Here is a 72,089-nt window from a genome sequence, read left to right on the forward strand (position 1 = left end):
TTGAGCACAACAACAAACATCTCCTCTACAAAAAGGCATCCTCCGACTGAAGGATAACCCCATCCCTTGACCATAACCATCAGCATACCAAAGCCAAGTACAAATACTTCAGAAAGCAGATCCTTCTGAAAGGATTGTACCATCTGACAGGTGATACTCCTGCAGCAAAACTGAAACATCGTCTTGTTTCTTCTTTATATATATTCGATATCTAGTCCAAGTTTTCAAGAATCTTTTCAGAAAATAGATATCTGCATCGAAGAGCAGACAAGCTAAGCCATGTTAAAACAAGTTTCGGTGTTGAAACACGTTTTTGTCGAAAAACGCGATTTCGATATGTCTGCATATCTGCATCGAAGAGCAGACAAGTAAGCCATGTTAAAACAAGTTTCGGTGTTGAAACACGTTTTTGTCGAAAAACGCGATTTCGATGTCTTTGTAGCGAGAATCTTGAAATCGCGTTTCATTGCAAATTTTTGCTTTAAGCTTTTCGAACTCATATGTTGGCTTATGTAGTGAGAAACATCATCTTTGTCTCTGGCATATTCATCTCATTTGCAAGACATACCATTTGAAATGAGATTCTGTTCTTTCACCTTGGATCACTCATGGATCGTACATCTCTCTGCAATGACATGGAATAATTCGTGATGAGATAATATGTGTCTATAGATAGTACTAGAATTTTAGTGGGAAAACGCGATATGGTGCAATTTTCCTAGCAAATGTTTCGAAATCGCGTTTTGCGGCAAATCTTTTCCCTTGACATGCTCTCTCGTGGAGACAGCAAATTTCGAGCTACTTTGACGTGTTCTCTATTCCATATCTTACTTGATTTTGATGTGACACTCTTCCATGTTCTATTCCATGATAATTCTCATCATTGTACCTATTTATGAGTGGAAGCTTACCTTGCTTGGATGTCATCTTTAAAGGTAATTTACCATTTTGCTTATTTCTCTTTCAGTTCTGATGGCAAGAACAAAGGAAACTGCAAGGAGAAAGGGAAGTGGGCCTAACTTGGCAGTGGCTGGAGGTCAAAGTCCTTCAAAGGGGAGGCCAAAGTCCTCCAAGAAGGGCAAGCCCAAGCACATGCTCCAGAAAAGCCAGAAGAAGAGAATCAATCAGGGAACCAATGTTCTCAGGGAGATCAGGAAGGCACAAAAGGCTTTAGGCTTTGCAATGCCCATGGCTCCTTTCCAGAGACTCGTGAGACAAATATGTGACTATTGAGGTGTCGGATTCAGGTGGAGTAGGACACCCTACAGGAGGCAGCAGAAGATTTTCTCATAGAGTTCTTCCAAGATACCATGCTAGTTGTTGCCCATGCACACAGGGTGACAATAATGAAAAAGGATATTAACACATTAGTGAGAGTAAGGTACAGATATGATAAAATTCTGAATGCAGAAGACTGGGATGATATTAAGATGAGAGACATCTTTTAATACCACCAAGCAGGAAGCCCTCTAAGGATGAGGTGAAGATAGAAGAGGTCACACACAACTATGAGACCAGAGGGAAGTCAGCCTATGAGGAGTTCATGAAACAACAAGTGAAGGCTTCATCTTCGGACCTAGAGTCAAAAACACTTGTTAAGGAGTTGAAGATACAGGAGAGGCTTCTAGAGTTGGGGCCCAAAATTACAATAAAATTAGAGACCACTGATTTTGATTTGGAGTTCAGGCTCACTAGAGACTGTATAAAATCCCTTTCCCACAGGAAGACATACCTGACAGATACTCTCATCCTGGCTACTCTCTAGTGAGTATTTTCCAAGATTATTCTTTCTACAAAAGTATCAATCCTCTTCAATCTCAAACTGAGTCTTTCCTTGTGCAGCATGTTCAAGAGCAAATTGCATCCTAGAGTTATGCACAGGATCTTCATCTCACTGATCCAGGAATCTCTTTCAAGCTCAGAGATCACACGGAGAGCAGTGCAAACATTGCAAAATGGTTCAATTACTGCAATTTTGAAGTAGTTGATGTCATCTTCCTACCATACCACTCCAAGTAAGCACCTAGATTTTAGATTTAACAGTACTTTGCTTTTTTGTTCCTTTATCTTTCTGGTCCTTATATTATTCTTCTTTTTGTAGCTCTCATTGGAGTTTTGTTTCCATTGACCTTGAACAAAAGAGATGTTATACATTTAACTCTCTTCAGGGTACCCACTAGAAGCTAGGCCTGTAAGTCTTATCCTTAATGTATTCTCATGAAACTTTGGAGTATGGAGAATGCTAATATCAAAGAATCTTGCATAGTTCTCACATTTCCTTTGGTATTGTAGTGTCTTTAAAAGACTTTTTGATGCCCTGGACTTATGTCCTCCAAATACAAATTTACTCAACCTGATTGAACCAATTGCATTGCAGGTTTGTGGAAGAACACCAATCTTATTTTATCTTCTCATTCTATATAGAGAACTGTTTATCTTTATTTAAATTTTCATAATTTCATTTACAGACACCACAACAAACAGACCCATATTCTGGTGGATGGAGATTACTTATAACAGCTAAATACATGCTGGACTCCTACTTTGGAGAGAAGCAACCTGAGTTTGTAAGTCAAAAGATTTACAATCTTCAAATTTTATAATTTTTAACATAAATGCAATCAGATTCTGAAAATAATATTTTCTTTATTGCAGATGCAAGAAGATAGTTTTGGCTACGTCTATAGTTTCAGAGCCAATACAATTTTGAGGTTGCTACGACTTGCTTCTCCTATTCCTGCATCTCCTCATTTTGATAACATTCTTGATGGGTTCCAGAAAGTTCAGGAGCAGCCTTCCAAAGTGCTTGAGGAGATAAAAATGGAAGATGAGCCTCTCCCACAAAATATGAAGTCTTGAGCAGCCTTCCAAAGTGCCTGAGGAGATAAAAATGGAAGATGAGCCTCTCCCACGAAATATGAAGTCTTCGGATGTAACTGAGGTGCAAAAGGAGAAATCCGAGGGAGAGCCATAGCGACAAGGAGCCTTTATCTGAGTCTTTGGACCAACAACCTGAGCTAGAATCCCAAATATAGGCATATTTGTACATCTATAGATATACCCTCCTTTGTACATCTGAGAACAACAACAGTAAATGCAAATATAAATGCAATTACTTTTTCTCAATGGATCACTTTTTGGTTTGAAAATGTTAAGAATTCTATAATGCTTTTACTGTATGGTAAAAGTATATATGAATTGTCTATTGTACCTGAGTTCAAGATGATTGAACTATCTGAATTGTTCTGCTTTCTCTGCATTGTATCTTGCTTTCTCTTCTTTGCAGTATCTGAAACAAAATCACAGTTTGAAAATGAGATGTCTACATTTTTTGAGTTAAAATTTTGATAAAACAATTTTGCCAATCTTGAATGAGTACTTTAGGAAACCCAATTTACCTTTTTGTTGTTTAAAATGAAGGAAAATCCCATGCAAACACTCCCTTCAGTCTCGTTTATAATGTCATTCCGTAATCGAGAGAGTGTGCAGTATCTTCCAAGTGTGATGGATGCTATTAAAATGCCATTCTTGACATCTATATCAATAATAGCATTTTCTAGACATAAAGAGCTCTCATCTTGTTCCATTGGTACAAGTTGTGTACCTATCATCCTACTTCATTTATAGTAAAATGAGAAAATAAAATTCTAGGAGGCAAACATGTACTTGAGATTGAGTGTGTCATGGACAACCTCACAATACACAGTGTTGGCCATAATTTTATCCCAACCATCATCCAAAAAATTTGGAATGTCATCACAGCCTTTTGCTTTAAAAGAAAACATAGTCTAAAAAACTTTGATTGAATATTCTTGAAAAATATCTATGAAAACATTGACAGGCATAGAAACTGTGATTTTGACTATTCTTATTGCAATATTTGGTTTCAATAAATGCTGCACTTCTGCATATAGTTTGGCTCTATATGCCTCTATTATACTTCCATCGGGAACATGCCAGCCTATTATATTCCATTCCAAAAAATCTTGCCTTTGCAATATGCCATAAGAATGAGCATGGTCCAATAGCTGGTAGAAGTGATCATAGAAAAAAATACCCGCTTTAGCCAAGTCTCTTACAGATCTACCTTTGTACTGTAGCTCTCCTACCGCGCCATGTACGACATTGAAGAACCCTAAAATGCATTCCACTGGTTGCCACTCCTCGTATGATGAAGGATATAGATCTAAAACATTCAAAAATATCATCTTAGTTATAAAGGGAGAAACAATTGTGCCTTGAAAATAATTTAAGTTATATTATGTGTTTACAATTTGGTCTATGATGTGGAAGATAAGCTGGATATTCTCGCAATTAAAGTTCTCGATGCATATAAACATGCTGCACCAGAATCTCTTTTACGCATCTTCTTTCACTTTAAAACCTTTTACTCTGCCTTTCCAGGATGTCAGGAAAGTACTCGTTGATTGTTGCTTTTTGCTCTTCTTCCTGATCCTCTTGGGTTGCATTAGTACCCAAGCTCCTTTTCCCACTTCGAACATTTTCCAACTAGCGTTTGCTGTTACAATATTGGAAACCTCTATGCTTGAAATCTGTGTGATAGGCCTTCGTGGGGGCAAAGATATGTTTCGTACATCAACAGAGTCTTCACCATCTAAACCCACCAAACGTTTTCTAATGCCGCGTCCATTGTTTCTGGGTGCCATCTCAGGCTCCGAATCTAACACACCCTAATAGAAACCAACACAAAAGAAAGATAGTATGATGTTAGATTTCAATTAATCTAACATTCTAAGTAATGCAGATCGACTCAAAAGAAAGAACAAAAAGATATCCACAATAGGTGAAATGTTGAAGAGAGCAAATTACAACAAAGCTATGGCAAGGAGGGATGCTTGTCAAAGATGGAATAGTCCCTCGAAAGTCTGAGAAGAAAGGAAATTGGATTGTCGTTGAGCGGGAAGTTTCAAACAGACTCTTACACTCAAAGATGGACTAAAATCTCATGATAGAGACATGCTGGAGAAGAGAATCAAAAACAAATCTCCCGGCTATTCAACTCGCACGCTTCTGCCACCATAAAGTACTGTTCTATTTTCTAATTTTCACTCTTTTTTTGTGGGTTTTCTACGTTACGTTGGCCTTCTCCTGATTGGTTTGAGAGACATTTTCTCCAAATCCTAAAAGGCCCCAAAATGAGCTCCCCTTTTTCCTAATGTGTGATAATGTGAATGTAGTGCACGTGTGCATGATGCAGGGTGCACGTGCACGTGTGTGTATATAGTGCACATGAAGGGGGTGTAAGTGTATGTACATGTAGGTGTGTGTGCATGAGTGTGAGCGGATGTTTGTGCAAAAGTGGCACAAGGGGTGTAGGCGCATACGCAAGAGATGTAAGTGTGGGTGCACTTGCACTGATGTTGTATGCTAAATGTAAATGGTCAGGACCTATACACGTGGTGTCCATGGGAGCGACAAAAGTGGGGTGCATGCGCATGGAAATGAAAGAGTGTACATGCAAGGAGGGGCTGCAAGTATTTGCACATGTGTGTGCACCAATGTGTGGAATGCACGTGCAATGTAAGGTGTGAATGTGTGTGCATACATGCGTGAAGTTTTGCGCATGTGTGAATGTGTGTGCATTGCAAATAGAAATATGTGGTGAAAGTGCGTGCACACGTGCAGGCAAAGGGTTGGGTGTGGTGCACATGCACGCGTGATGTGTGGTAGTGGTGTGTGTGTGGGTGCAAGGGCATGTGCACATGTGCATATGCAAATGAGTGTGTGGGGTGCATGTGCAAGCACGAATGACTGGAGTGTAAGTACATGTGCATATTCACGTACGACAAGAGTGTGTATGAGTGTTGCATATGCAATTGCGCATGCACATGGTGCAAATGTGCATGTCTTTATGTGTTTTTGGATGTCTCTTGTTTTGTTTTATGAGCTTTTGTGTTTTTGATCATTCTCAGTGAAGTAACTGTTCTCTTGAGCGAGGGGGGAGGGTATGTTACATATGTGCACATGGGCTTAGAGTTTGATGTGCGCGCTCAACGGGTAAGGGTGGGGAATCCCTTGCCCATCCATGCCGAAAGCTTGGATGCCGCTGCATCAATTTGGCTAGTGCACTTGTCTCAACTCGCGAGTTGATGTTGTAGTGTGAGGCACATGGGGGTGTCGTGGGACCATGTGCATTCCTCTGAGATTGGGGCACAACTGTGGGGCTGTAATGAAGCAACTATATATGCACATGCACATGTATGGGTTTGGGCCTAGGCACATGGACCTTGGGTCCCTAGAGCATAGATTTGGGGCATGGGCCTATTTTGATTAGCCAGTATGAAATGGCCAGGCACTATATAAGTGACCTTGGTCTAGGCTATTATACCGTTTTTCACCTTTTATTATTTTACTATTTTATCATATGATGCACCTTTCTTGGAGCTTTCATGTCCTTCCCACTCTTGTTGCAAACAAGAGTAGATCCCTCAAACCATCAAGGCAAAGGAAAACTCACAAAAAACAAGAGTAGATCCCTCAAACCATCAAGGCAAAGGAAAACTCACAAAAATTCATGTAATGCCTAGTCCATGCCTTGAGTATTGCCTTAGGATGGTGACCTATACCCATGCCTACTCCATGCCCTGAGTAGCCCCTTTCTTGGGGCATAGTGGAGCACTTGGCACCTTGGGTGGCTCATGAAAACTCAAAACTATTTGGGATGCAAACATTATGCACGGACTTGGTGGCATAACCAAGGGTTCTTCCACCCGTGCTTTATGGGTGGTTCTAGGGGTGCTACCACTGTTCTCCATTCTTGCTTTGACTTTGGGGGTGGTGTAGGAGGCAGGACCTTGGTGTAGAATTATATAGTAGTGATGTGTGTGAACACATCCTAAGTGTGAACACACTTAGGACTGCCAGGACACTTTTTCCCTCACTAGGAGGTTTTTTCCCCCGTGCATATGTACACCCTCTTATTTACTCATTTTGGGGTGTGTACTTATCTTTTGTATCTGGCACACATTTGTTCATTCTAATCTAGTGAGTTTGTGTGCTCTCAAGATTCTCTATCTTGTGTGTGTGCGCGCATTGTTACAACCCTAACCCTAATTTCAACAATTGGTATCAGAGCTATCTTCCTTGACACTTGATCTAGTAGTCTGCCTCCCTCCTCATGACCATGTTTTTCTATCTCCAATTGAGATACCCTCTTAGGAGAGGAAGGTATATACTATAGTGTGCTGTATACAAAGTATACAACGTTTTCAGGGTCTGCAACCCATTCGAGCGCGCTTTGGGCACCGTAAGGTTTCTATAAACGTTCTAGAGAGGCATCATTTTGGATTGGTTCTGCTCGATTTTAGGTGTTTGGGCTGTGCAGCAGCAGCAAAGATTTGGTGTGCAGTAGCATCTACAATGTCTTCAACAACATCGACCATCATACTTTCGCCAGTAACACTCTATTCTCTACTCCATGTTATTCTTCATACACTTTGTAGGTGATTCAGTTAGTTGGCAACCATCTGGGGTTGCATTCAATGAATACTGAGTACTTGCAGTGTGTTGAAAGATTTTGTATTTGGTAGACAGTCATGGCTACTGGCAGTAGGGATGTATTCAACATGTTGTCTGCTGTGAGGACAAACTTGATGGGACTAATTGCCCATTGTGGTCCTATATGATGAGGTATGTACTGGTTGCTAAAGGCCTTTGGAATGTGGTCAGTGGTAGTGAAACTCGTCTTTCACAACTACCAGTGCATCCAAGTGCTACAGGTACATCTGAAGGAGAATTTGATACAGATTTGGCTCCTCCTCATACACCACTAGTACCTCCCACTACTACGCAAATGAAATGGTATGGAAGAGATGCACAGGCACATGCATTGCTTGCACTTTCTGTGAAGTGAAGCATTATTCCTCATATTTGTTCATGTAAGACTTCAAAATAGGCATGGGATGCACTTGCTCCATTATACCAGGTGCACAATGAAGCACGTGTTGCATATCTGCGCAAACAGTTGGAGTCTAAGCATATGAATGAGGGAGACTCAATGGACAACTTCTTGAACAAGATCAAAGATTTTAAGGAGTAGCTCGCTAGTGTGGATGAGATATATCCTAATAGTACATTGGTGCCCATAGTTCTCAATGCATTACCAAATTCTTATCAGAGTTTTGCCTCTACCCTTAGACTCATGAGGATGAAGGGAAATCCAAATGCCCTTACGTTTGATGAGCTGGTTTCAGTACTCTTGCAGGAAGAGCAGTCTAGGAGGCAAAACAGATCTATTATGCGAGTTGGTGACTGTGGGATCCCACTGCCCCCTCTACGCACCGGATTCCCAGATGGTAGCAGTGAAAGTAGCTTCCTCTTGCGTGGGCATGGTTTCCCACTCAGGGCCTCGCCCTTGAATGTCTGGGCACGAGACTAAGCTGGTGGTCATTCCGAAAACCGAAACCGGGAAAATTTTCCATGCCCGAAAAACGAGGACGATTCCACCATTTTTATTTTCTTAACGAATTTTTCTAACGAAGTCAAGATACTGAACTAACCTTCATCTGAATAAACCAAATAGAAGGGAGACTATTGTAGACTTAACTTGAAGGGATCAATGCTTTTTTCCTAATTGAATCAGGCACAGCCGTTGATCTATTCACTAGAGAAGTCTTCAGGCTTTTATTTAACTACTCGAGTTCTAAACGTATTCCTATTAATCAATTTTATTAAACTCTACTAATTCTGGCCCATGCGTTATAAACGTATTCCTATTAATCAATTTTATTAAACTCTACTAATTCCGACCCATGCGTTATAGCCACCGCCCAACCACTAGAATTAGTAGAACCAGACAAGTACTCACCCACCCATAATTGAATGCCTTTCTTAACTTTTGCTTTAGAATACAGATACGCACACACTCCTCTTTAAACTTTAACTTTTAAAACAATCCATTGACAAACAATTATTGGTTACAGATATCATAACTCAAAATTTCCATCCAGTTCCTTGTTTCTCAAAAACAGGTATCACTCTGGACTCTCCGTCACGAGACCAGCTGGTGAGCAACGAGATCCAGTAACAGATTACAATAATTTTTTGTCATCATACATATATATCTTCCACGACATACGCATGGATATCCTAAGCACCGCGAGCCCGTGCATCACCTGGTCAGAACCCTCTAGGATCCTCCTTAGGTGTCTTGGCACTTCACTTAGGGACCGCTTCGTCGGCCCTCGCCCATCGTACTACCGGAAGCACACCACTTTGCCGCGTGAGCCGTCCTTTGAACACTCCCCGCCAGCTGTTGCAAACGAACTTCCCTTAGAAAAACACATATACCAAATGCTCCCTCTCTAGCATTCTGGTGTAAGAAAGTCCTTTAAGAAAACAGGGTTTCTATGTAAGTTTTCAGTTTTGAGTTTCTTTTGAATATAATGAGTATATCTTAAATCCATATCCCAAGACTTTCTGATCGCAAGTCTGAATTCCAAACAAAATTCCTCGAATTCTACAACCTTGATCCTCATATCAAAATCAAAGGGTCTCAACTTAGTTTCAGATTCGGTGGGTGATTTGAGTGAATTTTTCTGAACTAGTCACATCGTCTTTTCTTGAAATTGACGAAGGAGTTATGTCTTGGTCATAGTCTGATTCAGGATTTGAGTCTGGAAAGGTTCTTGAACTATCTTTCTCTAAGGGTAATATTTCAATTACTACTTTACTGAATTTCATTCATTGAGTATTTGCTTAACTGAATTCAAAACTAATCACGAATTCTTATGAGGAATAAATTAATCATTTATCTAAAATTTAGACTTTGATAGTTTTTCTGAGTTTTCTCATTTACCATTCTAGAGAATATGAAACGATAGAATTTTCTCTCACAGAGTATTTACTTATTCATTTACCAATATTCATGGGATTTAAACATAGTATTAAAGAGAACTCTTATTTTGATATAAAAATTTTGTATGCATCTATCTATGCATAAAATCCAACTTCTATGGAAATAACACTTTTATATAAAAGAAAATTCTTTTATGCATCTATTTATGCATAAAAAATCAATTTTGATGAAAGTAACACTTTTATAATTAAAAAAATTCTTTTATGCATCTATTTATGCATAAAAATCAATTTTGATGAAAGTAACACTTTTATTTAAAAAATTCTTTTATGCAAAAAAAATAATTTTGATGAAAGTAACACTTTTATAAAAAAAAATTATGCATCTATTTATGCAAAAAAATCAATTTTGATGAAAGTAACACTTTTATAATTAAAAAAATCTTTTATGCATCATTTTATGCATAAAAATCAATATTGGTGAAAGTATCACTTTTATAATTAAAAAAAATTTATGCATAAAAATCAATTTTGATGAAAGTAACACTTTTATAATTAAAAAAATTCTTTTATACATCATTTTATACATAAAAATCAATATTGGTGAAAGTAACACTTTTATAATTAAAAAAAAATCTTTTATGCATCTATTTATGTAAAAAAATCAATTTTGATAAAAGTAACACTTTTATAATAAAAAAATTTCTTTTATGCATCATTTTATGCATAAAAATCAATATTGGTGAAAGTAACACTTTTATAAAAACATTATTTTCAATATACATCTTTCTATGCATAGAATTTAATTCTAATGAAAACCACTCTTTTATAATTTAAAAAAATAACCAATATGCATCTTTCTATGCATAGAATTTAAATCTAATGAAAATAACTCTTTTATAATAAAAAAATAACCAATATACATCTTTCTATGCATAGAATTTAAATCTAATGAAAATCACTCTTTTATATTTAAAAAAAACCAATATGCATCTTTCTATGCATAGAATTTAAATCTAATGAAAATCACTCTTTTATAATAAAAAAATAACCAATATGCATCTTTCTATGCATAGAATTTAAATTTTAATAGAAATAACACTTTTATAATAAAAATATTTTTACTATGCATTTTTCTATACCTAGAATGAAAATAACACTTTTAGAATACATAAATGGTGGGGATTACTCTTTTTGAATAATAAAAGATAAAACTTATTTCACAAAATTTAAGAAAATTTTGCCATAACCTCCTTTGTATGGCTGACCATTTTTCAATTTTTTCTATCCTCAAGTTACTTAAAAATTATCCCAAATGATTTAAAGCATTCTAAACTAATCAAATTCTACTTTTAAAAGAGAAACAATATGAAAAGTTTAATTCAAACAATTTGATTACTTATCTAGGATAAAGAAAGGCTGAATTTCAGAATGAAGAGAGGGGAAAAACCTTTCCAACAAGGCATAACATCATTTTTTTCATTTTAAAGAAAGCAAAAATTAAAAAACCATTAAAAGGAATAAAGAAAAAGTAAGATTTCTAGCTTACTTGAATTTCTGTGAGCTTTCCTTTGGCTTAATAGTTTGAGGGATCTACTCTTGTTTGCAACAAGAGTGGCCACCAATTCTTTTGAAGAGGAAAAGGTCAAAAACTAATGAATTATCAATAAATTCACTGTTTTTAGCTCTAGGGTAGAGTAGAGTAACAGTGCATAAAATACTATTAAGCTTCTACAAAGGGGAAGGCTTCTATTTATAGGAAAAAGTGAGCTTCTAACCAAGCAAACTGATTCTAGAATTTTTCAGATCAATTTGGTCAAGTTTTTACCATTTTTTGATCAGTTTAGCTTACTTTTTGGAACTAGACTTGAATTAAGAGAGAGGAGAGATGAAATATCTCAATATTTGAGAATTTAAAACTCCACCACACATAGCATCCGTCTCCTCAAAGCGGATTTTGGTAAGTAGAGATGTTTTTGTCTCAAAAACTCAGTTCAGCCCATGCTTTCATGCAAAAAATAGTAGAATGTATGCTCACAAGACATGTTTGATTCGCTCCTACCTTTGTTTAATGGAGGGCAGCCATATGTAGAGCAATTGAATGCTCAACCAAGTGCTGAAATTCAACCTTTTTTGCAAGTGCAAAATCAGCCTTTTGATGAGGCAATTATTGAGGATGTAGTGGATGAGGAGAGAGCAGCCATAGAAGAATGTAGATGTATGCCAAAATGGCTTGTGCAAACATTGAGGGATAGCAAGTTGACAGCTCCTTTACCTAGCAGAACTCGTGTAGGTTCTCATCATGCAAATTATTCTCATTTGGATCATGTTCTCATTTCTACTTTATGTAATGAGAAGGAGCCTGTTTCTTTTGAGGAAGCACAGGATGATGATCATTGGATGCATGCTATGCAGGATGAGTATAACTCTATACTCAAGAATGATGCCTGGTATTTGACAGATCTACCTCGTGGCAAGAAGGCCATTGGTTTACAAGTTAAAACACAGAGTAGATGGTAGCATTGATCGCTACAAGGCCAGACTTGTTGCAAAGGGGTATGCCCAGCAAAAGGGCATTGATTATGATGATACCTTTGCACCCACATCTCGTATGACTACCATTAGGTGTCTCATTGCTTTGGGAGCACATCATGGGTGGAATGTACATCAGTTGGACATTAAGACTGCATTCTTGAATGGTGATTTACATGAGGAGGTGTATGTATCGTAGCCTCCTGGTTTTGCTGTGAAAGGAGAAGAGTCTAAAGTATATAGGTTGAAAAAGGCTCTTTATGGCCTTAAGCAAGCTCCTAGAGCATGGTATAAGAAGATTCATGCATACTTGGTTGCAAATGATTTTTGCAACAGTCCAACAGAGAGTACCCTCTACGTGAAGAGGAGTAAAGATACATTTTTGGTCATTGTTCTATACGTTGATGACATGCTACTCACAGGACCTGATATAGATAAGATTTCAGCCTTTAAGGCTTATTTGCAGTCATCATTTGAGATGTCAGATTTGGGGTCCTTGCATTACTATCTGGGGATTCAGTTTATGTAGCGCAATGATGGCATTGTTATGCTGCAATCTAAATATATACTGAAGCTATTGAAGAGGTTTAATCTTGAAGACTGTAAACCTATGGCTACACCTATGGAGATAGGTACTCGACTTAGTCTTCAAGATGCAAGAGACTCTTTTGATGGGGTATATTTTTTTGGCGAGCGCTTTTTGGTGCTTAGGCGAGCAATTTCTCTCTCCACACGTCTAAGTGTCTATCAGCTCTCTATGGTCTTTCTCGTTATGTGACTCATGGTGACAGTAGAGGAGAGGAGTGGATGGATACAAGAGCACTATACAAATTGCAACTCATTTACAATTATCAATGCATATCAAGTTATAACTACCATTGCAACTCGTTTACAAAGTCACCATATTATGATCTTAAACTTCCAAGGCCACAACATTACATGGCAAACATCTACGCCTTTTCTGTCTGCCCTAGCTTGCAAATGAAGGTGGAAACTTTAGCTCTTAGAGGATTCTCCTTTGCCTCTTCAATGATGCCGAAAGATCTCCACATCCCAATGGCTGAAGTTGCTTTCACCTCTAGCATGTTCTTGTCTGCAAGGTCTACCGCTTGGCATGTTTTCAGCTTCTTGTAGAGCTCATTTACTTCAAAAGTTATTGTCCATGCCTCCAAAATGGCATCCGATCTGGGTTCCTTTTCTTTGAGTTGCATGAAAGATTGAAGAGCTTTACTTAAGATGGTTGCAAATGTTGTAGTATTAGAGGGATTACTAGATGAACCCATAACCATAGAGTTCACAAGGATTCTGTTGCAATATAAAGATATAAGGGGAGAGTGGTATGGGATGCGTCTAGAAGAAGGCAATCTCTACTATTTTTATAACTTCAAAAGGAATAAAAATTTACTTTTTCGAGTACTAGAATTCTTGTTTTAAGGATAACAAAAAATACTTTAATCACAATTGTTATTGTTTTAATATCTCCATCATACACTCTTTCCCTCTCTCTCTCTCTCTCTCTCTCTCTCTCTCTCTCTCTCTCTCTCTCTCTCTCTCTCTCTCATGTTGTTGAGATATCACTCCAATTGCATCATCTCTCTCAAAAATATAAGCCATGAAAGAAGCCAAAAACATGGCCATTATAATAATATGAGTGATGTCTAAAACCAATATATTTCATGGCATTACAACTTATTGGAATACATCAGTAACGTTTGACTCCCCGGTGGAAGAAGGGAGGTGCTATGGGGTAGGGAGACCTCTAATAAATGGTACAAGTGAGGGTGAAAAAGTGACCTTGCAAAATTAGGCCGTGGTGCCCATGAGGGAACTGCAAATGAAGCTACGGGGGATGTATGTGGCAGGATATGTCAATATCGGGGCTCCATTGGAACACCAGGTGACCATGACAAGGCACTAGACTGTGTTGGGCTCATGGTACTGGGAGGACTGGATGATATGGTGCCCCATGTCCACCTGTTATTCTCATCGAACAATCTCACTGACCTCACCTCTGAAAAACTGGTTATCTGTCAGGTCCCTATCCCCACCGCGCAACGAATTCAGGGATGCTAGCAGCGAAAGTAGCACTTCTTGCGCGGGGTCCCACACTCGGGGCCTCGCCCCACGGATATCCGGACAAGAGACTAATCCATCAGTTCTTCCAAAACCGAACTCGAAAAAACTTCCCTTGCCCGGAAAGCACGGGCGATTCCTCCAAGATAACTTTTCTCTAACGTTAACTAACTGAACTGATTTGACCGAACCTGTAAGTCCCATAGTCAGATCAGGGAAAAGATTGTACTTGGATCATAGAGACCAACGCTTTTTTCCTCATTGAGAGGCACAGCCGCCGTTGATTCTTTTCCAAAGAACAATTTTTGTCCGGGATTTACTTCATCTATCGAACCAGAACAAAATTGAGTCTCAATTTAGAGATCCATCAATCCAACCTAACCCCATCCAGTTCCATGGGTTAGCCAACCGCCCAACCACTGTAGTGATGGGATCCAATTAAGAATTTGGTTAGGTTGTCCCGGGTACCAGGGAAGAAAAGAGTTCCCAGGCCCCCTAGCCGGATATTCATGCAAACTTAAAACTAGTCACACTACTTACACACCCAATATGAAATTACCTTTTTCACAGATTCAACAGTCTTTAAAATAATCATTTAATGAAAAACATAGTGTCACTGATCATAATCCTCTAATTATCCAGTTGAATCCTTATTTCCAAACATTCCTTCATCGGTGTACCTATGGCATCATTGGCAACCAGAACGCTCACCATGTGTCTACTCAGGGACCTTTTCGATAGTTCCTAGCTCATAGTAACCGGCAAGTTCACTTTGACAAAAATGAAGTCTCTGTTGAAGATAAGCAAGATCCATCAACAGATCCATATAAAAGAGCCATGGACTCATCCGTTTGAGGACCAGCAAGGTCAATCAACCAGATCCATGCTCGAATTCAAAAAACAACTCTTACTCCTTGTTCCAATATCTTCCCCGACGTACGTGTGGGTATCTTCGGTGACCCAGAGCCCGAGCACCGTATGGTCAGCACCCTCTAGGATCCTTCGCAGGTCACCTAGCGCTTCACTCATAGGCCGCTTCCTTGGTCCCTCATCCACTGTACCAGAAGCTCACCATTTAAATCAAACCGAGGCTGGTCTTAAGACCTCTTAAAACTCAAGCTTAATGGGAGTATGTTAGATTGAACCCATGTAGAGCAAACAAGAAACGTAATCAAAACCATTTATTTGATCAACAAAATTATTCAAAGTCGTGCATTAAGAGAATAGCAAAGTCAGCTAGGTTAATGTGACATGGAAGAGAAGACTAGAAGGGATATGCAATGAGATAACATCACAATGTGTCTAGCTCCACTCTATCCATAGCTCAAAAGGTGTATATCATATTGGATTAGGCAAAAAAGGGAATAAAAGTAGGGCTTCATTTTAATCTACTCAAACTGTTTACCCCCCCCCCCCCCCCTTGGCATGCGCGGGTAATCTAATTATGGACAACCTAAGGCTTTTGATATTTCATGGGACGAAATGCCTAGAGTTACATATCTCTGTGTTTGGTGACTTCACCTCTGGTCATATAGGTCTATAATTACACTCAACATTTTTACTCATCTTTTCATATAGTCATCCCCAACCATTCTATACCACCTCCAATTCCAAATATTAACTCACTATCACTACCACTTTAGCCATGAACTAAATCCTTACTATAATGCTAATCTTCCTATGCTTGTGTGATCTTAAGATCCTATGCAACGTGAATGCTAACGCTTTTCACCTTACCCAATCTCTCCTATCAAATATGTAAGGTCTCCATAGACCTAACTAAGGATTTTTTGACATAGAACCACAAAGGACTAGGGTTAGCACCACATACCTAAGTAACCCTAACAGAGGTTTCATAGACCCAATGTCGTACGCATTAAATGACCGCGATGGATTGTGTCTAGTGACTCACCACCCCAACCTTAGGCTCAATGCCTCGAACCACCCTCGAGCTTGAGGTCTAATTGATGTGAGCCTGCCAAGTCCAGATGCCCCAACCTAACGTCCCATACCACTAGACCGCTTGCAACTCCATGGCCCTGAGGTCATGCACGCCCCTAGCAGCTCTCTTGTCCATCGCGGGATACCTCTCATAACTCACAAGTGCCCCCAAGGTGACTTATATAGCAAGGGCCAAGTATCATTGACCTTTGCTTTATTTATAAGCTTTCCTAATTTATTTCTAAGCTTTTAGCTATAACTAGCCCTTGGCTATTATTTATAAGCCCATGGCCAATCCAGACACATCGTGCTAGTGTCCTTAGCTTATATGTGAACCCTCCAAGTCCCCATGCCCTATTAAGCCTTAATCCTAGCTCTAGCTTAGCACACATCCCTAGCTTCGATTACCCTAATCCTAGGGTAGTCAGGACGTAATATTATCTCCCCCTTTTGTTAGATTAATATCCTTGTGAATCCATAAGAAGATACACTTATGTAAGCAATTCCTAGGATCTTGACACAATCACTCATAGCTTCTACTCTAAGTCTCTTGGCTCTTACCTAAGCCCATATGAAACTCCTCTTGTAGGCCTTACTACTCTAAGTCTCTTGTCTCTTACCTAATCCAATATGAAACTCCTCTTGTAGACCTTGCTAAAAAGATCCAACTGCTTACTGTCAACACAATCCAATTTTTCTCTAAGAGTTGTAAGGTTCACTATAATCCAAGAGTTGAAATACCAATCCCAATCACAATTTATGGTCAACATGCGAGCCAAAATAGACAACAAGAATGACTTTGGGTAGTCCAAACTCTCATAGTTGCATGGATTGAAGCTTAATATCACATCGACATCGCATGGGCTGAAGCTTATTGTCATGTACTTCCCCAACACAGAGTACACACTCCCACCATATAGAAATCCCAAGCTTATTGACGAAGCACCCTGTTATTCTTCATCAATTTGCACATCATTCAACACCGAACCACGTGTGCAACATTCCTGTCAAATTGTGATTCGTCTAATCGAATTACGTGTCATTCAACATTCTTGTCAAATCGTGTCATTCGTCTATATACCGAACTACATGCAATGTCTTGGCTCCAAACGTATGCATGCTCTTTCTACTAGGTCGAATTTCATACCGCACCATCAAATCAAGTGCTCTTTCTACTCTCCAATTTCGCATTGCACTACAAGTTCTAAGGATCAACATGATTCCTCATAACTCTGCCTGCTTGGAGTTTCACTGAGCTCGCTTAATTTCAAGCTGTCCTAAACCTTGGACGCGCGAATTGGTCTTAGGCATAGTCATAGACCGAGAATTTTCAAACTCCTAATCTCTCTCATGTAAAATTCCTCTTTCTATTGTCTAATTCCACATTGCACTACAAATTCTCATAATCAACATAATTCCTCATAACTCCGTCTGCCATCGCTTCAAGTTTCACTGAGCTTGGTTAATTCAAGCGGTCCTAAACCTTTGACACGCAAACTAGTCTTGGGCACAATCCTAGAGCGAGAAGTTTCAAACTCCTTGTCTCTCTAATGTACAAATTGCTCTTTCTACTATCTAATTCTGCATTGCACTACAAATTCTCAAGATCAACATAATTTCTCATAACTACCAACTCAAATCATTTTACGCAATCCTAAACCTTGGACACACAAATTGGTCTTAGACAGAGTCTTAGACCAAGAATTTCAAACTCCTCATCTCTCTCATGTACACTTGAGGTTCTCTTGTATCAAAATACATCATTTGGTCATTATGAGAGAGTGATGAATCATAAACCTTGTCACCCTTCTGATTTTCCATGCTTAGACAACCAAGAAGATATGTTATCTTGTTGTCACCCACAAACAAGCACTATTCCTCATAGCTACCAAAGGACAAAGCATAGAGCATACCAAACGAGAAATCCAAAAACTCAAGATGCTACATGGGAATATACCATGGCATCCCATACCACCAAGACACCCCCCATAAAACTAGCTTTAAACCTTGATCATAGGTGGAACGGCCAACTTTCCCCCTTCAACCCAACCTTGAAGCACATGAATTCCCCTCTAAACACCAAGGTCAAACCACCACCCTTGAGCCTGTGCTCTAATTGCCGCGAGGCTACCAAGCCCACTTGACCCCAACCTACCCCAACCTCGCGTCCCATACCACCAAGCAGCTTGCAACTCTATGGCCCTAAAGTCCTACATGCCCCGAGGATCTCTTCTACTAACAACTCATAAGTACCCCCAAGGTCATACATAGCAATAATTGGCACTTGCTTTGTTTATAAGATTTCCTCCTTTATTTATAAGCTTTTGGCTTAAGCTTTTACTATAACTAGCCCGTGGCTATTATTTATAATCCCACGGCTAATCCAAACATCATCCTGCTAACACCCTTTACCTACGTGTGAACCCTCCACGTCCCCACGCGCTACTATGCCTTAACCCTAATCCTCGGTCAACCCTAACCCTAATCCTAGGTTAGCACAAGTTCCTAGCCTCGGGTTACCTTAATACTAGGCTGATTAGGACATAACAAAATCCATCAAACACATAGATGTGGCAATCAGCAAGAAAGAACTAGACAGAGCTCGGACTCCCCAAGGATGAAGAACACTCCCAACAGAAGCCGCCACAACACCATACGTTGCTTGCTCCTTAACTTCAAGTCCATAAAGCTATGAAAAAATAAAAAGAAGAATGTTTGTGCATGCATGTCTTAACACAACTGAGTCCCATTCACGTTACCAAAATGATGATTGCTTCTGTTTTCTAGACAGTCCAGGCTGTTAATTACAGAGAAGACCAAAAGGACTCATGTGTCCAACACAAGAACCAAATGCACAGCCCAACTTGGCTTGTGCTTTACGACAGGTAAATGCGGTGAATCTGACTGTTCACCAGTCTCTTTCGGCACGTTGGGCATTTTTTCTGCATCTTGATGGCTTCAACTATGCATTTTCGGCAAAAGATGTGACCACAAACTGTGGATGTCTCCTCCTCCATAGTGTCCATGCAGATCGCACACGTGAGTTTAAGTTCCCACGGTGGCTTGAGAGGGGGCTGGCATTGCTTTCTCTTCTGTCTTGCAAAAAGTGGAATATAAGCATCCAATTGAAGGGAGAGAATGAGCATTACAATTAACACTGGATACAGTCCATTCCCACCCACCAGTGGGGAGCTAGGCAGGCAGGACAGCAGCTTGGATGGGCTCCCACTGGTGGGCAGGGGTGATTTGAGTATCCGACTTTAGCTCACAACAGTAATTTCCAGGGCTTTGATAACGACTTCTTGACCCACCATTTCTGTGGTTCACCTCGAAATCATCATTTGTACGTGTGAGGTCGATGGGTGATTTGAATAAATAAGTGTCCCGGAAATTTGAAACAGAAACACGGACCGTGAGTTCCGGCCTTGCCAGCCTCCCAGCTATAGGCTCTGATCTTGCAATTGCAGGCCCAACCCCTGAAGCATCACAAAAGAGACTTATTTAATATCTTTCTCATCTCCTTCCTAAGAATAAAACATAATTATCACGTCCCAGCCCAGTTAATCCATTTTAATAGTCCTCAACTTTGGATAAATAGTCCTCAACCATATGAACGTGGGTTCTAACCGTCCAAACTGTTTTGGCCCCAAAACGTCGCCCAATCAAAGCTATGCATAATCATCAGCCAGTGTTAACCGCGTCTTGATGTCTCCAACCTTACTTTTCACCCTTTTACATTTACATTTCCTCGTAAATACTAACCTTATGACTTAATGTTTTTTAAAGATTCCCTTGGGGCATACCTTAATACCAAGCACCTGCACACAATGAAAAAATGGAGTCCCTTAAATAAACAACCTATGCTACAACTACTAGCTCATAGCTTAAACTAACAGAAACAAAATAGCCTACTCTTTACCTAACCAACCTACTGCTTTATACTACCAAAATAAATATACAGGATGTTGTAAATTCAGATTTGGTATTCCTGACTAATGCGCGTTAATGCTAACGCATAACACTAACTGTACTTGCTTTTACTTACTGTTCCAAAGCTCTACAGAGCTGAAACCCACTGAGTTGAAACTGCTTACTACTGATCCATGTTTGGGCTTGCCTTTCCCATGCTTGAATGAATGAAGAAACACCGTAGCCTTCCTTTTATGGGGATTTTGATGGCTGGTCCTATGCTGATCAGCCAGCCCTTTTCAAGTCCCAAAATATCATCGAAAATGTCATTTAACATGTTTATATTGTGCCCAATATAAATTTACCCTTTAGGCAGCTGCATGAAATAATTGTCTATGTGGCACCAATTAAGACATGCATGTGACAATTCATCTAGGAAAGGGTGCATAAATACTGATTCTGAGGGCTACTCAACAATTGAGGTGACCAATGTGAGGAGGAAAGGCCTAGGAACGCCCAAAGGCATTAATTGAAATGGCAAGGTGAAAGGCCCAAAAGGAGTTTAAGCCTTACTGGATATATTGTCCACACGGTAAGAGTAGGGCAAGGGAGTAAATGGTCTAGCACATGTAGAAGCCAATTGTGGTTTTTAAAGAAAAGAGTTGTGCAAATAGAAGACCGTTCTATGGTTGGAGGATGCAGAAAGAGAAAGAGCTCTGCTGAATTTTGGAATTAAATCCTGTTTAGGATATAGCTACTGCTGAATTAGGGTTTTGGGCTGCAATTGATGGCCGTAACTTTGTGAAGGTCATCCACAGACAGTAAGATTGACGCATGATTAGAGAAGGCGGGGCCTATCCGGCAAGCAAATTCCTTTGATCCAAGATTTGCAACCTAGGCCTTAGACTAGCCCCTACGAGAGCAGCTAATGCCTTTGGCAGGCTGTCGGAGCTAGGCAAATAGCCTAGCACACACATTAGCACGGCCTGAGGAGGAGCTTAGCCTCACTTTGTCAACTTCCAGACAAGACCACCCGAGTAAAAAATCTAGATTGCCTACACCATTCTTGATTCTCCTAGACCCAGATCTGCAATCAGGTCCCCTCAAAACTTCTTTACAGCATCACGTTTCCAACACTTATATATGACCTTCACTGCCCAAATGGAGCCATTGTGGCAGGTTAGGGAGACGCCTCTTGATCCTACACGACCCTACTTGCAGGCAGAGCTCGCTACAGCACATGTAGTAACACACTCGACGCGTGGTCTCTTTCTCATTGTGCAAGACTTTAGAGACCCATTTCTCGGAGCATGAGCTTGCACTGTCGCCTCTTCAGGGAAGCTTGAAACTGTCTGAGACAATGGTCTCTCAACACCACTGAGAACTTATTGGAGGTACATGGCACATAGACCTTGTTCAAGGAACATCCCGAGAAAAGGGAGGAGAAATGAACAGGAGATACAGCACCAGCAGCCTTTACATTGCTCGGCGCGGCTTTAAAATTTCCTCCTAGAAGCCATCAGGCTCCAACTTTGACCTTCCCTCTCCCAGCTCATTCATGGCAGTAGACACCAAACCAGCCTTTCCTGGACAACATACTCCCAAACTAAGTTGGCCGACCTTATGACCACAAAAGAAGGGTTTTTACTCCTCTTGCCCCTTGTGGGCTGCCACACCTAGCCATAGTTGTGGGAAACCCCTGATACTCTGAGTTTTTGGGCTGTTTCGGCCATTTCAAGGGTCCAAAGATCCAAAATGCACTTCAACCGTTTCTGCCTTTTCCATTTCCAAACGGTAGGCTTCAGCCATTCCCGTTTCCCCCATGTCATTTCCCTGACAACACCTACCATTTCTCTTGCAAAACCCCAATTTCAAGGCAATATTAGCTGTCACCAATCTCCTTTTCCCTAGTTTCCAATCATAAACTCTCTGATTTTTTTGCATCTCCATGTATTTATGATCTCCCTCTTCTTCTTTCCCCTCACCCTTCTTTTGCATCCCCCTTGCTGATGTGGTGTTTCCCCATTTCAACCCCCTAAAAATTGTCATTTCCGTTTCCATTTCTATTTCTGATTCCGTTCCCCATAACTATGCACCTAGCCCACTGGATCTTGTGCCCCTGGCCTCTGCTGATTTTGGACAAACACCTATACACAATTGAAAATCAGGTTTTTTAATGTGCATTTATTTTCTAGCAAGATTGATTTTCTGTTAAAATAGAAATAAGAAAACATTTTCTACATATAGAAAGAGATCGAGTTTGTGCACATCCAGACCATTGATGAGTGGCCACACATTAAGGTGGAGTTTTACACCGTGAGGTGGAACAATATTAAAACTTCTACCTGTATGTACTGATTGGAGGACTCTGGCCAGAACTAATGCATATCAAGATGCATGTATTAGTGCCTTAGAGTATCACATAACCAGAGAACAGTCACAATCCCTAAGATGGCATGATACGAGACCATTAGATTGAGTCTAGGTGGAAGGTCCAGATGCATATATTAGTGCCTTAGAGTATCACATAACCAGAGAACAGTCACAATCATTAAGATGGCATGATACGAGACCATTAGATTGAGTCTAGATGGTTGTAAAATTCTTGCTTGATGTAGCATGCTTCTTTTTCATGTTTTGAAAGTAGATTTATAAGAGCTTTCATTTCACCAGCTGACTCAAGGGAATGCCTTATATTCCTCTACAGTCCACAAAGTTTACTACCCAATGGAAAAAAAAGCCCATTTTGTGGGAGCGAAGACCATACCAGAAGGCCCAAGCCGCAGCTCCAAGTCATCATCATCCAAAACCAGAATATGTACAGGGCGAGAATGTGCATACGAGCTCCCCTGCAAAGCACTCTGCTGCATAATATCAAGCTTCCAATCAGGATGATTACACACTAGATCATTAATAGCCATAGACCTAGAGGCCGACGGAGTTGTAGCCCAAGTGGTTGAAGGTCTCACCTGGGACCGGGTGGATCCTGCCTCCCCAGGGCTACCCAAAGGCACCACTGTCTATGGACAGGTTTCTAGACCGCCTACGGTGGGGGGGCTTCTCTACGTGTCTACGGGCGGGGAAAATTATTCTGGGTATCAAATACTTAAATCGGATCACAGCAGAAAGTATCAACCTGATGGATAAAAGTGAGATCAACTTCATGGGTAGACCCAGGCCTCAGAAATCAAAATAAGCTTTCACGGTAGGTTTTAAGACCCAGATCAAAGCTGATGAATCAAAATGAGGGTCCAAATCCAGCAAAAAAGCAGAGAAGCATCAAACCTGATGGATCAAAATGAGTTCTTTTCTGTTGGTTTCAGGCACCCAAGATCAGAAAAAATATAAACAGAAAGCATCAGATGTGGGTTTCAAATACCCAAGAAAGTAGAAAGCAGGGAGGGGGGAAAGCCAAAAAACAGCAGAGACCCAAATGGGCAAAAAGCTAAAAAGCAAAAAGCATCAAAGACCCACTAGAGAGAAGGGGGGAGAGCAGAACAGGAAAGCATCAAACCTGAGTAAAGGATTGAGGGGAGAAGACTCGCACATCATCTTCGTCGTCTTCGAGAACAATTGTGATTGCGTTTCCATTGCTGCTGTTCATAGGGAGCCTTTCGCGTGGCCTTTAGTGCGGCTTTAATCAACAAAAGATCGTTAGAAACAGGCTTCTTCTTCGTCGAGACGATCTGGCACACCCTCTTCCTACTGAGCGGAAAAAAAAGACTGATACCTAGGTTTTTTTTATAGCTTTCAAAATTGGATCGATTAGCTTCTTGATCCAAAAAATGCTTAAAAATGGTTAGTTAAGCCTATTTAATTTAATCATTGATCCAAGAAAGGCTTTAAAATGGTTTTAATCTTACACGAAGCCAAATGGATTCACAAAGCCTTTGCTTCTGCAATAGGTGACTCTTAACATGTGGATTGGAAGAAGCCTTCCCTTCAACATTAGTCCTATATTATTAAATTTGGTGCCATTGACTCAATCAATGGCCTAGTTTGTATTCTTCTTGATTACTAATTTGTATTATTCTTCCTCACATTATTATTTATGCACCCCTACTTCAACTTTTGTTAACATTGTTATAAATTCATAATGAAAAGTAAGAGACTTGTGTTATCACCCAAATAAAATCTCTAATCATCTTGACGTTGGTGCAACCTACTGTAATTTGATACCTTGTGTGTAGTTTCGAATCATTGTATTTTCAGTGTACTTTCCAAATCATGCTTTTTTATAAAAACATAAGTAGCTAGTTGACAAGGGAAAGATGCATGAATTTAGTCCTTGAGGTGTAACTCTAAATCTACTTGCATGAGGCTAGTAGGGCTCTCTTTTACTAGAGTTTCAACTCACCTCTCCCACTTTGTGTCCCACACATTTGTGGACCTTTTTAGGATAAGTGACAAGAGGAAAATTATAAATTATGTGCTAAAGTTGAGCAAGTACAAGGAGCTTTGGGGGGCTCCTTGTAAAGAAAAAACGGCAAAAAGCAACTCACCTCTCCCACATTTGGTCCTACACAATTGTGGACCTTTTTATGATAAGTGAAGAGAGAAAAAATACAAATTCTTTGAGAAGGTACTAAAGTTGAGCAAGTACAAGGAGCTTTGGGGGGCTCTTTGTAAAGAAAAAAACTGCAAAAAGTATAAGGATAAAGACATTTGAAAGTATGAATCTAATTCGAAGAGGTCAATATCAAGAAGATAAATGTGGAAAGATTTTGTTTTGAGAATCAAGAATGAAAACCAAAAGGCATAGAAGGAAGCAAGGCATGAGCTTGAGTTTGTCTATATCATATGCAAGTGGTAAATGACAAAAGGAATAGAGAGACTATAGCTACACCTTCACCTAGTCAGTCCTAATATATACGCTATCGCCACTAGTTATTTACACCAATGGAGAGGTTGAAGCCCATATGAGGGCTACACTTCGCTTTAAAAAAAGATTATTTGCTTGAGATAAATCAAACATGTTAACCACCTCTAACTCAAGATTTGAGATAAAGTGGGAGCAAAAGTTCCATCATAATCAATCTTTTTATGCTCGGCATAACCTTTTGCAACAAGTCTAGCCTTGAATCTATCAACTAATCCATATGCATTTCTCTTGATTTTGAAAACTCACTTAGTACCAATAGCTTTCTTCCCAAGTGGTAGATTCACTAAATCCCAAGTACCATTTTTCTAAATGGAATAAATTGCATCTTGCATAGCTTTCACCCAATTTGAATCTTCTTGAGCCTCTTCAAAAGACTTAGGTTCATCTACATCATGTAGAGAACTAAGAAACGCAAATTCAACAATATCTATTGAGAAGTGGTTCAAGCATCGGATCCTGTTCTATAACCCTAGAGTCATTGATTGTGGTGATTTTTCGGCATTTACTACATCTTCAAACTAATTTGAAGCTAGTGCATCAATTCCTTGAGAATTCCCCCCTTATAACAAATAAGGATCAGTAGGCAAAATCTACTGAGAATCAACAAAAATTGGCACAGGTACTAACCCATCGAATAGGTTATGTGAATTTGCATAGGCATGATTATTGAATTCCATCATTGGATAAGAATCCTTTGTAAAAATGGCATCCCTACTGATAATAATCTTCTTAGTGAGAGGATTATAGAGACGATAACCTTTGCTTTTAGCGCTATAACTAATAAAAATGCATTTCACTACCTTGTCATCAAGCTTAGTTCTGCTTTATGCTGACACATGTGCATATGCCAAACAACAAAAGACATGAATGTGTTCAACCTTAGGTTTTCAATTGAACCAAGACTCATTAGGAGTGATAGTCTTCAAAGCTTTAGTGGGACACCTATTTAGCACATAGGTAGCATATAGAACTTCTTCCATCCAAAACTTGTGTAGAAGCTACTGACCTTTAACCATGCATCTAACCATCTCCATGAGAGAGTCATGGAGATGGTTTTCAATTGAACCAAGACTCATTAGGAGTGATAGTCTTCAAAGCTTTAGTGGGACACCTATTTAGCACATAGGTAGCATATAGAACTTCTTCCATCCAAAACTTCTGTAGAAGCTGCTGACCTTTAACCATACATCTAACCATCTCCATGAGAGAGTCATGTTACGTCTCTCAGCAACACCATTTTGTTGTGGGTATATGGAGTTGTGGGGAGTTTTACACTAATACTTAATGTCTTTCTTGGTGCCATTTTTTTTTGAATACATTGGCCCTGTCTAAACAGAGAGTTTGAATTTTTAAGCCATTTTTGCTTTCAACCATAGTAATAAAGTATTGAAAATGAGAAATACCTCTAATTTTTCTTTCATAGGGTAAGACCAATCGTATTTATCGTAATCGTCAATGAATGTAACAAAGTATAAATTTTCTCCCAAAGAATTAGTCCTCATTGGATCACACACATCACTATATATGAGTTGCTCTTTGTGTGATCAGCTCTATCTTCTACATTGTTTGAGAAAGGTTGGCGAGAAAGTTAGCCAAGGATGCATCCTTCACAAACATACCTTGGTGGTGGACCAAGTTGAGGAAGGTCCTCTGAGATCCCATGTTTTTGCAAAAGCATCAAACCACCAATAGAAGTGTGGCCAAACCTAGCATGACACAACTACAGATAAGAGGATCTTGGTCAATTGGCCAAACCATAGAGAAAAGCCTTGTAACTATGTTTTGGGTGCCCCCGAGTCACTTACTCCCGGGAGGGCCTAGTGGAAAAAGGCTTGGAACTATAAAAGCCAATTTCTCTTGTTTGTAACTCATTCTCCCATTTGTGTAATATAAGTGGATTTTTCTCTCTCTCCCTCTCCCTTGCAACTCTAATCTAGCATGTGTGGTGTGCTTAGGATTAGGGTTTGGGAGTTAGTGCTAATCACTTGTTCCCTCTTGCTTCCTCTCTCTCTCTCTCTCTCTCTCTCTCTCTCTCTCTCTCTCTCTCTCATGATTAGACTACCAACGTGATCCTCTTTTGGGGAGATCCCACATGATCTTTGCGAGAGAGATTGCATCACTCGTTGGATTAGAGCAACCACCTCGGGGTGACAACAATGAGTGCGAGAGGATAGCGGTGACGAGAGGCTACGGTGGAGATCTTGAGCCTAGTTAGAGCTCAGCGAGATAGGCAACTTCCCATGACACGTTAGGGTAGGGTTCCTTAACATCTTTGCCCTCCATACATGCACCCTGGCATGGATCCCGCGCATACTCGCGTACCTTCTTCTCTATCCACCACGGATCTATTTCCCAAAGCCACCCTTCTTTTCCCAAAACCAAGTTCCTCAATTCTAATTCTCTCCATAATCCACTTCTTCTCTATCCACCCACGGATCTATTCCCACCCCCCACCCTTGCACCACCTCTCCTTGTGCCACAACTTGACATTCCAAGCTTAGCACAAGATCTAGGAAGGGGAGTGTCACAACACTTGCACCCACAAACATCACATACAAAACCTATGTGGGTGAAAATTTTTAAACTTTGCCAAAATTCCACGAAGTTGGAGACCCTGTATACCACATTGAGGTCTTTAACCAAATTTGTCAGGCATTTGAAATTTTTGACGATGCAAGCGAATTCTCTCTCCTTGGACTCAGCCTTGAAGGCAAGGTTGAGCAATAGTTTCAATCCTTGGACCCTCGGCACAAAGGTGCTTTCAAAGCAGTGAGAGCGGCCTTCATACTTGGCTTTACACCCTACGGGCCCAAATGGGGCCCCATCATCCAACTATTCCAATTGGAACAAAAACCCGAGGAAACATTAAGCGACTGCATCGCACACATCAAGTACCTTGATTCACATTGTGAAGAGAGGAAAAATTTGAGTGACAAGCACTTAATGGATCATTTCCTCTTGGGGTTGCACAATCCAAGGCTACACAATCGCATGTTGGTCAAGGATCCCTTGACCTTTGATCAAGCCTCAAAATGGGCGATCTTTCTCAATGACAATATGCGAGAAAGCTATTCCATGCAATTGACCACCGTGCCAATGACAACCCAAAGCTCATTTGTAACATTACCTTCCTCTCCTCCCAGCCCCAAGCCTTACTGGTGGCACCACCCCAAACTAACTACTCACACCCAGCACCACCACGACCTTCTCTAGTACCAATCTTTCCATTCCAACCATTTTCTCTCTAGGCAAACCTTATTGCTCATTGAAAGATTCAAACCAGGTCCATTGCTAAACCTGTGGAGCCCATGCGCTCCGCCATCCCTTATACACCGCCAACACATCATCTCCCTTTGTGAGTGTTAAAACCCTAAGATCTCTCTAGATAATTGTTATGCATAAACATGCATAAATCAGGCATAAACTCATCCACTCGACCACCCCCGAGCCCAAGGGATGCACACATGAATTATAATGAAATACATCATACCTTCACCTTGATGTCCCATACCATCAAGAGGTATAACTCCAATCCAATAGCATGTAGCTATAGTGTGAAATGGTAGGTGAGTAGATATGATCCTCTACACAAGAGACCATAGCCTAAGCCTCCAAGCATTCAAGCCTCCCTTGAGTGTGCCCCATGCCCCTATTATATAGGAGGGCCCTCAAGTGACTCTTGACTCTCCATTTCCCATGTGTGACCCTTGGATGCATGACCCTAACCTTAACCCTTAAGGTTAGTCCTAACCCATGCTCCACTAGAGCTTGTTCCCATGCTCCCATGCTCACAAGCCTAATGTGGGTTAGCCTCCTAGTATATGCACACATAATGTGCATATAACAGTGAGTGTCTCACATGGATCCTAAACCACTTGTGCACACTATAGATGCACCCATAGGGAAACCACCTCTTCTATGTTTCCTCTGCCAAGGACCCCATAGAGTAGCTGAATGCCCTCAAAAGAAATGCATGCCAGTGACAACCCAATGTCATGGCTGTGGAATTGACTATTACTATAAGGATTTCCCTTTGGAATCAGTTTCTCACTCCATAGTCGAAGGCATGCCATCCCTCAATGTGTTGGGCATTCAACACGGGAAGATATTGACTGTCCCATTGAATGTCATCACACGGTTGTAGGGCCAAGCTAAATAAGGCCATATCCCAAAAGAAACGATTCTTTAAGCACGTTGGCCACGGAGAAGATCGGGTTAGCATCCACACACTGGCTCAATAAGACCACATTATCCTCCGACATGAGCAATGATCGTGTCGAACTGCCACTCTCCCATGCAGCCCAACAAAAACTCACTAAACGAGAAAAATGGCTAGCCACATATCCCAATGCCATCCTTGAGAAGCAACGTCTTTAGGAGGCCCAAGCATTGGTAGAGCAATACCAGGCTTAACTTAAACCACCACCCATTTTTGTAACCTTTGACCCAGTGCGCCTGAGTGCACGTCGTTCCCCATCGAACCTGAACTTCCGCACCAAGTAAGGCAGGAGCCCCCATAAATTCTTAAGGCAAAGGAATATCCGTTTGCTAACATGATGTTGACAAATGAAGATTTTGCCCCACATGTGCCCCCAAATCCCCTAGTGCCTATTTCCATGCCCAAATCCCACGTTCACATCGAATAACTCGATGAGAACAGTGACACAAAGTTTGACAGTGACTCACGAGGTTTGCACACCAAATTTGATGAGGTTTTTTATCCTCCTACGGCCACCAAATCTCAACCTCCAACCCTGTCAAATAAGGACCAACTTGAACTTCCATATACTATTGGTGGTCCACCCTATGTTCAAGGCGCCGCCCCTCAAGAAGCTCCTACTTATCAACGCGACCTGGCCGGCCTCTCTGCCTTGTTTTCCTCCCAAATCCAAATGCCCATTGGAATCTTGTTAAAAGGTAGTTCAAATTTATGGAATGACCTTTGGGATTGGATGGAACACAAACTACGGGCTTCTATGGAGGAGGGCGCTACCTTAGATTCCTCAGATGAATCCGAGCCCCATCAAACAGACTTACTCCATCACCACAACCCAAAATCCAAAGGCACACCTGCAATTCGCGTAAATGCACTGGGCCACTAATTTGAGGGTGATGACACTAACGCAGCCTTACCCATTTCCTATAATGGACATGTGGTCAAAGGCATCCTAGATGGAGGTCATGGAGTAAGCATCCTCACACAAACATGCTGGGAAAATTGGGGCCAACCACGCCTTGATCCCACCACATTGGGGTGATCAAGCTTGTGGATGGGAAATTTGCAAAACCCCTGGGCATAATGCATGACCTTAAGGTAAAAGTTTGTGACATGACATTCTACCTCACATTTGTAGTCATGGACTTTCATAATGTCGCGTATGACAGCATCTTGGGTAGACCCTTCATGTGACAAACGCAATTGATCCATGACTGGGACATGCATCATGTCTACCTCTGCAAAGAGTCTCAAACGCTTAAGGTTAATTTATATACCTGGCACTCACATCCCATGGCCAAAGCTCCCTTTGCTGAAGACGGTGTGACCACCATTAGGAGCAATGATCTCTTGGTTTATGATGCTTGTCATCAAGCCCTTGATAACGCGCGCGGGTGCCATGCACGGTCATTTCTATCAATAGTGACAAAGTCGACCACAATTGGCTTAAAATCCTTGCTACACTTGACACCCTCACAGATCGCAAACTCGGCACACAATTTGCGCTCCCAAACGGCTAGACCCTCCGTGAAGTCTATAAAGCCATTGCCTCGCTTAACACCCTCAATGTAAGTGTAGCTCCACATGCTAAAACAAACACCCTTAGGGTCTGGATAGATTTCCCCTTTGGAAGAAATATGCAATGGAAACGTGCCTTGTCACCCACAGATAGCCACAATCTTTGGCCATGGGAAACATGGGTCTCTCTAGGCAAAACATCTCTTAAAACCACCCATGCCAAAGTTTAGTTGCTGGGTGGACAACGCATACAAAACCTTGGGTTCTTTACACAAACTGTACATACTATATCTAACCCATTGGCTATAAGTTCTATGTGGTTCCCACAGGTGAGATAAAGGAGGCAGTCATCCTTAGAGGAAGCTAGGTCCAGAACGCTATAAGTAAAATCAACCCAGTTGACAACATAGCTACCCTCAAGCTTCCCCAAGGCAAGGTAACAATGATCCTCTAGGATGGGGAGTGCCTCAAATCTGATCCTCTGCCCCCACCAATTGCTTCCACAAAGGGTATTCTCACACCCTCCACAATTACTAGTAAGTCTTCCACTACCCTTGAACTACCACCAGAACTCAACCCACCAAGAATATGGATTGGACTCCCGACCGAGCATGGTCTACAATAGTGACAAGCCCACATATATCTTATGGTCCGTACCAATCTCATATTATTGGAGGCATGGAAATCTCTTGGAAAACCCACATTAACAAAGAAAACAATTATATTCAAATTTCACATGAAATGCATTTAATGAGTGTTGGGTATTTCATTCCTAAAATTTCTATAGGAAATAACCAATTAGAGTGCAGATTTCATGTCATTGATGCAAGGGCACTCCAAGGCCAGATTATCATTGGAAAAGAGTGGATTGATGCCACTCACTACTGCCAAATCAATTGGCATCAAGAAATGGCCACCATAGAAATCAATGGCAAAAAGGCCACAGTCCTCTTGTGTCCTCGAGAGGAAATCATACACACACCCTCATCCCCGACTGTCTTCCCCCCTCACGCCCCATCCTCATCACCGGTAGTCACCCCTGTGCCAACACCCCATGCCTCACCAAAGCCGATCGATCGGTCAATGTCGACACCATCCACCAATGAAAATCAAGCCTCATTATCGACATTGCCCCTCAACGCTACAATCTTGACCACCCACATTGCAAGCGCCCCGACTTCATATTTCTATCATGGCAAACAATCAATGGTGGGTGACCAAGAATCCTCTTGCCGCTTAGGGATTCTATGATGGCTACACAGAACTACGGATCCCCAAATGACTATCTCTAAAACCCAAGTGCAAAAGCTAACTAAGCCAACAAAAAGCAACCCTAAGCCAAAGCTTTAACATTGGCTCATCTCCCCAACTGCCTATTACGAGCACAAGCATGATTGTCTACTACTATGAAGGCAACACTCACCTCTGGCTACCCAAGCATGCCGCCTGTGCTCATTCCCCACAATAACTCCCCAGGAAGTCATGACAAAAGGTCCCATAGCCACAGATTCGGCAACCCCAAGCACATCGCAGCCAACAATGCTAGATGCCTACTAATGAGCTCAAAGCTCAAGGCTTCCATGAAGGCAACACACACCTGTGGCTCCCAAAGCCACAATCAAAATCCTATCCTCCGTGTCGATAACCAAATCATAGCTCAAAGCCTCGTCGATAAAAAAGTTGGAAGCCTCGACAACCACGACCTTTATCACTTGGCAGCATTGGGTGTCCAAATGTCTCTTAAAAGCCCAAGGATTCCATGATGAAAATTCCATCATTTGGCTCCCAAGGCATACCCCTTAGTAGTTTGCCCGAACCACACCCACCACGCCAGTACCTATCCAATCGACAAAGATGGTTTAGTGACCAATAGGCAGGCAAGTCCTCTCCTCCATGACAAAATCCTATGGACTTGCCCACACCCAACCCATGGGCACTCAAAAGCTCAAATTGCCCACCCCTTTTCCCCAACAGAGCCTCGTGCACGAATCTCCACCCCACCTCTCAACTTCGTCACCAAACCAAGGGGCAGTGCTACAAATGGTTGAGCTTATCCAACCACTCAAAGATAAACTCAAAGGTAAGCTCACACACCTCACCAGATGGACCACTTAGTACAAAACACTCTTTAGGGGTGCTGACCAATAAACACACACACACACACACATATATATATATATAAAGTCCCTAGACGATTAGGATCTGGGTGATTAGGACCACGGGCACACCTTTTTCCCTCACATGCACAACATTTGCAAATCTCACTGGGCTCTGTCCTATGCGCACATACGCACACACCGCACAAAGCTTCGTCATTTTGACAACCATCCAGGTACATCTCTGGATGGGGGGGACCATGGTGGATGCAAGCCTGGTCAATGGTACAACCCATCGCCTAGATCTTCTTAATCACCCTCGCTTCATCCGAATAACTGTGCTTCATGCCTAATTTATGATACCCTTAACTTCTTCTTCAACTCCACATGTCTAGATCCTCGCCCCATCAACTACTCTTCCTATCAACATAGGATCCCAGAGCTCCAATGAGACAGAAGAAGACAAAGCACACAAAGAAACATAGAGAACACTGCAAAACCTGATGACTCAACATCCACGGGAGCCAAGATACCCATCACGGTGTCTTGACAAAGATGTTAGAGCTTCATGTACATTGCCATAGACATATAGCATCTCGGAGCGCAAGCAGTCTCCATGTGTTTTGTCTCCTTGTCCCTCTGAAATTACCCCCTTGCCACTTGCTTACTAACACCATTGTTTTACTAACCCCTCCTTAATAACACCACCTCCCACTTGGATACTTGTCATTAAGTATTCCGTGCTAGTCTACTCATTCAAGTACTATGACTCCTCTAAAATGAGGATGTCCCACCGCAAAGGCGACAAAAAAAAGGAAAAACACCAAAAACAAAATAAAGAGACACATACAAAAAAGTAAACTCTTAAGAGCCCATCAGACCAGCTGGATACTTAATCGCTAGTACTCCACTAACTTCTTTTCATCTTACTAACTCCCCCACCCCCTCTCATTTTTGGAGAGGTAGGAGAACCAACCAAATGCGACACTTCCCCGCATGCCTCGATAATTCCTCATCGATCACGAGGACGGGATCGACTTTAGTCCAAGGGGATTATGTTAACCACATATTAGTTAACACATTCCTATGACAACTATGTCCGCACACTTATGTAAAATGGGTGTTGGCACTACATATTGTAAATCCTGTCATTTGATGAGGGAAATTCCCTAAAGACACTCCTAAGTATTGAGCTTCGAAGGACATACAAGAGGATCTTGGTTAGTTGGCCAAAGCCTTGTAACTATGTTTTGGGCGCCCCGAGTCACTTACTCCCATGCGGCCTAGTGGGAAAAGGCTCAGAACTATACAAGCCAATTTCTCTTGTTTGTAACTCATCTCCCATTTGTGGAATAGAAGTGGAGTGTTCTCTCTCTCCCTCTCTTTTGTAACTCTAATCTAGCACGTGTGGTGTGCTTAGGGTTAGGGTTTGGGAGTGCTAATCACTTGTTCTCTCTTGCTTCCTCTCTCTCTCTCTCTCTCTCTCTCTCTCTCTCTCTCTCTCTCTCTCTCTCTCTCTCTCTCTTGCTTGAGTGATTAGGCTACCAACGCAATCCTCTTTTTCGGGGAGATCCCACATGATCTTCGCGAGAGAGCTTGCATCACCCGTTGGATTAGAGCAACTGCCTCGAGGTGTGGGAGGACGGTGGTGACGAGCAGTTATGGTGGAGTTCTTGAGCCTAGCTTGAGCTCGACAGATAGGCAACTTCCCACGACACGTTAGGGTAGGGTTTCCTTAACAACTGCTAGAACTGCTAGAATTGCTAGAACTCTTAGAAACATTCTTTCTAGATTGTTTCTCTTGTAATGGTAATCTAACAAGCTCTTGGAGGGAAGTATTAAAACCCAGATAAGATTTAAGCAACGAGTTAAGGGTGATGTTAATCATGTCCTTTTTAGGAATGACTTCATCAATATTGAAAAGTTTCTCTCTCAAGTCCTAGAATTTTGTTAAATGCTCATTCATGGACCCCTTTTCTTGCAAATTTTCAGTATCAAGTTGCCTTCTGAGAAAGACAATCTTTGTATCATTTTTAGCTTGATACATAATTTCTAGAGTGTTCCAAGCAACCATGGATGTTTTCTAAGAGCAAATATACAGAACAATACACCTTTTAACTGATAAGGCAATCAATGCCAAAGCTTGAGCATTATGTGAATCCCATCTTCTTTGGTTAGCAGAGTAATTTGAGGAGCTTGATGCTGGATCTATTAGCCCTAAGTAGCAGGAGCAATTGTTCTGGGGTGGGAGTCGTCACTAATGACATGACCCCATAAGCCCTTTGAAACAAAGAAAATACTGACCATAAAACTCCATAGAGAATAATTTGACCCATATAATTTATCCTCTTTGGAACGAATACCAAAAAATTCATTTGAGGAGTAGTTACAAAAAATCTTGAACTAATGTCAATAGCTACGATTGCTCTACTAAGCTAGTGGAAATTATTAGTCAGATCATTGATTCGAGTCTCCAATCGAATGATGGGAGGATTTTGATTAGATGATTAGAATAGACAATGAATGATGGGAGGATTTTGATTAGATGATTAGAATAGACGAACGCTGATTGGATAATGGGAGAAATCACCAATTGAACTCCAAGAGGAATCGCCAATTGGAGAAGGTGAGATCACACGATTGTAGAAATGGACGATCAGAGAAGTACAATTAGCTGATTGAAAAATCACTTATCCAAACGATTGGAAAACATGAATCACACAAATCAGAAAGCACAATTAAGCAATTGAGTAGTTTGACGATAAAAAATATATAATCTTGGATTAGTTAAATCAAATGATTAAAAAAGTACAATCGGGTGATTAGACCTGGCAATTAAAGAAGTCACGATTAGAAAACTAGAGCCAATTGAGGCAATTGGCAAAAAATAATAAAAAAATGTAGAATCGTGTGATTACAAAAAAACTAGACAATTGTGTTTGTTTTCAATTGCTGAGTCGAGCACGCCGAATGAGATTTCTTATACACTAGATAACCCTAAGGTGCCCGTTTACACCTAGATGGCCATGGGGAAAAACCTAGTGGGATAAAAGTGCCCATGGTATAAGTGCATGACCTCACAGTGTAGCACTACCAAATATCTAACACACAACTCACTTAGTCAAGTGAATTTGATTCAAATTAAGGGGTTAAGTCCAATACTAAAGTGCTTTAGAGCTAGAGGGTTTATCTAATATAAGAATTTATATTGTCAGCCACCAACAGAGTATGGACAAAACACTTTGCACAGCCAAGTTTACTAGTCTTATTAACCATGAATGGTTAATAAGAGTAAATGATGAAACCAGTTAGATAACAAATTCAAGTGATAAAAAAGTAAGAGTATTATCCATAAATGGTTTATACGAGTAAAAAAAGTAAGAGTATTATCCATAAATGGTTTATAAGAGTAAATGATGGAACCAGCTAGTATTATCCATAAATGGTTTATAAGAGTAAATGATGGAACCAGCTAGATAATAAATTCAAAAAAAGTAGGAGTATTATCCATAAGTTACAAGTGATAAAAATCCATGGTCCAAAATGAAGTCATTGTGTTCATTTAAATTCAATTTAAATGAACATAAACCATAATGCAGATCCAAAAAATGCATGTTTTAACAAATTTGTTTAAAAATGGTTAATTAAACCTATTAATCTTACATGAAGCCAAGTGGATTCACAAAACCTCTACTTTCATAATAGGTGACTCTAACATGTGGATTGGAAGAAGCCTTCCCTTCAACGTTAGTTAATTATTAAATTTGGTGCCATTGACTCAATCAATGGCCTAGTTTATATTCTTCTTTAAAATTATTTTACTAATTTTTAGTATTCTTGAACTTTATTCCTCATATTATTGTTTATGCTTCCCTACTTCAACTTGAAAACTTTTGTTAACATTCTTATAAATATCAAAATTTATACTATTTTTAATCCTAAAATTTCATAATGGAAAATAAGAGACTTGTGTTATCACCCAAATAAACTCTCTAATCATCTTGATTTTGTGAAACCTACTCTAATTTGATACCTTGTGTGTAGTTTCACTTCCCTTTCATTTGATTTATCAAATCATGATTTTTTTATGAAAACGTAAGTAGCTAGTTAACAAGGGAAAGATGCATGAATTTGGTCCTTTGAGGTGTAACTCTTAATCTAGTTGCATGAGGCACATAGGGCTCTCTTTTAATAGAGTGTCAACTCACCTCTCTCATTATGGGTACTACACATTTGTGGACCTTTTTAGGATAAGTGACAAGAGGAAAATTGCAAATTCTTTGTGAAAGTGCTAAAGTTGAGCAATATGGGTTGCTCCTTGTAAAGTGCTAAAGTTGAGCAATATGGGTGGCTCCTTGTAAAGAAAAAATGGCAGAAAGTGTAAGGATAAAGGCATTTAAAAGTAGGAATCTAATTTGAAGAGGTCAATATCAAGAAGATAAATGTGAAAAGATTTTATTCTAAGAATCAAGAATGAAAACCAAAAGGCATAGAACAAACCGAGGCATGAGCTTAACTTTGACTATATCATATGCAAGTGGTAAATGACAAAAGGAAGAGAGAGACTAGAAATTAAGAAGAGAGAGATTAAATGACAAAAGAGAGATACTAGAAAGTAACAAGAAGATGATAAAAATTTAATATTTAATTCAAGTAGAGAAAGATTAGCATATTTTATCTTCATATGTATCACCCTTTCTTTATATAAAGAAGTTACCACAAAAATGTTATTCTTTTTATTACATAAATAAAAATTTACTCCATAAATTTCATTTTTATTGGTTAGATCTCAACATAATTGAATGCACCTATATAGTAAAATTCAAAAAGTTTGATGTACATGTATCTTTATAATAGCTTCTATGCACCATTTTGTTTGATAGAAAAGTTCAAAAAGTTTGATGCGCTAATTTTAAAAATTTTGGTGCATGTATCTTTACAGTAACTTATGTACACCACTTTGATCTCACCTTTATTTAGAGAACATTGTGGATAAATAAAACCCATCATGTCTTATTAAAGCAAAACGTAATTTTCTTTTAAGGGAAGTGCATTATGGAGAAATACAACCCATCATATCTCTTATTGAAAGAAAATAGAATCCTTGTGATTATAGCATTATCTAGTTTGACCATGCTATATGGTATGTTTTAAATCACCTCTAGAGGACCTATTTTCAAACAAACCCATTATGTTTCGCTTACCACTTCTTTTCTCTTAGCTAGGGGGCTAAGCGAGGAACATGGTTCTTTCTCAAATTGCATTTATTCAATTCCACAACACTATGCTTGAAGTACTTAAGGAGTTGAGGGAATCTAAACTTGGTACTATACCTACCATGTATGGCCAGTTTAAAGGGGTAAAATTAATTAACTCTTTGTAAACCCTTGTATTGAGGTTGATCCCTCTTCCCCTCCTAGAAAGAGATATGCTCTCACTCTTGGTACACCTAGCACTTTTACTTCTTTTTTTTCACCTACTAATAGTACCAATATTGCAAAAGGAAGAACTAAGTCTGTAATAGCTAGGGGAAATAGAAGGGGCTTCCCCATCCAAAATCTCCAAGAAATGTAAGAGTTTCTATGTATCTATAGGTGTCATACCGATCGATGGGTTGTAGGATGCTTTGTACCCAAGAATGAAGATTTGTAGGGTACTTTTTTTTCATTGTCTATGATTAGACTTTGTCTCTTCTAGAGATGTTTTATTTACTTCTTTTGACCGTGTTTTTGGTACCCATGATAAAATACAACACATAAATATAGGATGGAAACATACCTCCTCGTTAAAAAAGATATTGTCTAGGAATGATTTTTTGAGAGAGGAAAACATTCTTGAATGTCATTGTAGGATTCTGATGGGTTCACAAGGGATTTTGATGGTCTTGGGTCTCATGTGTGTACCACCAATGATTCTGCTGGGTTCACAAGGGATTTTGATGGTCTTGGGACTCATGTGTGTACCACCAATCTTACTTGATCAAAGATCACTACATTAGGGTAATTCTTGCAAAGGGTCTGAATCACATTTTCGCCAAACCACTTAATCCACATATGGCAATTGCTACACTTCTATATTGCTGTGGTGGCAAACATTGTCGGTAGACTCAAAATGAAGTATTTTGATTACCATGGTCTAAAAATGGACATTCCCCACATTTTATGAAAATTATTGAGGTGATTCTAAGGAAAAGACTATCTACTGATAGCACATGGACAAATTTATGATTGTCGGGCTGAAAAAAATAAATACAGCCATAGTAAGAGATCGTTACCCACTTGTTTACCCTAAACATGTGCTTGAAAGAGTGGAAGGAAAATACATCTTCTTAGATGGATTTTTTGGGTACAACTAAGTATCCATAGACCTAAAGGACTAGCACAAGACATCATTTGCCATTGAATGGGGAACATTTATATATAAAGTAATGTTGTTTGGTATAATGAACATGCCACCTACATTATTTTAGAGACTAATATGCTCTGCGTATAAGGGTTTCCTAAGGAAGTTCTTAGATATCTTCATTGATGATCTCTAAGTGACCTCAAAGTTAAGATGAGAACACATACCCCATGCAGTTAGTGTTGGAAAGTAGTGGAAAGGTGCCAACTACACAGACTATGTCTAAACCCTGAAAAGTGTAATTTTATGGTGAGATAGGGTGTAATCCTAAGGCACATTGTGTGTCTAAAAATGGAATCTCTTCAAATAAAGGAAAGATGAGAGTGATCATAGATGCCAAAAGACCCGAAACATAAAAAGTAGTCCACATATTCATGAGTCACACAAGGTATTACAGACACTTCATATTCATGTATGCAAAGATAGCTATTTACTATTATATGGCCTATTTGTATATTTTTTATGGACTGAGGAGGAGTGTGAAGAGTCATTCCATAAGCTTAAACTACTCCAGTTCTCAAAGTGCCAAGGTGGGATGTCATCTTCCACGTACACATAGATTTTTTACTTACTCTATAGGATGTATTTTAGCTCAACTTGGCAAAAAGAACATGAAATTTCCCATTAGTTGTGCCAATAGATAACTCAATGGCCTTGATAAGAATTATTCAACCACAAAGAGATAAGACTTTGCAATGGTTTATGTAGTTAAGAAGTCTTTCCATTATCTTTTGAAACAAATTTATACTTTTTATAGACCATCAAGCTTTACTCTACCTTGTGAAAAAACCATACACCATATGGAAAGTTACTCGATTAGTTATTACTTCTTCTCGAGTTCAATTTCATGGTATCAGTTTGTATAAAGGAACGATGTCACATGCTAGAGCTGATCACTCATCAAGGATTTCTAATGGGGAGGGACCAATGAGGTTTGAGGACGATCTTCTGGATACATCTCTATTTCAAATAAACTTTGTGCTAAGGTAGAGTTATGAAATTACTGAATACTTGAGCAATGGAATTCCCTTTGATGAGACCATATCTCTGAGAAGAAAACTCTAATTAGTGAAAGCAGCAGCCCTATATACCCTTATTTTAAGATAACTCTATAGAAGAGGAAAGATGATGTCCTAAGACTCTGTGTATACAAAGATAAGTACATGGATATTCTAGAACAAGCTCATGTAAGTCACCAGAGGTCACTTTAGAGGAGATATCACAATGACCAAGAAAGTCCCTAAGAAGAAAATTCCAGTTCATGAAAGTAGCAACCCGATATGCCCTCATTTCAAGATATGAAAGTAGCAACCCGATATGCCCTCATTTCAAAATAACTTTATAAAAGAGGAAGGATGATGTCCTAAGACTCTGCATGCAAAGAAGAGTACTAGATATTCTAGAACAAGCTCATGCAGGAGTTACTAGAGGTTGTTGAAAATACAAGTGAATAGGGTGTGTGTGGGAACAAGCTCTTGGATAGAGGCTGTGAAAGAGGAGATGTAATTGTGAAAGAACATGTGAAAAGGTTAGAAGAATCTACTGGGAGAGAATAAAGGGCAGCATGAGAGAATTTAGGAGTGTGGAGATATTCTGGGAGATATTCAGGGAAAAGAGAAGAGGTGGAGAGAATCGGGCAAAAGGTGGAGATATTTTGGGAGTGAATCATGGAGAAATCAATGGGATTTGATGCTTGATGTAAACACTATAAATTGAGGCATAGCCCTAATGAGAATTTTCTGGTTTTTGAGTATCCATGCCTACATTAATCTATGTGCTAATTATTCACTAATTACGTCTTAATCACTTGCTAATCACTTTGTTAATGATGTTGATTCTAGTGTTTGATCCACCATAGCTCATCATTATGCTCAAATTTTAACATGGTATCAGAGCCATGCCTAGAATCCATCAGATTTATGAGCCCATTATTTAATTAATCAAGATTAGTAGAAAATTATAATTTTCCCTCTTTTTTCAATTAGCCTCTGTACCCCCAGCCAGTGGAGGAGCTCCCTCTCCTTGCACACTCAACCATTGCCCAAACCCTTCTAGCCCAAGATAGCTAACCCATAGGAGCTCCAACCTATCAAATCAGAAGCGCAAACCGCCCAACGGAAGCTCCCGATTTTTGCTGATTAAAAAGCTACGTTTTTCTGCAGTAAATCAATGATTTCTACTTCATCAAATCAAATGGGTCTAATTCCTCTTAGCCCCGGGAGTTTTCAAGCATGCTCTACAAGATGGTGAAGACAGAATTCAATTTCATCAAGTCTACAGAGAGATCCAAGCTCTTCATCAAATCTGCAGGTGACTTTGGTAAAACAGAGATTAAGCTTTCATTATTTGGTCAAATCTTGTGTTTCTTGGCTTAATCCTCTACTAGACTCATTGCTATTGATGCCTTTGAAAGCATTTGAGCTCATTTGAAGTGGAAGGCACCAGATCTGGACTCCCCGCATACTCTATTTTTTGCACACAAAATAGAGCATTAATTTGCTAATCAGTGATGATTAATCAGTGCTAATCACTATATTTTGGTACAATTGAGGGTTCAAATTAACCATTAGGTATCTGATACAGATCCCTATAACTTCAGATTGCAAATCGGAGTTGGTTTGATACTCCAACCATCCCGTACAAATTGGTTACCCTTGATTTAATGTAATTTCTAGGAAAATTGTGCTGATAAAATTGTGAAAATCATCATTTTGCATTTAACCCTTGGTTAATGCCTGTAAATCTCACTCAAATTCAAGATTATTCACAGCCAGAGTTGCATTTGGAATGTGCATGAGAATGAATGCTATACGCATTATGTATTGGGCACATTGCATCAGTGTAAAAATGGGAACAGACACTGTCCTTGTCCAGAATAAGGCAAGTGGTAAGACCTCCCGCATAAATTTGGGTTTGCATTGCATAATGATACAAAATAAACATAAAAAGCCCAAAGGAACTGTCAGCAAAACATTGAAACATGTTGCTCACATGGAGCAAAAAGACCTGACGGACAAGCTCATGGCCCCAGCCCATGAAAGAAGAAGAATATCTCTTTCCAAGAAGAGGATCCACACCGAGAAGAAGATCTAAAGGAAGACATGGACATGAGAAGAGAAGCTGCAACGAGAAGAGAAGCTGCCCCAAGAAGACTGAAAGAAGAGACGGACACGTGGAGAGATGCTGCCACGACAAGAAGACTGAAGAAAAGAGAAGATGTGAGGCTCCAAAGAGTGAGGAGCCATGTGAAAATCTCTGAGAGAGAAAGAGAGAGAGACCCCACAACCCAATGTAACCTGCCCCAACAAAGTAAAACCACCTCTGAGCCACCGATGATGTAGGCCACGTGGTAGATGTATGTATGAGCACTTTAGTCAAGGTCGCGGGCACTTATAGTAGCCTTGAACACATAGAGAGAGAGAGTGTCAAGGACTATGGAGTTTAGGGACTTGAGGCACTGGTCGCGGACTGTCAAGTAGTAAGAAAGAAACTTGATACAGGGTCCAGGTGTGCTGAGATAACTTGAGGGGAGGAGTAGACACTGGTCGCGGACTACCAAGTAAGGGGAGGCAAACTTGGTATAGGGTCTAGGTGTACTAGGAATATTCACTTGAGGGGAGGTGTTGAAAATACAAGTGAATAGGGTGTGTGTGGGAACAAGCTCTTGGATAGAGGCTGTAAAAGAGGAGATATAATTGTGAAAGAACCTGTGAAAAGGTTAGAAGAATCTACTGGGAGAGAATAAAGGGTAGCATGAGAGAATTTAGGAGTGTGGAGATATTCTGGGAGATAAAGGGTAGCATGAGAGAATTTAGGAGTGTGGAGATATTCAGGGAAAAGAGAAGAGGTGGAGAGAATCAGGCAAAAGGTGGAGATATTCTAGGAGTGAATCATGGAGGAATCAATGGGATTTGATGCTTGATGTAAACACTATAAATTGAGGCATAGCCCTAATGAGAATTTGCTGGTTTTTTAGTATCCATGCCTACATTAATCTATGCGCTAATTATTCACTAATTACATCTTAATCACTTGCTAATCACTTTGTTAATGATGTTGATTCTAGTGTTTGATCCACCATAGCTCATCATTATGCTCAAATTTCAACAGAGGTCACTTTGGAGGAGATATCATAGCAAGGAAAGTTCTATATGCAAGACTATGGTGGCCGACACTCTTCAACAATGCAATGGAATATGTAAAACATTTTCGATGAGTGCTAGCCTTTCTTCAGTCCACAATAAAAGGATAGAATGCCATTACAACCAGTGCTTTACCATTCCACAATAAAAGGATAGAATGCCATTACAACCAGTGCTTTACCATTCCACAATAAAAGGATAGAACGCCATTACAACCAGTGCTTTACCATTCCACAACAAAAGTATAGAATGCCATTACAGTCGATAATGTCTATAAGATGGGGCATTAACTTCGTTGGATCCGTTAGCCTGATTGTTAGAAGCATACAAGCATTATATATCATCGTGGCTACTGGCTATGCAACCAAGTGGGCTAAGGCTATGGCCATAAAGAAAGTGGATGTGAAAATGACTGCCAAATTCATTTATGAGCACATCATCACTAGATTTGGATATCCTTCAAAACTAATTAGCGACCAAGGGACAAATTTCTTAAGTGATATGGTGGAGTTTCTTAAGTGATATGGTGGAGTTTCTCTTAGAAGTACTGATGGTAGAGCAAACCACAAGTCTTCCCAGACTACCCACAAACAAATGGATAGACTGAAAGCACAAACAAGGTCCTATGCAGTAGAGGTATCTAGGATGGATTGGGAGCAGAATGTCTCATCCACTTTATGGGCTTATAGAACCGCATGTATATCTTGACTAAGACTATGCCATATAACTTAGTCTTTGAACTTGATGCTATACTCCCAATACAATTCATGATCCCTAACTTTGGGGTTAGCAAAGTAAAAAATGGAATGGACAGACAATGAAGGACTCTTAGAGCAAGAGAAAATTGATAAAGCAAGGCTACACTCAGTGGTGGGCATGTATGCTAAGAAAAAGAGAAAAAAAGGTCGCTATCAAAACCAAGAGATTCAAGGAAGGGGACCTAGTCCTACTCTATAACCTCAAGAAAAATAAAAGAAAATTAACGTTGAGAGGGATGGGTCCTTTTAGGATCTATGAACTCACAACTTGTGGGGCAACATGCCTAGAAACCCTTAATTGAGAGTCGAGATGGAAGGATTCCTCAATGGGGGCCACTATCCTATAAACAACTTCAAGCCATTCACAAGGCTAAAGAAATTAGAAAATAAGAGGCTAAGATGAAGAGACAAGCCCAACGGGAAGCTAAAGATTGGGCAGAAAAGGAGAGGTATTATACCTATCCACATGGCTAAAATGCAGAACGATCAAGAGAAGGAAGAGGTCAAACCCGTAAGGCTTTTCCTAGACTTCCCCATAAACAAAGAGATTATAGCCAAACTTGCTTTATTGGATATAGGAGCAGGAAGAAACTTAATGTCATATGAGACTTGGGACTCATTAGGAAAACTTCTTTGATCCAACTCAAACTCTGGTACAAACAGTTTTAAGTCTTTATAATGGATGCAAAGAAATGTTAAAGCTCAAGTTGCAGGTTAATTCTTACAATTTGGAAGGTAGTTTTTAAGTAATGCATGTAGGTACAATGCCAAAAGAGATCATCCTTGGAAGGGGGTGGATTTCAAACATGATTATAGTATAAATTAGACCATGAGGATAGCTAGGTTAATTCTTACCATTTGTTGGAAGGTAGTTTTTAAGTAATGCATGTAGGTACAATGCCAAAAGAGATCATCCTTTGGAAAGGGTGGATTTGAAACGTGATTATAGTATAAAATAGACCATGAGGATAGCCACAATCAATGTATCAAAATGGACTTCTCACTGAAGGAGGAACCAAGAACATATCTGTAAAGAGATCCAACAATTACTGACATTACTACAAGCAAGTCCCACTGAGAGTTGATAAGAGTAGTCAATAAGTGCAATTATCCATAAACTCAAAACCTCATCCAATCAACCCACACCACATCCCAAAAACTGAAGTTCAAGGAGTCAAAAGCCTAACCAAAGGAGGGAAAGCTTTGTCGAAAATCAAGGAGGCAGCGTAAGAGAAGTCAAAGGCCAACAACCACAATGCTTCCAATCTTGCTACCTAGATCTCTTATAGCCCCAAGGAACCAAATGAAGCAAGTGTGGGTACCAAAGAAACCAAGGAAGAAAACTTGTGTGTCCACCAAACAGCCAAAAACCAAGAACAAAAAGCCTAAACACATGTTTCCAAAGTAGATTATCCCCAAAATGTTGATGAAAATTGATAATAAGCTGGTGTTAATCTCAAAGCCGACAGGAAATAAAAATTCATACAGTGATCCTACCATACAAGGATGGGTGACCACATAAAGCTCACTAACAGCCCAGGAATACTACTAAGGAAGAACCCAAATCTGGGAACCAAATACTTTGGTTACAGTTTCCCTATCATGCTCAAAGACCTTGCATCGACATGTCACACCACCAAAGCAGATATGGATGCCCGAAAAGTAAGATAAGGGAAAAGCCAAGATAGAGCACACTTGGACTATGGAATAGTAGGAGAAATTTTAGAAACAAATCCAAGAACTACCCTCTTCCTCAGCCCTACATGAATTCCTAGCATTTCTATCTGTTGTTGAAACCTCCAATAAGCATAGTGTCAAGACAATCCCAATACAAGAAGGCCCCAAGACCATTAACGCCTCACTCTTAACCTGGGTAGAAGCCAATCTCATCATGATGATGTAGACCCCCTTGACTCGAATAACCAAGCTAAAGACACCATTTCTTAAGGCATAGTAATAGGGATGACATCAGGTATTCAACTAACTCAAAGGTCAAGTCACTGAGGGCAAAATGCAACAAGGGCATAAGAGTTCAAAAGTCAAGCCACCAAGGGCCAAAATACACATAGATAAGGCATAAGAGTCAAGAATGAGAATGCAAAAGACCAAAATGTGCCCCAACATAATTCATAAATTGGTTCACATCACTAATATACACATGAAGACACTTTCTATTTCACAAGTCGAGTCACTTGTGCTAGAGAGACAAGCATAAAAGTTTAGTTAAGTCACATATGCAGGATAGTGTCTTTCAATAGAAGCCACACACCACACAATAATATTGTGTGTGTGTGTGTGCGTGTCTACATATATATATGTCTTGTCTCTCAAATGTCTTTTTATTTTAGGTTTTACTTTTTCTTTAGCATATTTTGGTTCCCACATTTTGGATGTTATATAAAGTTATAATTCTCGATATGATTTGTAGAATCGTTGATTGCTTAACTTAACACACACACATTAGTGTGGCAATAGTGGAGGTTTAATTTCAAAATTTTATCTTTAATCTAAAGTAAATATGGACGCAAAAAAGGCCTACCACTCATGAATAATAATCATGACTGCAAAGTCTAGAGGAACATTTTATCCTCTTTTTTCTTATAACGAGATGAATAATAATCATGACTACAAAATCTAGAGGAACCTATTATCCTCTCTTTTTTCTTCAAGAGATGATAAGAAACTTCTTACTATATGGGATTCCCTTTACATATTATCATGGTTAATTCCAAGTATATCATTATGCATTACATTGTAGCGGTCTATTACATGGAATGGTACCCTACTAAAAGATTCTCCATGGCCACCAAGGACCCACCAATCTTGGGAAACACATGCACACATCTCATTAACATCTTAAAACACATCTTTTACACTTGTTGGTTAAAGATCTTCTTTTTAAGAGACACTAAAGGTTTCAAACCATATCACATCATCTTTACCTTGAGACAAAGAGCCCCAAAGTTAGAGTTATGTGTGGACTTAAGACCATGGTGAACCTCTAGGACTTATGGAGACCCTTGTAATCATCAAAATTAGATCATGTCGAAATCGCCAAGCTTGATAGTGGACATATCTATATCCATGTCATTATACATGTAAAGCCATATGATATATCTATCGTGGACCCAACTAGCATATTGTATACACTAAAGTGACATCTTTTTAAAAGTTTGATGAGGTGCGATTAAGAACACAAATGTTATAGTATATGCATTTTAGGACTATCGAGTTTTACAGATTAAGATCTCATAAGGAATAATCATTTGTTTACATTTAGGAGTAGTTTTTAATGATTTAGACCTCATCGCCCATAAGCCATGGAAATAAATATAATGGCTCACGGAACATCCGACCACATGAATGGTTGGACCATAAAAAGTTTGAAAAACCCATCTACCTCATATCTCATTCATCCACCTAATTTCTATTTGTATGCAATCAATAAGATTAGAACCAATCTTTGTCCCTTCTGATACTCTAGCACCATGATGGACTCCTCTACCTGGACTACTAATAATACTATGTAGATGTCCCGAATCTCTACTGGAGAGCTTCAAAGTTCCCATAACATCCTTTTGTAGATGCTAAGCACCTGTTCCTCCTAGCATTCTCCATATGGAGCCATATCCAAGCTACGCTCTCCCTCATATAAGAATTGAAACATTATGCCTCTATCTTATTGGTTAAATTAGTTTCCAACATTTTATATGCTAAGCGCACTTATGGCCATGAGTTCATAAATAGCCGAAGTGGAATGGTGATCTCATCAAAGCAAGCAAGATTTTCAACAACTCTCATTTTGTCCCACCATTCATAAAGATCATAATATTCCATTTAAATATCTTGGCCTTAGGGGCTAACTACTCTTTACATCCCCCCTATGGGAGCCTTAACCAATTGATAAACATAATTCAATTGATGTGAAACTCTACATCACTCCATAAAGAATGCTTCTAATAGCATTTTAATGCTATTCATTTGGTCAATAAATTACTTGTTCGTATCAGTATCCCAATGCACTATATCAAAGCAACATGTAGAATTCCATAAATGAATGTTGTGTCTTCAACGTAGGTTGTATGGATCATGAGGCAAGTCATGTTTGAATGGAATATGAGGCAACTCTTTGTTTTAAAGTTTTTATGGTCGAGTCATTCATTAGGTTGGATAGCTCGTTAGGCAAAGTTTTTGCTTCCATGGGCTTAAGGTCTTAATGTTAACACAGGCTCTACACTCACACAAATGTCTTTTTTGGGGTTCATCACCACTAGCACAAGCTACACTTTTGTGGTATAGTTACACACCCATGCATAGGGTAAATCTCCTATACCACCCTTTTAAGGGACCCCCTTCGTTGCACCAAACCATCAAAATGGTGCTGCATCTAATACACTTCCCTCCACTTTGGGCATGCTACAACTAAGGTAATTGCCCTCTATAAAACCCCTCCTCCCATGGCTAGCTGGCAGATACCTCCCAATGTGTTTACTAAAGCCTGTTCACTATACAATGGCTTCATAAGTTTGTGCCACATACTTTGAACTTATGGTTAGATGCCTTCCTTATTCATTGGCTAGGTTGTGAGCATTTTTTGGGTTAAATATGCATTATGCATTATGGTTTATGTCTACACTATTGATTGAATTGAATTTAAATGAACATAATGACTTAGTTTTGGACCACTTGAATTTATTATCTAGCTAGTTTCATCATTTACTCTTATAAACCATTTATGGATCTTATTCTTACTTTTTGTTGATCACTTGAATTTGTTATCTAATTGATTTCATCATTTACTCTTATAAACCTTCATAGTTAGTAAACTTGGCTATGCAAAATTGTCCGTCCATGCTCTGTTTATTACTAACATTATAAATCCTTGTATCAAATCAACCCTCTATCTCTAAACCTCTATTATTGGACTTAACCCCTTAGTGGATTAGTAAGCTATGGTTCATAACCTTAGGAATGACTACCTAAATCATAAACTCAATTTACCATGTGGGATTCCCAAGTTATTTTTAAACTAGTTAACATTAACAAGATTAGTAAGCTATACTTCATAACCTTAAATGACTACACCTTCAAAACAAGAACCTAACCCTTTAGAAATATATACTAGTCTATAAGAAATGCCTTATCCTCAATGATAGGATTAACCTAGCTACTACATTATCCTCTTTATAGATTCTTGACATTCTTGTTGAATTTATATTAGCATTATAAGTGTTATAACTATAACATGTTGGTACCAACAAACCCAACAGTTATGGCTTCACAAACACATGTGTCTTTGGCTTTATAAGCACCATCTTAAGTCTTGAGTTGCCCTACGTGTCTAAGTTGTAGAGGTTGTTAACATCTTTGATTTATCTCAAGCAAAGAATCTTTTTCTTTAGCAAAGTGTAGCACTCATATGGGCCTTCAACCTCTCCATTGGTGCAAATAACTAGTGGTGATAGCGTATATGTTTGGGTAAATGGGTGGCACATTGACTAGGTGTAGGTAACTAATGCCTTATGGCATAGCCACATGTGTGTGATAGTGGAACCCTAAGTAAATTAAGAGCTTAGCCAAAGTCCTTAATGTTATAGTACAAGATTCTATTTTCTTTCAATAAGAGATATGATGGGTTGTATTTCTCCATAATGCACTTCCCTTAAAAGAAAATTACGTTTTGCCTTATGGCATAGCCACACGTGTGTGATAGTGGAACCCTAAGTAAATTAAGAGCTTAGCCAAAGTCAGTGCATTTGGATCAAGATACTTACAAGCACACTTTAAGTATGGCCTATAAATATTCCAAATAGTTTTGGAGTAATATTCTGCATTGGCTTTAGTGAAAGTCATGGTACCTTTTGTTCTCCCATATATGCATATTGGTGAAGAACATTTGGCCGGACCTAGAAAGCTCATGGTGGTAAAAGGTGATTTCAAAAGCTCACCTCTCTCCAAATATTGTACACCCTTAATATGGGTTTTGCATTCTAGTTATTCAAAGTATGCATATTTGTCTCTAGAAAGCCTGGAAAGCGTCTAGTGCAATTGGGTCCTTGTGCTAAATATACTGCCAGTAGAGTTAGTAAAACAGATGTTGCTGGAGTAGTTAGAAAAGAAGATTCTAGACCACATAACTTCTTGAGAAAATTAGAAAGGTGTGCCTGAGCAGAGGTAAAGGTGGCAAGATCTATCTAATAGGCTTTTGTAAGTATTAAAAACCTGTGACAATAGGTCCAAGATGGCAAGGTTTCCATCTTCTTGGATCTTGTCAAGATCCGCAAGGATTTTCACCACAAGTAATTAAAAGCTAGAAGTTGTAAAATAGAGTTTGATAGAAAAACCTCTGGATTTATAGAAGAGAGGATTTTCTTCTAGGCTTCCCTTTCCTTAACATATGCTAACACATATTGGCAAGATTTGGATGGCATATGTTTAGGAGGAATTTTGTCCCCCTAGAAGAAAGGAAAAATCTATACCACAAAAAGAGTAGTGAGAATCCAACAAAAAAATAGAAAATTAGGAAAAATGAAGTTTAGTAGGGTTGTGACTTATCGAAACTAGCCGGCAGACTAATGCATGATGGCTGTGAGTCACACTCCTGACCTAAGGATCAAACACTACTTCTTTAAACCTATCGGCCAAATGACATGGTGATAGTGAAAGTTGGATGATCCTAAAGTCTAAAAAGGATGAATCATGGTAGGTCTAGAGTACCTAAAAGGTTCTCCCTACAGCTAATGTGTGTGTCTTTGTGCAACAAATAACACTACATCTTTAAACCTATCGGCCAGACAACATGGTGATAGTGAAAGCCGAATGATCCTAAAATCTAAAAAGGATCAAGCATGGTAGGTCTATAGTACCTAAAAGGTTCTCCTTATAACTAGTGTGTGTGCCTTTGTGCTACAAATAATACAATATCTAATATAGCCAAATAGAAATAACTACTCGGAACACGCTACCAACTTGATTCATGAAAAAGAGTCTACATGAATTATGAATTAGCATTTAGGTTACATAATTCATCTAATTAAGTACACTACAAAAGTCTCATAAAAAATGTATGTAGTGAAGTTCATGATCACCTTTTGAGGAAAACCAACAAAAATTGAGAAGGAATGTCTTGTTACTTGCATCCATATAAACAAACAAACAAACGGCTAGTCTAGATGTGTATTGTAAGTGTCAAGGGACCTAACCATGTGCCATAGATATCTCCCAACCGTATTCAGTTCAAATCAAAAGCCTAAAATAGGTATTTGTCATACCTAAAACATATTCTACCCATAGTCATATATGAAGCACTAAAAAAAAAGTAACAAAGGTCATTATATAAGATCTTTCCCTCAATTTAGTTATGAAAACAAATAACATTTTATTGTAGTCTTTCAAAAAGGACTAGTATGTATCTAGCAGTATTTAGTGTCAACTAACAAAAATTTATGCACACCTTATGTTTATATTTAAACAGGTCCCTGATCTGACCCGAGCTAAACATTTTATGGCATATGTTGTACTTTTCACTTTTTTAGAATGTGATTTCAATTCTATCCAATTTTAATGATTTAATAATGTCAGTACTTTTAAGCCTGATTTTTGTTCGAAACCTTATTATATAATTTGTTTGAAAGGCCTTAACCATTGTCTACAACCTTATATATAACAATTTTAGATTGTCCTTCATGTAATCATAATCTTTTTTGAACAAATACCTTACTGTAAGATTCCTCCCCAGCCTCTCAGGATGTCCAGTATCTTCCTCTGTAGTCAAATCTCTCTTCAAAAATATAAAAGATCTTATTTCTACCAGTTTTGGCCTAGAGAGAGAAAATCTTATAGAGAGTGGTAATTCAGTTTTTAAATATTTTTGTATGGAAAAATATCTCTTCTTATTAAAATAAGTTCCCCCGAAACAGAAGTTCAAAAAGATTTTCAGAAGGTGCATTAGAAATCAAGAATAATCTGTCAAGAGGCCTTATCCAGAGGGTCAAGATTTTTTCGAAATTTTAAATTAAGGTTCCTATGGGCCAATAAGATCAATCCATGTGTGGGGAGGAGATAAATCTAATTTGTAAAAGAAAATACCCAAAAATGAGTAAATGCTCACATAAGATGAATAGTTGACTATGTACAAGGTTTATTAGTAAAAAAACTATGAGTAATATTTAAAAAATGAGATATTTTGGGTATAATGATTCTATTTTGACACATGTGTAAGGAAGGGGAGCCCCTTCAAGGAGGCACCTACTTCACATGCTTGAATGAGTTTTAAACTAAAAAATAATGTGATATTTTTATCTCTCCTCTCTCTTGGATCAAACCGAATAAAAAAGGAACCAAACTAGGTCCAAATCTAGTCCAAATTCAACCAAACTGAATTTGGAAAATTCTAGAAATCAGTTGGCCTTGGTTAGAGCCTCCCTCTCCTATAAAGAGAACCTAAGCCCTTTGTAAAAAAATAGGAGAATTTTACTATACTAGAATTATGCTGAAATAATGATAATTTTTACTATTCTCTAAAATTCTCTCCAAATTGAAGAAATTGGAGCTTCCCTCTTTCTTCAATCTCCATTGGTGGCTCCATCAGCATACCAAACCAATTGATTGGTTGGGAGCCTCTACCGTGATCAAAGAATCAAGCAATTTGTAAGGTAAAGTGTGAATTCTGATCTTTTTCCATAAATTCTCAATGTTTCTCTCTTCTCAACCCCTCTCAAGCTGGAGAAGCTTAATTGGAATGGTTTTTGAATGCTATTGAAGTTAATTGATGAATGGTAGTGAAGAATTACATAAATTTCTATTTATGCTTAATTTTAATGGTTTTTATGTAATTTCTCTTTCTCACTCAAAGAATGGTCATTCTCATGACCTATTCTCAACCCAAATGAAGCTTCTCATAAAGCTTTTTCTTAATCCAAGATTAATCTATGCTTGTTTAATTGGAGGCCAAATTAATGGCTTTTTTATGCTTTTAGTTTATGTATTTCATGAATATGGATGATTCAATCCATTATTGGGTTAATGATCCAATTAGGGATCATTCTAATCATTTCCTTAATGTTAAACTTTATCCTTTAAAATAATTGAGATTTATCAGTCATAGCAGCGGAGCTATGGCAAAATTTCTATAAAAATTACACATAAAACGATTTCATTCAAAGCATGAAAAGAGGACTTCCTACCATATTCTAGGAATTATCATCCTAGATTAATTGAAAGAATTTCATTGTAATCATGGAGAAATTGATTTTTATGTTAAGCATAATTGATGAATTAAGAAAAAGAGGATTTCTAGTAATTGAATTTTATGTTAAAAAGAGTAATCCCCATCGTATAAGTATTCTTAAAGGGTTATTTTCATTCTAGGAATAGAAAAATGTATACTAGTAATATTTTATTATAAAAGTGTGATTTTTATCATAAATGATTTTATGCATAAATTAGATGCATAAAAGAAATTCTTTTATATTAAAAGAATGATTTTCATCATAAATGATTTGTATGCATAAACATATGCATAAAAGATTTTTTTTAATTAAAAGTGAGATTTTCATCATAAATGGATTTTATGCATAAATTAGATGCATAAGAGAAATTCTTTTATTCTAAAAGTGTAATTCCTACTAAATTGGATTTATGCATGGAAAGATGCATAAAGAATTTATTTCAACCCAAAAGTGTTATTCTCATCAATTTTGATTTTATGCATAAAAAGATGCATAAAGAATTTTATTTTTAATTTAGAAGAGTTATTCTTATCAATTTTGATTTTATGCATAGATAGATGCATAAAAGATTTTTTTTTCTAAAAGTGTTAATTTCATTAAGATGAAAATTTATGCATAGTAAATTACATAAAAGGAATATTATAAAAGTGTTATTCCTACTAAAGTTGTCTTTATGCCCAATAAGATGCGTATGGGAAGTGATAGGATGTGATAAGAGGTGTATGAGAAGTGATAGGATGTGATAAGAGGTGTATGAGATGTGATAGGATGTGATAAGATGCGTATGGGAAGTGATAGGATGTGATAAGATGCGTATGGGAAGTGATAGGATGTGATAAGATGCGTATGAGATGTGATAGGATGTGATAAGATGCGGGTATGAGAAGTGATATGATGTGATAAGATGCGTATGGGAAGTGATAGGATGTGATAAGAGGTGTATGAGATGTGATAGGATGTGATAAGATGCGTATGGGATGAGTTAGGATGTGATAAGATAAGTTAGGATGTGATAAGATATGTATGGATGAGGTAAGAAGTGTATCTGATGGGATAAGATGTATATGGGTTGTGATAGGGCGAGAATGGATGTGATGTAAAAGAATAAATGTGAAGGCGTATGTGGATATATGAATGGGAATGTAGAAATGGATGTATGGATATGGATATGGATATGGATGTGGATATAGATGTATGAATGTAAATGTGGATCTGGATGTGCGAATGAGGATGTGGATGTGGATGTATGAATATGAACGTGGATATGGATGTATGGATAAGGATGTGGATATGGGTGTGGATGTGGAAATGGATGTATGAATGTGGATGTGGATGTATGAATGTAGATATGGATGTGTATGTATGGATGTGGATGTATGAATACGAACGTGGATATGGATGTATGGATAAGGATGTGGATATCGATGTGGATATGGGTGTGGATGTGGAAATGGATGTATGAATGTGGATGTGGGTGTATGAATGTAGATATGGATGTGTATGTATGGAAGTGGATGTAAGATTCCTCCCCCAACCCCTTTTTTGATGTCTAGTATCTTCCCCTGTAATCAACCCTCTTCAGAAATATAAAGACCTTGTTTCTATCTGTTTTAGCCTAGAGAGAGAAAAATATTCTAGAGAGAGAATATTCAGATTTTGAATATTTTTGGATAGAAAAATATCTCTTATAATTCAGATGAGTTCCCCTGAAATAGAAATTCAAAAAGAATTTTCCAATGTGCAATTGGAATTAATTGGAAATAGGTATAAAGAACCTTAGTCTAAGGGTCTAGATTTTCAGAAATCTTTAGACTATGGTCCAATTAAGGTTCCTATGGGCCAATAGCATCAATCCATGTGTAGGGAAGAGATAAATCCAAATTTGTAAAAAAGAAGATACCCAAAAATGAGTAAATGCTCACATAAGGTGAAGAGTTGAAAATGTACAAGGTTTATTAGTAAAAAACTATGAGCAATATTAAAAATATGAGATATTTTGGGTATCCAAAATTGAGTAAATGCTCACATAAGATGAAGAGTTGAAAATGTACAAGGTTTATTAGTAAAAAACTATGAGCAATATTAAAATGATGCTATTATGACACAATTGTAAGGAAGGGGAATTCTTTAAAAGAGGTGCATATTTCACATAAGATGAAGAGTTGAAAATGTACAAGGTTTATTAGTAAAAAACTATGAGCAATTTTAAAATGATTCCATTATGACACATATGTAAGGAAGGGGAGTTCTTTAAAGGAGGTGCATATTTCACATGCTTGAATGAGTTTTAAACTCATAAAAATTGAGATATTTCATCTCTCCTCTCTCCTCATTCAAGTCTAGTTCCAAAAAGTTAGCTTAACTGACCTAAAAATGGTCAAATATTGACCAAACTGATTTAGAAAATTCTAGAATCAGTTTGTTTGGTTAGGAGCTCAATTTTTCCTATAAATAGAAGCCTCCCTCTTGTTGAAAAATAGTTAGTGTTTATGCATCGTTACTCTACTCCACCTAACCAAGAACTGTGAATTCATTTAATAATTCACTAGTTTTTGGAGCTTCCCTCTTTCTTCAATCCCCATTAGTGGCTCCATCAACATACTTAACCAATTGATTGGTTGGGGGCCTCTACCGTGAACAAAGAATCAAGCAAGTTGTAAGGTAATTAGTGAATATTGATCTTTCTATAATTTCTCAATGTTTCTCTCTTCTCAACCCCTCTCAAGCTTGAGAAGTTTAATTGGTATGGTTTTTTTTTAAATACTATTGAAGTTTGAATAGTAGTGAAGAGTTACATAAGTTAATAAATGCTATTGAAGTTAATTTTCATTTATGTTTAAATTCTAATGATTTTTATGTAAACTCTCTCTCTCACTCAAGAAATGGTCATACTCATGACCCGTTCTCAATCCAAATCAAGCTTTTCATAAAGCTTTTCCTTAACCCAAGATTAAGCTATGCTTGAGGCCAATTTAATGGCTTTTTTCTATGCTTTTAGTTTATGCATATTGATGATTCAATCCACTATAGATTAATGATCCAATTAGAGATCATTTTAATTATTTCCTTAATGATAAGCTTTATCCCTTAGAAAAAATTGAGATTTATCAGTCATAGCAGCGGAGCTATGGCAAAATTTTTATAAAAATTATGCATAAAATAATTTCATTCAAAGCATAAAAAGAGGACTTCCTACCATATTCTAGGAATTATCATCCTAGATTAATTGAAAGAATTTCATTATAATCATGGAGAAATTGAATTTTAATATCATGCATAAAGGATAATTTTTTTATATCAAAAGTGTTACTTTTATCATTTTTAATTTTCATGCATAGAAGTATGCATAAAGGAAAAATTTTTATATCAAAAGTGTTACTTTTATCATTTTTTTTAATTTTTCATGCATAGAAGTATGCATAAAGAAAAAATTTTATATCAAAAGTGATACTTTTATCATTTTTAATTTTCATGCATAGAAGTATGCATAAAGGATAATTTTTTTATATTAAAAGTGTTATTTTTATCATTTTTAATTTTCATGCATAGAAGGATGCATAAAGGAAAATTTTTTATATCAAAAGTGTTACTTTTATCATTTTTAATTTTCATACATAGAAGTATGCATAAAGGATAATTTTTTTATATCAAAAGTGTTACTTTTATCATATTGGATTTCATGCATAGAGGTATGCATAAAAGTTGAATATTTTATTATAAAAGTGTTACTTTTAGCATAATTGAATTTCATTTATAGAGGTATGCATAAAAGATATGGGAAGTGATAAGATATGATAAGATGCATGTGGATGTGGATGTGGATGTATGAATGTGGATGTATGGATGTGAATGTGGATGTGGATGTGGATGTATGTATGCATGTGGATGTGGATATGGATGTGTATGTATGAATGTGGATATGGGATGTGGATGTATAAATGAGGATGTGAAAATGGAGATAAGCATGTAGATGTGGATGCATGAATGTGGATGTATGGATGTGAATGAGGATATAGATGTGGATGTATGGATGTGAATGTGCATGTAGATATGGATGTATATATGTGAATGGGAATGTGGATGTGGATGTATGTATGCATGTGGATGTGGATATGGATGTGTATGTATGAATGTGGATATGGGATGTGGATGTATAAATGAGGATGTGAAAATGGAGATAAGCATGTAGATGTGGATGCATGAATGTGGATGTATGGATGTGAATGAGGATATAGATGTGGATGTATGGATGTGAATGTGCATGTAGATATGGATGTATATATGTGAATGGGAATGTGGATGTGGATGTATGTATGCATGTGGATATGGATATGGATGTGTATGTATGAATGTGGATATGGGATGTGGATGTATAAATGAGGATGTGAAAATGGAGATAAGCATGTAGATGTGGATGTATGGATGTGAATGTGGGTGTGGATGTGGATGTATGAATGTGGATGTATGGATGTGAATGAGGATGTGGATGTGGATGCATGGATGTAAATGTGGATTTGTATGTATGGATGTAGGCATGTAGATGTGGATGCATGAATGTGGATGTATGGATGTGAATGAGGATATAGATGTGGATGTATGGATGTGAATGTGCATGTAGATATGGATGTATAGATGTGAATGAGAATGTGGATGTGGATGTGGATGTATGTATGTATGTATGTGGATGTGGATGTATGAATGAGGACGTGATAATGAATGTATGCATGTGGATGTGGATATGGATGTGTATGTATGAATGCGGATATGGATGTGGATATGGATGTGTATGTATGAATGTGGATATGGGATGTGGATGTATAAATGAGGATGTGAAAATGGAGATAAGCATGTAGATGTGGATGTATGGATGTGAATGTGGATGTGGATGTGGATGTATGGATGTGGATATGGATGTGAATATATGATATGTGATGTGAAGGAATCTGAAGTGAAGAGATGGAAAATGATATGATTGGATGAGTACACATATAAATGAAATGTGGAATAAGTAATGTGGATTGCATGAGGGATAATGTGGAAAAATGAGAGTTAATATAGAAATTGTATTTGTAAACTGTTTGTAAATGCTGTTTGTAAATGGCTGTTTTATGTCAAGAATGCTGGGAAAGCATTTTGACCGTCTTGTGATTAAGGTCGTGGAGACCTAACTGATAAAGTTGCAACTGCTGACGGAGAGTCAATGGAGGACGTCTCGCGTAGCAAGGTCGGCCGAGGTCTTGACCAGCCTCGGTTCGATTAAAATGGTGAGCTTCCGGTACGGTGGATGAGGGACCAAGGAAGCGGCCTATGAGTGAAGCGCTAGGTCACCTGCGAAGGATCCTAGAGGGTGCTGACCATACGGTGCTCGGGCTCTGGGTCGCCCAGGATACCCACGCGTGCGTCGAGGAAGATATTGGAACAAGGAGTAAGAGTTGTTTTCTGGAACCGGGCATGGATCTGGTTGACTGACCTTGCTGGTCCTCAACGGATGAGTCCATGGCTCTTTTATATGGATCTGTTGGTTGATCTTGCTGATCTTCAATGAGAGTCCATCTTGATAAGTGATTATATTGTTGAGTATTATGGGCTAGGAACTATTGAAACGGCCCCTGTGTGGACAGGTGGTGAGCGTTCTAGTTGCCAATGATGCCATAGATACTCTGATGAAGGAATGATGGGAAATTATGAATCAACTGGATAATTTGGGAGATTGTGATCAGTGGTACTATGGTTTCATTAAAGGATTGTTTTAAAGTTAGCTGATACTAAGAAAAAGGCAATTTTCATATTGGGTGTGTAAGTGGTGTGGCTAGTTTTATGTTTGCATGAAATTCCGGCTAGGGGGCCTTGGAACTCTTTTCCTTGGTACCCGGGACAAAACCTAACCAAATTCCAAATTGGATCCCATCACTACAGTGGTTGGGCGGTTGGCTAACCCATGGGATCGGATGGGGTTAGGCTGGACTGATGGATCCGTAAATCGAGACTCAATTTCTGTTATTACGATAGATAAAGTAAATCCCGGATAGTAATTGTTCTATGGATAGGAATCAACGGCTGTGCCTCCTTGGTGGGGAAAAAAGCGTTGATCCCAATGATCCAAGTGCAAGTTTCTTCCTTGATCTGACCAAGTATCTTTATAGATGCAGTCGGATCTGTTTGATCAGTAAGAGTTTTGACTACGTTAGAGTAAAAATTATCCTGGTGGAATCGCCCGTGCTTTCCGGATAAGGGAAGTTTTCCGGGTCTGGTTTTGGAAAAACCGACGGATTAGTCTTTTGTCCGGATATCCGTGGACGAGGCCCCGAGTGTGGGACCCTGCCTCGCGCAAGAAGTGCTACTTCCGCTGCTAGTACCCCGAATCCGTTGCGCGGTGGGAACAGGGATCTCACAGTTGGTATCAGAGCATTTGGTTAATAAAGATCAACTGAGAAGACAAATATGTCAAAAATGTATCAAGAAGCACAAAAAGGTTGTAATTGTGTGATATAATTCATACAATTTGATATTCAAACTGAAATTCGTAATTTGGTAATTGGGTCTTCAGATGGAAGTACCGCAATTATATAGAATCCCTGACTTGCTTGAGGCCTAGACATGATGGTATTTACCTTATAATTCCAAGAGCCACGACTACCCGTATATACCGAGAGTATACTGCAGCTCTTTACTGACAGTATATACGAGTAAATCTAAGACTTGAAATTATAAGCGTTAATGCTATCCAGATGATGAATTCGAATGTGGTTGATATGATTTTTAATTCTGTTTGAGAATTGATGAATTGAATTGGATTCTGATTGAAAATTCTGATTGAAAAATGATGATTTCTGAAATTAGTTGAAATATAAAAATCTGAACAAAACCACAATGAGGATGAATGGGACGAGTCCCAGTGATGATATTCATAACTGGAATGATGATAATGAATTCAGCAAATCACTATGAGATTAGTGGGTTGTGCTGTCAAATTGTTACTGTTAACACTTGATCAATAGATCAAGTTAAGGGATGACAAATTGAGAACTTGCTTGACTGAAATTCCCGTGGAGGAATGTTCAGAAGGAAATTTTTCGGTCTAATGGACCATTATCATGTTAAAGATATGAATGATATGATCTGAATATTAATGATGAGTTCTATATAAGGGATATTTATCCCAGTGTTCTGCTGGGTTGACCAGAATATAAGGAACCCCAAAATAAAATTGGATGTTAAGAAAAAGAGTTGTTCTCTACCTTGCGAGATGAGGACATCTCGCACTTTTTAAGTGGGGTAGAATGTAAGATTCCTCCCCAGCCTTCGAGGTATACAGGAGTAAGAATCTCCCTTTCTGATCTTATAATTATTCCCTCTCTAAAATAAAAGAAAGTTCTGTTTAACAAAGGAAGACCCTTTTCCTAGAATACTTCTCAAGAGTCCCACCTGTTTTAAGGATTCAGAACAATGAGTTCAGAAGTGAGAATCGATGTTTTGGATATCAAGGTTTTGGTCTTCATTCGAGTACGGACCAAAAGAAGTTCTTTATCTCTTGGGGAGTATATGAAGTTATCCCCCAGATATTGTGAGCCTTATATCTGAATTCAATGAAAGTAGGTGACTTAGCCTACAAGCTTCTTTTATCTCTTCATCTCAAAATTCTTAATGCCTTCTATAGAAAAATGTGTCAAACCCAAATCATGGAAAGACGGTAAAACTTCAGTGGCAAGTTACCGTTGGCTTCTAAGTTACGCTAGCTCCTTCCTTTATATAAGTCGTAACTTTTACTTGTCGCTCACAGTAATCTTACTTCCATCGATCTTCCTTCTTTCTTAATTTCCTTCATGGCTTGGCAACAGGAATTAGTTTTATCCATAATGATTCCTCACCTTCAAGACGCAAGTGAGTCTGTGAAGAAAGATTTTATAGAACAGTATGAGCGCTCACTTTTTCCTCACCTAGGAACTTCTGTAGCGCAGACCAAATGGCGGACCTATCAAGACATAACTAGGGTAACACCCTGGGGTCAGCAGCACTTTCGTAACAATGTCCGCTTGGCCATGGTTATTGAAGCTTTGGGTTTGGGTCCCCGATACTACTGCGTCATGAGATCAAGGCATCCTGGGTTTTCTGAGCGGGTCTTCTTACTGGCGTGTTTTCTTCCTCATGAGAGGATATGCCTTTACCCCGTTTTTGGCTTGCCTCTCAGAGGTCCTTTTGTTAGAACACCTCATACCACTGAGATAGGCGCAGCAATAACCCACAGAATCATTCCCATAGATGAGTTACCTTATACTTGTGCAGCTTGTGAGGACTGCTTTTGTGATCATATGATGGACGGGCTTATGGAAGTGTAAAGAGTTCTTCTATCTTTACTGTATAAGTTCCGAGAATGAATAAAGTTTAAATCTTGTTCTTATTTTGAATCTTGCTCTCTTTAAGACGTTTCTTGGTGGTTAATCTTGATTAAAATTTTTCTCTAAGTCTCATATTCGTGAATCTTGCGAAATTATCACAAGTTGCGAGATGAGGACATCTCGCGTTTTTTAAGTGGGGTAGAATGTAAGATTCCTCCCCCAACCCCTTTTTTGATGTCTAGTATCTTCCCCTGTAATCAACCCTCTTCAGAAATATAAAGACCTTGTTTCTATCTGTTTTAGCCTAGAGAGAGAAAAATATTCTAGAGAGAGAATATTCAGATTTTGAATATTTTTGGATAGAAAAATATCTCTTATAATTCAGATGAGTTCCCCTGAAATAGAAATTCAAAAAGAATTTTCCAATGTGCAATTGGAATTAATTGGAAATAGGTATAAAGAACCTTAGTCTAAGGGTCTAGATTTTCAGAAATCTTTAGACTATGGTCCAATTAAGGTTCCTATGGGCCAATAGCATCAATCCATGTGTAGGGAAGAGATAAATCCAAATTTGTAAAAAAGAAGATACCCAAAAATGAGTAAATGCTCACATAAGGTGAAGAGTTGAAAATGTACAAGGTTTATTAGTAAAAAACTATGAGCAATATTAAAAATATGAGATATTTTGGGTATCCAAAATTGAGTAAATGCTCACATAAGATGAAGAGTTGAAAATGTACAAGGTTTATTAGTAAAAAACTATGAGCAATATTAAAATGATGCCATTATGACACAATTGTAAGGAAGGGGAATTCTTTAAAAGAGGTGCATATTTCACATAAGATGAAGAGTTGAAAATGTACAAGGTTTATTAGTAAAAAACTATGAGCAATTTTAAAATGATTCCATTATGACACATATGTAAGGAAGGGGAGTTCTTTAAAGGAGGTGCATATTTCACATGCTTGAATGAGTTTTAAACTCATAAAAATTGAGATATTTCATCTCTCCTCTCTCCTCATTCAAGTCTAGTTCCAAAAAGTTAGCTTAACTGACCTAAAAATGGTCAAATATTGACCAAACTGATTTAGAAAATTCTAGAATCAGTTTGTTTGGTTAGGAGCTCAATTTTTCCTATAAATAGAAGCCTCCCCCTTGTTGAAAAATAGTTAGTGTTTATGCATCGTTACTCTACTCCACCTAACCAAGAACTGTGAATTCATTTAATAATTCACTAGTTTTTGGAGCTTCCCTCTTTCTTCAATCCCCATTAGTGGCTCCATCAACATACTTAACCAATTGATTGGTTGGGGGCCTCTACCGTGAACAAAGAATCAAGCAAGTTGTAAGGTAATTAGTGAATATTGATCTTTCTATAATTTCTCAATGTTTCTCTCTTCTCAACCCCTCTCAAGCTTGAGAAGTTTAATTGGTATGGTTTTTTTTAAATACTATTGAAGTTTGAATAGTAGTGAAGAGTTACATAAGTTAATAAATGCTATTGAAGTTAATTTTCATTTATGTTTAAATTCTAATGATTTTTATGTAAACTCTCTCTCTCACTCAAGAAATGGTCATACTCATGACCCGTTCTCAATCCAAATCAAGCTTTTCATAAAGCTTTTCCTTAACCCAAGATTAAGCTATGCTTGAGGCCAATTTAATGGCTTTTTTCTATGCTTTTAGTTTATGCATATTGATGATTCAATCCACTATAGATTAATGATCCAATTAGAGATCATTTTAATTATTTCCTTAATGATAAGCTTTATCCCTTAGAAAAAATTGAGATTTATCAGTCATAGCAGCGGAGCTATGGCAAAATTTTTATAAAAATTATGCATAAAATAATTTCATTCAAAGCATAAAAAGAGGACTTCCTACCATATTCTAGGAATTATCATCCTAGATTAATTGAAAGAATTTCATTATAATCATGGAGAAATTGAATTTTAATATCATGCATAAAGGATAATTTTTTTATATCAAAAGTGTTACTTTTATCATTTTTAATTTTCATGCATAGAAGTATGCATAAAGGAAAAATTTTTATATCAAAAGTGTTACTTTTATCATTTTTTTTAATTTTTCATGCATAGAAGTATGCATAAAGAAAAAATTTTATATCAAAAGTGATACTTTTATCATTTTTAATTTTCATGCATAGAAGTATGCATAAAGGATAATTTTTTTATATTAAAAGTGTTATTTTTATCATTTTTAATTTTCATGCATAGAAGGATGCATAAAGGAAAATTTTTTATATCAAAAGTGTTACTTTTATCATTTTTAATTTTCATACATAGAAGTATGCATAAAGGATAATTTTTTTATATCAAAAGTGTTACTTTTATCATATTGGATTTCATGCATAGAGGTATGCATAAAAGTTGAATATTTTATTATAAAAGTGTTACTTTTAGCATAATTGAATTTCATTTATAGAGGTATGCATAAAAGATATGGGAAGTGATAAGATATGATAAGATGCATGTGGATGTGGATGTGGATGTATGAATGTGGATGTATGGATGTGAATGTGGATGTGGATGTGGATGTATGTATGCATGTGGATGTGGATATGGATGTGTATGTATGAATGTGGATATGGGATGTGGATGTATAAATGAGGATGTGAAAATGGAGATAAGCATGTAGATGTGGATGCATGAATGTGGATGTATGGATGTGAATGAGGATATAGATGTGGATGTATGGATGTGAATGTGCATGTAGATATGGATGTATATATGTGAATGGGAATGTGGATGTGGATGTATGTATGCATGTGGATGTGGATATGGATGTGTATGTATGAATGTGGATATGGGATGTGGATGTATAAATGAGGATGTGAAAATGGAGATAAGCATGTAGATGTGGATGCATGAATGTGGATGTATGGATGTGAATGAGGATATAGATGTGGATGTATGGATGTGAATGTGCATGTAGATATGGATGCATATATGTGAATGGGAATGTGGATGTGGATGTATGTATGCATGTGGATATGGATATGGATGTGTATGTATGAATGTGGATATGGGATGTGGATGTATAAATGAGGATGTGAAAATGGAGATAAGCATGTAGATGTGGATGTATGGATGTGAATGTGGGTGTGGATGTGGATGTATGAATGTGGATGTATGGATGTGAATGAGGATGTGGATGTGGATGCATGGATGTAAATGTGGATTTGTATGTATGGATGTAGGCATGTAGATGTGGATGCATGAATGTGGATGTATGGATGTGAATGAGGATATAGATGTGGATGTATGGATGTGAATGTGCATGTAGATATGGATGTATAGATGTGAATGAGAATGTGGATGTGGATATGGATGTATGTATGTATGTATGTGGATGTGGATGTATGAATGAGGACGTGATAATGAATGTATGCATGTGGATGTGGATATGGATGTGTATGTATGAATGCGGATATGGATGTGGATATGGATGTGTATGTATGAATGTGGATATGGGATGTGGATGTATAAATGAGGATGTGAAAATGGAGATAAGCATGTAGATGTGGATGTATGGATGTGAATGTGGATGTGGATGTGGATGTATGGATGTGGATATGGATGTGAATATATGATATGTGATGTGAAGGAATCTGAAGTGAAGAGATGAAAAATGATATGATTGGATGAGTACACATATAAATGAAATGTGGAATAAGTAATGTGGATTGCATGAGGGATAATGTGGAAAAATGAGAGTTAATATAGAAATTGTATTTGTAAACTGTTTGTAAATGCTGTTTGTAAATGGCTGTTTTATGTCAAGAATGCTGGGAAAGCATTTTGACCGTCTTGTGATTAAGGTCGTGGAGACCTAACTGATAAAGTTGCAACTGCTGACGGAGAGTCAATGGAGGACGTCTCGCGTAGCAAGGTCGGCCGAGGTCTTGACCAGCCTCGGTTCGATTAAAATGGTGAGCTTCCGGTACGGTGGATGAGGGACCAAGGAAGCGGCCTATGAGTGAAGCGCTAGGTCACCTGCGAAGGATCCTAGAGGGTGCTGACCATACGGTGCTCGGGCTCTGGGTCGCCCAGGATACCCACGCGTGCGTCGAGGAAGATATTGGAACAAGGAGTAAGAGTTGTTTTCTGGAACCGGGCATGGATCTGGTTGACTGACCTTGCTGGTCCTCAACGGATGAGTCCATGGCTCTTTTATATGGATCTGTTGGTTGATCTTGCTGATCTTCAATGAGAGTCCATCTTGATAAGTGATTATATTGTTGAGTATTATGGGCTAGGAACTATTGAAACGGCCCCTGTGTGGACAGGTGGTGAGCGTTCTAGTTGCCAATGATGCCATAGATACTCTGATGAAGGAATGATGGGAAATTATGAATCAACTGGATAATTTGGGAGATTGTGATCAGTGGTACTATGGTTTCATTAAAGGATTGTTTTAAAGTTAGCTGATGCTAAGAAAAAGGCAATTTTCATATTGGGTGTGTAAGTGGTGTGGCTAGTTTTATGTTTGCATGAAATTCCGGCTAGGGGGCCTTGGAACTCTTTTCCTTGGTACCCGGGACAAAACCTAACCAAATTCCAAATTGGATCCCATCACTACAGTGGTTGGGCGGTTGGCTAACCCATGGGATCGGATGGGGTTAGACTGGACTGATGGATCCGTAAATCGAGACTCAATTTCTGTTATTACGATAGATAAAGTAAATCCCGGATAGTAATTGTTCTATGGATAGGAATCAACGGCTGTGCCTCCTTGGTGGGGAAAAAAGCGTTGATCCCAATGATCCAAGTGCAAGTTTCTTCCTTGATCTGACCAAGTATCTTTATAGATGCAGTCGGATCTGTTTGATCAGTAAGAGTTTTGACTACGTTAGAGTAAAAATTATCCTGGTGGAATCGCCCGTGCTTTCCGGATAAGGGAAGTTTTCCGGGTCTGGTTTTGGAAAAACCGACGGATTAGTCTTTTGTCCGGATATCCGTGGACGAGGCCCCGAGTGTGGGACCCTGCCTCGCGCAAGAAGTGCTACTTCCGCTGCTAGTACCCCGAATCCGTTGCGCGGTGGGAACAGGGATCTCACAGTGGATGTATGAATACAGATGTGGATGTGTATGTATGGATGTGGATATGGATGAGGATGTATGAATGCAGATGTGGATGTGGATGTATGAATGTGGATGTGGATGTATGAATGTAGATATAGATGAGGATGTGGATGTAGATGTGTGAATGTGAATGTGGAATTGGATGTGCAAATGTGAATGTGAATGTGGATGTGGATGTGGATGTGGATGTGAATGTACGAATGTAGATGTGGATATGGATGTATGGATGTGGATGTGGGGATGCGGATGTGGATGTGGATGTATGGATGTGGATATCGATAAGGATGTATGAATGTGGATGTGTACGAGGACTAATGAATGCGAATATGTATGTGAATGAATAGGATGTCGAGATGAGTGAATGGATGAGATGTGATGATAGGTGAATCAGAATGTGAATGAATGATATAAGATGAATAAATGAGATGTAATGAGAAATGTATGTGATAAGATGTAATATAAACTAAGAAAGATAGGAATGGATGTTAGGTGAAGTGAATGAATATGAAGTGATGGGATGGAAAATGATGTATCTAGTTGAAAATGGATACGCATATGATTGGAATTGGGTTAAGTAATATGGATTGATGTGGAACAAATTGGAAAGACGAGAATTCATTATAGAAACTATATTTGTGACCTGTTGTATTTGTGAATGATTGTTTTATGTCAAGAATGCTGGGGAAGCATTTTGACTGTCTTGTGAATAAGGTCGTGGAGACCTAACTGATAAAGTTGCACAGCTGACGGAGAGTCAACGGAGGACGTCTCACGTAGCAAGGTCAGCCGAGGTCTTGACCAGCCTCGGTTTGATTTAAATGGTGAGCTTCTGGTACGGTGGATGAGGGACCAAGGAAGCGGCCTATGAGTGAAGCGCTAGGTGACCTGCGAAGGATCCTAGAGGGTACTGACCATACGGTGCTCGGGCTCTGGGTTGTCGAAGATACCCACACGTGCATCGTGGAAGATATTGGAACAAGGAGTAAGAGTTGTTTTTTGAAACCGGGCATGGATCTGGTTGATTGACCTTGCTGGTCCTCAACGAATGAGTCCATGGCTCTTTTATATGGATCTGTTGGTTGATCTTGCTGATCTTCAACAGAGATTCCATCTTGATTTTTATAAGTGATTATATTACCGAGTACTATGAGCTAGAAACTATTGAAAAGGCCCCTGAGTGGACAGGTGGTGAGCGTTCTGGTTTGCCAATGATGCCATAGATACTCCGATGAAGGGATGATTGGAAATAAGGATTCAACCAGAGATTTTGAGGATTGTGATCAGTGACACAATGGTTTCATTAAAGGATTGTTTTAAAGATAGCTGATACTGAGAAAAAGGCAATTTCATATTGGGTGTGTAAGTGGTGTGACTAGTTTTATGTTTGCATGAACATCCGGCAAGGGGGCCTGGGAACTCTTTTCCCTGGTACCCGAGACAAAACCTAACCAAATTCCTAATTGGATCCCATCACTACAGTGGTTGGGTGGTTGGCTAACCCATGGGACTGAGGCTGGACTGATGGATCCGTAAATCGAGACTCAATTTTTGTTTAGTTCGATAGATGAAGTAAATCCCGGACAAAAATTATTCTATGGAAAACGAATCAACGGCTGTGCCTCTCGATGAGGAAAAAAGCGTTGGTTTCTATGATCCAAGTGCAATCTGTCCCTTGATCTAACTATGGAACTTACGAGTTTGGTCAGATCAGTTTAGTTAGTTAAGGCTTTTGACTACGTTAGGGAAAAGTTATCCTGGTGGAATTGCCCGTGCTTTCCGGGCAAGGGAAGTTTTTCTAAGTTCCGAGGAATTAGTCACCTATCTGGATATTCGTGGACGAGGCCCCGAGTGTAGGACCCTGCCCTGCACAAGATGTGCTACTTCCGCTGCTAGCACCTGGAATCCGTTGCGCGGTGGGAACGGGGATCTTACACTTACACAGTAGACTGGTAGTATAGATTTGTTTCAAATAGACTTAATATTATAAAAACTATAGCCAGTGTTATGATATGATATTTACACCCACAAAAGTTCATATCATCTTAACTTGTAGTAGAGCACACAAACTTGGAGTAGGCCATGCCCTCTATACTATGATATATTAATTATGAGTGGTGAATAACATGATTATCATAGATCAAGGTTCATTTTAGCCTTATCTAGCAGTTGTGTTTTCGAACATAGTATTGTGTGTCACAAAATTGTAATGATATTCCAATATATACTTGGGAGTAACCAGCATCATTGCCATATGTGGTTCGAAGTATCACATCATTCTAATCAGAGAGACCAACCCTAGAAGTTTTTGATTAAAAGAAATGATTGTCTAATGCATTTAACTAGGGAGTTTCTCTTTAAGAAAATAGAAAAAGTTCTCTCTCTCTCATGTGAGAATGTTTATTGCATGGATTGCTACATGAAATGTGGATGCAAGATTACGACAAGGCCGGTAATATATTCTAAAGTACTTGTAAAATAGATTGAGGGATGTGTTTCTCTTGGGGATAACCATTTTGGAGTGATCGATCTAGGAAATTGGGTATTTCAAGGCAACCAACTCTTGAGTATTTATGGAGTTGGGGAAACTTCTTATGATGGTTAACTGGCCACAAAGCAAGGCGAGGGATCTTTGTGGGATTGCAAACCTGAGCTTCATAGGTTTCATATGAGTGTAGGAGGTGAGTTATTATCAATTTTTTGTTGAATTGTTCAGTTAAATCTAGAGAGGTGGTCATCTAGCATGGCTACTTTCTTTGTAAGCTCACAATGGACACCTTTTCTCTTATTGATACCCTTGCTTTTAATTGTTGCATCTGACCTTCAAGAATGATCCTCTCTATGTAGAGGGTCTTAGATTCTTGTGCATGTTTTTGCTCTACATCTTGTGTATTCTTTAAAGCATTCTCATACATTTGCATCTTTGTTGTGTGTGATTATAGAAGCTACAGTACATTGTAGATAATGGCCTATGCACTCCCCTCTTCTACTTTTAGGCTTAGCACAACCACATAATCCACATTATGATTTGTTTCCAACAGCCACACTAATCTTCTTAACATTCTTTGAAAGTTTAGAAAACTACCCGCCGCCACCGCTACCAGCTATTTGCATTTGCATGAAGACTACAAAAGGGGGTGGCTTGACTTTGCATCAATGATGGTTGTGTTGGAGTAGGCTGTAGCCTTGATGTGGCTTGTTATTTGTCATTTTCCTTGACCTCGGTCTCCTTGCCTTCTTCTACCTTGTCTTTACCCTTCTCTTTTTTCTACTACGCATCCTTTTCTACTTCGGTGTTAGCCTCTATCTCTAAACTTGAATCAATAGTGATATTACCCTATTTATCTATAGAGAATTTTGGTTTCTTGGGCATTGTGGTTATTCACTGTGGTCATCTCGTGGTCTTTTATCCTTTTTGTCCTTACTATCCTTCTTATCTTTGGGGCATCTTCTATTGGGAACTAGCACTTGTTGGAATGGTGGCTAGTAGTCCAATGAATTTGTGGCTTGGTAAATTACCTGTGTGAGAAAGGGTGCTATTCTCATAAGGGCTTTTCTGAATTCTTGAGTGCTAATATACTTTTGATTTCTAGATACATTAATTCTACCTAGTTCCTTTTACTTCAAGGGGATTGGGGCATAGGTGCATTCTATTGAACCGATGAGGATTCCTACATCCATGTGGGTTGTATGATGTGTCTTGTAAAAGGACAAATATGCTTAACGTAGCCTACATAACATGATAATATGAGGTAAGATGGCATCCTCCTAGTGCTTACGCTTGTCTGTTCTAAAACATGTAGCCTTCTCTGCTAGCTTATTTATTCTTTTGAAGTCCCACTCCCTAGTGAATGACCAAGGGCAAATTGAATATCTACCTTATCAACTCTTGTGTGAGATTCACCTACAATTTGTTCATTGCTTGGTGGGCCCAATGGCTATATGATAAATGTCTCAATTTGGTAATTAAATGAGTGAATGGCTTGGCAAGGTGCATTCTCTAGGGAGGTAGCTCAAACAAGGGAAATAGCCCAATATTTTGCAATACTTGTGGGCACATCTTTTGATATAATTTTGTGGCAGTTGGTGATGGGATGGCCTGAGTGGATCACACCGCCCACACAACTTTGAGGCTTGCTATCTCTAAATAGCTCTCTATGGCTTCAAAGAGCTCGAGGGGCATGTATGGTTCAAGCAGGGGCCCTTGGCTTTCCTCTACCATGTTCTTGCCTTTCCCTTTTGTAGGGGCGCTTGTAGTCATTTTGCCTTGTAACCTTAGGCTACACCTTAGCACTATATTAGCTCTACAGAGCTTTATTGAATGTAAATAAAGGCATATATATTTACTAATTGCTGAATGCAAACAAAGGCATACATAATTAATCAGTTACTATAAGGCATTACCTTTGCATGTATGATCATCCACAAAAGATCCCTGCTTCAATATTGCATTTTAGCATGCACACCAATCTATAACCACTATTCTATTTTCTGGGATCATCAACTAGCTCAGTTTGATGACACAACTCAATTCATGATTCTATTTGGTGATAATCCTTCTGTGTAGAGAATCCATGAGATGCTGACGATCCTATTGTAGGTGATCTAAGAATTAGATTGATTCTATTCCCTGATCTCGTACTTTGCCAATTCTTAAGGCAGAAAATTGACTATGTGATGAACTTTTGTATGGCCATGCAGGGGAATCTGGCCTTTTTTGCTCTACCATGCTTACTACTAAGTCTGATATGTGCAAGGCATGTATTCTCTGCAGCATAAAGCACCCCAACGTTTGCACACACAAAACTTGCTAATGTCTGTATTTTCCCAACACCTAATGTGCAAGAGCCTTTGCTTTTCCACAAGATCTCTATATATAGACTGATTCATGTACCCCAACTTTTGCAAATGAATTAGGTTGGTATGGTTCCTACCTTAAAGAGAAGAACAATAGTTAGACAGTGTGGGTGAGGAAGAGTTTGGTTACTGAGGGAGTGGCAGGGTCACCTTGGTACTCTTATGTGATGATATCTTATATACTTAATTGATGATATGGCATAAGGTTGGACCTGAGTGATTTGGAGTAGGAATAGGCGATCACATTGGTCGAGTCTTGGTCAATCCAAGAAGCAAATG

General features: G+C 38.6%; 1 protein-coding gene across 8 annotated transcripts; it reads right to left on the reverse strand.

Moving 5' to 3' along the window:
- Window positions 1-19,024: 19,024 nt before the first annotated feature.
- On the reverse strand, window positions 19,025-24,281 carry LOC147632797 (uncharacterized). 8 transcript variants are annotated; one of them, XM_086807672.1, is made up of 5 exons: window positions 24,135-24,276; window positions 23,786-23,905; window positions 23,039-23,135; window positions 19,669-19,838; window positions 19,025-19,454 (listed from the first exon to the last, which is right to left on the reverse strand). In XM_086807672.1, the coding sequence occupies exons 2-5, from the start codon at window positions 23,873-23,875 to the stop codon at window positions 19,239-19,241; spliced, it is 573 nt and encodes a 190-aa protein (XP_086663798.1). In that variant the 5' UTR covers window positions 23,876-23,905; window positions 24,135-24,276; the 3' UTR covers window positions 19,025-19,238. The 8 variants fall into 8 exon arrangements, with proteins under 8 accessions (XP_086663798.1, XP_086663801.1, XP_086663800.1 ...); XM_086807674.1 differs by having other exon boundaries at window positions 19,091-19,454; window positions 23,039-23,132; XM_086807677.1 differs by lacking the exon at window positions 19,025-19,454 and adding an exon at window positions 20,166-20,180 and having other exon boundaries at window positions 19,668-19,838; window positions 24,135-24,281.
- Window positions 24,282-72,089: the final 47,808 nt, after the last annotated feature.

The sequence above is a fragment of the Cibotium barometz genome, chromosome 13 (assembly GCF_041138505.1).
Source record: "Cibotium barometz isolate CiBa-2024 chromosome 13, ASM4113850v1, whole genome shotgun sequence".
NCBI lineage: Eukaryota > Viridiplantae > Streptophyta > Polypodiopsida > Cyatheales > Cibotiaceae > Cibotium > Cibotium barometz.

Coding starts and splice junctions, on each gene's coding strand:
- LOC147632797 (XM_086807672.1), bottom strand. CDS start 23,875: ATGAACAGCAGCAATGGAAACGCAATCACAATTGTTCTCGAAGACGAC. Junction 19,839..23,038: donor GCTGCGGCTTGGGCCTTCTG/GTATGGTCTTCG, acceptor GTGATGCTTCAG/GGGTTGGGCCTGCAATTGCA. Junction 19,455..19,668: donor TGAACCACAGAAATGGTGGG/TCAAGAAGTCGT, acceptor TTTGCAAGACAG/AAGAGAAAGCAATGCCAGCC.